The sequence below is a fragment of the Beta vulgaris genome, chromosome 4 (genome assembly GCF_026745355.1).
Source record: "Beta vulgaris subsp. vulgaris cultivar EL10 chromosome 4, EL10.2, whole genome shotgun sequence".
In the NCBI taxonomy this organism is placed as follows: Eukaryota; Viridiplantae; Streptophyta; class Magnoliopsida; order Caryophyllales; family Amaranthaceae; genus Beta; species Beta vulgaris.
In genome coordinates this window covers 45,253,924-45,326,012 of record NC_079205.1, presented here as the reverse complement: position 1 = coordinate 45,326,012, position 72,089 = coordinate 45,253,924, and the positions used below count along the sequence as shown (strand labels likewise).

Here is a 72,089-nt window from a genome sequence, read left to right as displayed (position 1 = left end):
TTCTTGGAGAAAGAATTCATTTCCAAAAAGGCGAGTGGGAGTAATGTATTTCTCGAAGAAGTTTGAGACGAGCAACAAATGGACATTGTTCATCCTATGTTACAGACAGCGACACAAGAGCCATATGTTGGGCTTGAAGTAGTTCCTCCTTTGAGGATCTTCTCCCATGTATCAAGTGTTGGAGGACTGGCATCCGTACACGAACCTCCTATTGTCCCACTCGAATCTAATTCGTGCAAAATTCTCAATTGTTAGAAGAAATTTCTCTGTTGCTGCCCCTCGTAAGTCTAGTAGACAAGAATACCAACAAGAGTTTGTTGATTTCTTGTTAACCGAAATTCTGAATATATGATTTAGAATTTGAGGACCTACTACTACAACAAGCTTTGATGAGTGAAGACTCCGAAAATGGCTTGAAGCCATGAAATCCGAAATGGCATCCATGTCTGGAAATTAAGTATGGGACTTGGTGAATTTGCCCGATGGGGTTACACCTATTAGTTGCAAATGGGTTTTCAAAATGAAAACGAACAAGGATTGTAATATTCAGGTTTACAAAGCAAGGTTGGTTGCAAAAGGGTTCAAGCAAGTTCATGGTGTAGACTATGACGAAACCTTTTCACCAGTAGCCATGCTTAAATCCATTCGGATACTCTTAGCGATCGCCCCCTTTTATGATTACGAGATTTGGTAAATGGATGTCAAAACCGCTTTCTTGAATGGGTTCTTGAAATAGGATGTGTATATGGCACAACCAGGAGGTTTTATGGATCCAGAATATCCTAGGAGGGTATGTAAGTTTCAAAAATATATTTATGGATTGAAGCAAGCATCCCGGAGTTGGAATCTTTGTTTTGATGAGACAATTAAACAGTTTGGTTTTCTCAAAAACGGAGAAGAGCCTTGTGTTTATAAGAAGGAAAGTGGGAGTAACATAGTCTTCTTGGTTTTATATGTATATGATATACTTCTCATAAGGAACGACATCCCCATGCTTGAGTCAGTCAAGGAATGGTTAAAAAGTTGTTTTTCTATGAAAGACCTTGGAAACGCTGAGTACATTTTGGGGATCAAGATCTATACGGATAGGTCTAAGAGGAACTTAGCCAGAGAACTTATAGATAAGATCGTCACTAAGTTCAACATGGAAAACTCTAAGAGAGGTTTTCTACTCTAAGAGAGGTTCTCTAAGAGAGGTTTTCTACCCATGCAACATGGCGTGTCGCTTAGCAAGACTCGATGTCCTTTTGGACCTGATGAGATTAAGCGAATGAGTAATGTTCCTTATGCGTCAGCTATAGGGTCCATTATGTACTCCATGATTTGTACTCGCCCAGATGTTTCATATTCCTCGAGCATGTGTAGCAGATTCAATCAAATCCAGGTCACGCACACTGGAGTGCAGCTAAGAATATCCTAAAGTACTTGAGAAGGACTAAGGATAATTTCATAGTGTATGGAGGTGAGAATAAATTAGTTGTTGAGGGTTACACAAATGCGAGCTTCCAAACTGACAAAGATGATTTTTGATCCCAATTTGGTTTCATCTTTTGTCTAAATGGAGGGGCTGTGAGCTGGAAAAATTCAGAGCAAAGCATGTTGCTGATTCTACAACAGAAGCTGATACATTGTGGACAGACGAGCAAAGGAAGCCTTTGGATGAAGAAGTTCATTCTGGAGGCTAGGAGTAGTGCCTAGTTTGGAGATGGTATTGTTTTACATTGTGAAACATGGTGCCATAGCTCAGTCTAAGGAACCAAGATCACATCAAAGGTGTAAACACGTTACTTAGAAAGTTTCATCTTATTCGAGAAATCGTTGAGAGAAAGATGTAATAGTTAGCAAAGTTCATACGGATAGCAATGTCGTTGATCGTTTAACTAAATCATTGCCTCAGCCTAAGCATGAGAGTCATACTAGGTCTAGAGGGCTTAAGAATATAGGAGAGTAGGTTTAATTGTGTACTATTTACTTTTAATTAGTCCACAGTTATAATTACTCGTTTTGATATGTTATGTTTATGTTTATCAATAAAAGTTTTGTTTTTATTTAATCTTGGTTTATTAGTATTAAATAAAACGTTCAAAGTATTTTTATAACGTTTGATAGGATTGTCAAATACGTGATTTGGTAAATGAAACTCTATCCAGTGAACAGGAGTTATAATATACATTAGTCCCTAATACGAATCATTAAGTTGAACGAAAATGATTGAGTTTCATGGACTAGATTACAAGTTGATTGATAGCGCAATTTCATGGGCTATAGGGACATGGAGATGTCTAGTCATTTGCATAGGCTTGTATAGTTGATAAACGCTGGGCAAACCTAGTGGGAGTTCTCTAAAAGGTTTATGAGACTCTTATTAATATGTTTAGTGGATTCCTTTGACATGAGTATGACACTGTTACTTATGGATTAGTATGTTTTTGACGCTGCAAAACGTCGTGCCGTAAAAGGAGGTTATAAAGGCAGCGATCGGAACTGCTATGAATTGAGTGGGAGCTTTGGTCATACAAGATTGGATAAGTCCTCCTAAGAGTTAGGATTGGTGTCTTGGCCTCTTTCAGAGCAAGAAGTGGAAAAATGCATGGCCGTGCTCAAATGGATTAAGGTGTTAATCATTTGTTTCGACAGTTCGAACTCAGATTTCAAGGAACGACTTGAATATTGGTATGATGAACATTGATGTTATCATATCATCAAGTTAGACATTAAGCAACTTAAGGAGTTTGAAGGTTACACACTTGTTCTTAGACAAGTGGGAGATTGAAGGATTTTGTCCTTGATCAAGTGTAATAAACTAAATAAAATTAGGACAAATTATGGATATAATATATTCAATGATATTAAGTGATCACAACGTTTTGCTAGAAGATAATTGTGATTTGTTGGACTAATATAATTGGGCCAACTACTAGTATTATTGAGTCCTATGAGGTTACACAAGTAATGACACTTGGATAATATCCAAACCCATTTGTGAAATGGGTTGGAAGGTTTTATGGTGGGTGGAAAGACATGTAACTTATGAGTTCATTAGGCTCATAATGTATGAAATTATGAGGCCAATAAAACCTCATGAAGTATTACTTGTAACCTCTCATATATACTAGTATTAGGGGTTACATAGTAGAGCATCTTTACATCATCTTCTTGAGAGAAAAATCTAATTTTTTTTCTCTTAGCTTTTCACACCCATTTTCGGCCCTCGCCTCAAAAAGTAAGAAAGTGTTTTCACTTTTCCGTACTAGCATACGTGGTGATCCAAGTGTTGTTTGTGGACCAATATTAGAGGAATGGTGCCTGACGTTCTAAAAGGATCTCCACTAGAAGGTTGTGGTGTGCAAAGGAATTCACGCATCCAGAGGTATATTTCTATACTATTATTTGATTCATACTAGTTTATGCAATGATCTTGGGATAGATGTTCAAGTATATGATACTTGGTTTTCCGCATTATGCATCTAAGTTCCTACAGCAGGCGCCTCACTCCAACTTTTTTTTTTGATTTTTTTTGTAAACTGAAATGGGGAAACAGAGGAGAGAAGAAGGGTGGTGGTGGTTTGCCCGCGGTTCTGGTGGTGGTGGTGTGCCATCGTCAGTGGAGATTTGCTGGAGGCAGTGGTGGTGTGGAAGATGATAGGAGGGGGAAGTGAAGAAGGAAGGGGAGGAATGAGAAAAGAGATAAATATACCAATATTGTATTTTTATATACACATATTTAGGGGGTAATTAGGAAATTTTATGGCGTGATTTCGCAAATGACTAAGAGTTTGGGAAATATCTTGTCATAACGTGCTATTAAGTCCTACAACTCAATATCTAACTTTAGTAATAGAAGTCACTTGATATCTATAGATTATTACATCTTAAACTAGTTATTTAAAATTACAAGCGGTTCCAAATAATACTTGCCAAATAATTTCGCTGAAACATAATTTTAGAAAAATTCAATCTTGGTATAAGAAATATATGAAAAGCTTGCTTTGTATTAACTTATGCATTAAATATATATACACACTATGAGAGAGTGAGAGAGTGAGAGAAGCTTATACAAGAATATTACATGTACTATAGTAGAAGATACCCGAGGTAATATCTACTCCTAATATGACAAGAGTATCTACATAAGAAGAATATAGAATAAGCATAGTGATTTTGTGATCATGATTGGTATCATGATTGTGATCCTTGATAATTCATAACATGCCCCGGCAAAACGGACAACTGGATGGAAAGACCGGTCTTGTATAGTAATAGATCGAAGTATCGCTGAGCTAGAGGCTTGGTTAATACATCCGCAAGTTGATCACCTGTTGAAACGTGAGTGACACGTATGTTTCTAGCTTGGACTTGTTCTCGGATAAAGTGATAAGCTAAGGCTAAGTGCTTCATACGAGAATGAAAAACAGTATTTGCACTTAAATGGGTGGCCCCAAGATTGTCACAATAAATGACTAGAGCATGTGGAACAATTACATCCATTTCTTGAAGCAGGTTTCTTAGCCATAACAATTCAGCCGTTGTTGAAGCAACATCTTTATATTCCTTCTCGGTGGAAGATTGAGACAAGAACCGTAGTTTCTTAGAACTCCAGGTTAATGGATTTCAACCGAGGAATACAACTTGTCCCATTGTTGAATTAAATTGATCCTTGTTCTCTTCCCAGTCAGATCCGAAAAAGCACGAAGGCTTAACAGGAAGTCACGATAGATGTTAATACCTTTGTGTGAAGTACCATCCAAGTACCAAAGTAGGCGTTTAAGAGCAAACCAATGAGCTGACCGAGGCATATGGATGAATTGAGATGATTTATTAACTACAAAAGCAACATCCAGCCGAGTAAGAGTTAAGTATTGCAAGCTTTCAAGTGTTCCTCGATACTCAGTCAGGTTATGTGCCAGAACGAAGAGTGAGCGTTGAGTCTGTAACCATGGGTGTTGGTGTTGATTTGGCATGAATCATGCTGGTTCTCGTAAGAAGGTCAACAATATACTTTTGTTGACTCAAAAATAAGCCTTGAACAGTAGGTATTACTTCCACGCCAAGAAAGTATGATAAGGAACCAAGGTCCTTGAGAGCAAACCTGGTAGCAAGTTGTTGTATGAACTTATTCATGGCATGAGTATGTGGCCTTGTGAGAATGATGTAATCCACATAAAGAATCATATACATGACAACTGAATTGTAATGATGAATGAACAAGGATGCATCCACAACCGATCGCTTGAAGCCGTAAATCAATAAAAAAAAATTAGCGAACTCAGTGTACCATGCACGTGGAGCTTGCTTGAGCCCATAAATAGTTTTGTTAAGCTTGCATACATAATGCGGAAAGGATGCATCAATAAAACCCGGAGGTTGTGCCATGAAAACCTGTTCATTAAGAGTACCATTCAAAAAGGCATTATTTATATCAAGTTGCCTAAGGTGCTAGTTATTTGTCACGGCTAGACTGAGGAGAGCTTGAATTGTGGAAGGTTTCACAACAAGACTGAAAATATCATTGTAATCGATGCCCGGTCATTGTTAGAAACCTTTAGCAAGTAGCCGAGCTCGATAACGGTCAATATGACCATCAAGGTGATATTTTACCCAAAAGACCCATTTACACTTCACAAGATTCGAACCTGTGTCGGGAGAAACTAACTCACAAACACCAAGTTTACAGAGGGCTCCAAGCTCGCCCTCCATTGCTTATCTCCATAATGGGTGTTTTAAGGCCTCTATAACAATGGATGTCTCAATAGATTTTGGTTAAGTAGTGTTGGGATTAGCATATTTCAGGTTGGGCTTATTTATGTTGTTGCTAGCACAGGTGATGATACGGTTAGGTGGGGGAGGTGGTGGTTCAGGTTGTGTCTCTTGTTCTGGTGACATGTGGAGGGATAATGGTGGTGTGGTAGAGGGGGTCGAGTTTTCAGTTAATATTGGTGAGGGAGTGGATAAAAGAGTGTTGTTAGGAGGGGATGAGAGAGATCGAGAAGGTAAAAAAGAATTTGAAGTTGTAGGAGAAGAGGGATTAGAGTGTATGGATGACTCAACAATGTTACTGGACATAGTGAGAGGTGAAGAATTATTAATAATGGGAAGAGTAAGTGGACACCATGAGTCTGCAATAAGATAAGATAAAGGAGTTCGATCGGTCGAGAGAGGTGTGTAAGGAAACTCATTCTCAACGAACGCGACATACCTAGATGTATAAATTTTATGAGTAGTAGGATCAAGACAATACTATGAACTTTGTGTAGTGGAATTCCCACAAAAATGCGGGGAATAGAATGAGAATCAAGTTTATATTTCTCATAAGGTCGAAGCCAAGTATAGAAAAGACAACCAAAACTTCTTAGTTTCAAGTAATTAGGAGGTTTATCAAATAAACATCGAAATGGAGATTTGTTTGATAAAGTTGGAGTAATAAGACGATAAAGTTGGAGTAATAAGACGGTTTATTAAATATGTGGCGGTTGTAAAAGCTAACGACCAAAACACAAGAGGTAGATGAGCATGGGAAAGTAAAGATAACCCAGTCTCAACAATGTGGCAATGTCGACGTTCGGCATAGCCGTTGTGTTCCGAAGTGTGAGGGGGAGTAGTAAGATGAAAAATGCCATCAATAGTGAGATAAGATGAAAGAGCCTCATATTCTCCCCCATTATCTGAATATAACATTTTGATGGGGTTTTTAGAGAATTTCTCAACTAAAGCTTTGCATCTAACAAACACATCTTTAGTATCCGACTTCTTTTTCATAGGATAGAACCAAATATACTTGGTGTAGTGATCACAAGGATTATGTAATATTTGAACCCATAAAAGGAATAAATTGGAGAAGTCCACAAATCTGTATAGAGTATTTCAAGGGGAGAATTTGAAACTAAAGAGTTTTGATTGAAGGGGAGCTTATGGCTCTTATTACATTTACAAGCATTGCAATTGAAAGAGAAATCACTTGAGATGTTTAGATTAAAAGTATAAACTAAAGACTTGAAGATGGATAGAGAAGGATGCCTAAGACGATGATGCCAATTAATGGCTGGACATTTGACGCTAGTGAAAGCAACAATGGAATCCCATGCTTAATTGGTCCCTTGAGGATAGGTGCCCCCGTAAGCTGATCCTTCATAAGAAAAGAGTTGGGTAAGAATTCTATGTAAAGATTGTTATCATTACAAAGCTGAGAAATGGAAATAATATTACGCTGTATTGTAGGCACAAGAAAGAGATGGCTCTAGACTTCCTATTACTCATACTAGTATGAGTAATAGGAAGTCTAGAGCCATCTCCAATTACGATCTCTCGGTACCATCATCAGGGGTGGAGCCAGGATTTTAGATGAGGGGTAGCATAATTTTGCCATTGTATCGGGTAACAAAAAAACACTAAGTTCTAAATTCAAAATATTACATAGTCCAAACACAACATCAATAACAAAGTACTTAAATAAAATAAAATTACACTTATGTATGACGAAGACTAAAATTCTAAAACTGATTTACAATTAAATGCATCAAGAATTACATTTATAAACAAATAGTTCTCAAATCTGTTGGTTTAGTTGAGTAGAAGACTTGGATTAGAATAAACTTGATTTTTATAATGTCCTTTATGAAATTGCTCTTTTGTTTTTCTTTTGAGTAAATACATTTATAGAATTAACACAAGATTTCACTTATCAACTCAACTAGTATGTTTCTAAATTAAAACACTACAAAACAATTAACCTCACAACTAACAACACAAAATCACAGGAAGACTTTTCAAACAGACAGACTACAGGAATCACAAATTACAACATCACAATTGTATATTATTACAAAACCACAACATCAAAATTGTACATTATTAAAAAAAATTCACAAATTGTGTATTATATACAATTCACCAGAAATTTAAACAAACTGGCATTTCAACCCGTAAATTAACAACTTCGAACCAATTTATAAAATTCATTCAACTCACAAATCCAAAAACTCACAATTCATGAATCACAAGTCTCAAAATCAACAAGTAAAATTAGATATAAACAAGCAAAGAATTGATAAAAAAACACTACCAACTACACAAAAAAGACACGAGAACATCAACCACCAACAATGGCAGTTCAAAGCACCAAGATAAGCTATCACAGGAAGATGCTCCAAACACATAGCTTGAGAGTAGCAGCGTTTGCGAAGAGGTGAAGAAAAACGCTGTCATGGTAGAACAACAGGCAGCAGCGAAGAGAGAGAGACCAAGAGAAGAGAGAGAGAGAGAGAGAGATAAAGCGGAAGAGTAAGAGACTGGAGAGATAGAGAGGCGCGGAAGAGAGAGAGAGTGGATAAAAGGAGGAAAATGGAGATAGAGAACGACGTGGTAGGGTTTCACTTCAGCATTTTTTTATATAAAAATTTTCAATTTTTTTAAAAAAACAGGGGTAGCACCTGCTACCCCTTGTTACAAAGTAGCTCCGCCCCTGACCATCATATGGTCGATGCAAGGAGATATAAGAAAGATCTTGAGTAATATGATGAGAAGCCTCGGAATCAAGTAACCAGGGAGAGTTTTGGGTTGCATGGTTAACAGTAGTAACATTGGCTTGGTGCATTTGGGTTATATGGTGGAGGTTGAATAACAAGGTGTTTATCCATAAAGATTGGACATTTTGTGAAGGGAATGTTTCTTGCATGGCACCATTGACAACGACCCAAAAAAGGTTTCCCACCACTAGAATTGGATGATAAATTTTGTTGGCCTTTGGCGTGCTTAGAATTGTAATGCTTGCGGTTTCGAGTGTTGAGACGAGGTTGATAATTGGAAGATTTCCTGATAAAAGTAGCATGAACAGATGCAGGAAGAGTGCCTACTATTGGTTGAGCCTTGATATTGACTTCTCGATTGAGCGATTTTCTCATAAAGTTCAGCTAAGGAGATTGTAGTTTCTCGAGCATTAATAGCATCAATCCCCCCTTGACAATTGGAGTTGTCTAGACCTTCAAGCACTCATTCAATAAGCTCATCAGCCTTGACGGGATTACCGAGAAGAGCAATATCATCATTAACCATTTTGATGGCATTTATGAAATCTAAGATGGACTGAGAGCCCTTTGAGATAGCACAGAACCGCGCTTTGAGTTTCCTGATATGACCAAGAGAGGCACTCGCATAAGTGTTTGCGAGAGTGTCCCACAGCTCCTGGGAGGTCTTGGCAAGAGAAACCAAAGGAGCAATGTTTTGTTCCAAGGTACCAATTAATGTACCAAAAAGAAGACGATCTTGACGGGTCCGTGTAATATGGACTGGACGTTGCTTCCGTAGTCACAGTGGAGGATGGTGGAGGGAAAGAACCATCCAAGTATCTGAAGAGATTATAACCAACTAACGTGGCTTCAATCTGCAATTTCTAAGACAAGTAATTTGTGGGATTAAGCTTCATAATGTTGGGAAGAGAAAGAATGACCAGGTCGGGTGACTTGGGATCAACAATATTAGGAATAGTATTGTTGGTCATGTTGGCCATTGTAGACAAGTAGAAGAAAGTGAGCGGAAGCGAGAAAAACAAATATTGGTCAGGTACCAATAACTCTTGATACGAGTCCGGATCCTCTAGAGTTTTCGTGAAACTCTATAAGGTAGAGTTATATCTGAGCCATACATTTTAAAATCAAGGGCTTATATTGGTGGAATGGAAAGATTTAGGGGTGGATTTTGATTAGATAAAATAGGGGGGATTTTGAAAAGAAAATATATGAGCCATTGATTTTTTATTCAATGGTTGATATTGCACAAACTCTACCTTGTAGAGTTATTTTACAACTCTAGAGGATCCAAACACCTCTTGATACCATATAAGAAATATATAAAAAGCTTGTTTTGTATTAACTTATGCAGGGAATATATATACACACTATGAGAGAGAGAAGCTTATATAAGAATATTACATTTACTACAATAGAAGATACTAGAGATAATATCTACGGACAATATGACAAGAGTATCTACATAAGAGGAAAATAGAATAAGTACAGTGATTGTGTGATCATGATTGGTATCATCATTGTGATCCTTGATTATTCTTAACATTGGATTCGTGTAATTTTATGTTAAAATTAAACCTCTTATTGTAATTTGTGAAGGAAAATAGGCTTGGAAAAGAAAAGGAATATAACTGTTCCTCTGACATCTAGAGATAAATTTAGGCTTGAGTTAGCTAACCTTTATGGGCTTGTGTCAGAGTTTTGAAGTGGGAGTGGGTTTAGAGTTGACAAGTGGTGTAGATATTGGAGAGTATAAATGGGTCATTCATGGGGTCGGGAAAGAAGGTAATTATGTCCAAGTCAAGGATAATAATCTACATGACTTCATTGCCGAAATCACACTTATCCACCTCATCAAAAGGTACATCCATTTTAATAAGGAATATTTTCTAAGTTTGAGGAGTGTTAGAAGGGGATGGAGAGTGATAGTTTAATTATATGTGGGTCAATGGGTTATAAGAATCCCCATAACAGGAAGGGGTGGAGTGCTGTGAATTACATAGCTTGGAGACCATTAATAGTAGAAGATAAGGAAGAAGATGAGTATTTGATTGACGAATTGAAAAATACAGCAATATAAAAGATAATTACGAGCTTTCGATAGGCTTGTTCTATCCTATTGAATTACTAAGAGCTCACCCTTTTTTTATAACAATTTTAACATCTCTTTCTCTCTCTAATTAACCCTATATATAAAGGAAATTCCTTAGCACAACTACCTATCTTATTCCTCAAGCTAACTACTCAAGATGATATCTAAATTACCGTCCCCTAAATTACTAGTTCATAGCATTACTCCCCCCCCCCCCCTCAAACTTCCACCTTATCCTCAAGGTGGATGTAGTCCCCACTAGAGGCTTTGTCTTGGCAAAGCTAGTGGTCAATGTCATCTTTCGCGCACTGTTGCCAAAGTTGTTCAAGCTTTTATTTGTTCAATGTTGCCGACAATTTGAGTTGGTTTCCATGGACGGGTGGAATTCTGACTTGGATTGGAATTAAGTGAGAGTGAAAATGATAGTGGTAGTGTGGTGAGATGATTCTGGTATCTTATGGTAAAAATTTGGGATGGGAAAATCAGAAAAAGAATTTGGTTTTAAAATAATGTTAGGTGGGTTTAATGAAAAATGGGTTGAGTGAGTATTTGAGTTGTTTGGTTGAAAATTTAAGGTTCAAAATCTGGGTCGGATTGATGTTGGGCGAGTTGGAACTGTAGTAGGGGTAAAGAAATATAAAAATGACTTTCAAGACTTGAAACCCATGTTGTCCATCTAGAGGTTTATCCACACTTGTAAATTGTAATATTGTGCTCTAAAAGAGCAAGCCCAAATTTTATGTTAGCCCGCTTCTCTTTCCTTTTAATTGTATTGACATGCAGACCAAAAAGTGTGTCCTTTTCATAATTTTCTGTAATAACCCTTGTAATTTCCCTCACTATTTCACCCTAGTCACATTTACCCACCTCAATTCCTTGCTTTTGTCACTTTTGTGTTAATTACCCTAACCCTTACTAAGATTTTTCATAATTGGCTTCCTTCCCAAGGAAACACCAAACTCAACCATTCTTCCCCCTGAAGAATTTTGCAGCAGGCTTCTCGATGATTCCCAACGCCGTTCACAACTTTCGATGGGACCACCCTAGCACTGTAACATTCACCAGGTTCACCATCTAGCTCACCGGTGAACTCACCTGTCGCCCTGCATCCTACCCAACCTGCACCATCAGCGACAAGCTCGAGACCACCGCCAGACCCACTACCTCCAGCAGCAACCCGTTCGAATATTTTTCGCATCAGAATTCTCATGAAATTATCACACTCACCTCGCATTCTACCATAGAAGAACCCATCTTGACCACCGCTGGTAAATCCATCACTAAAATCTCCCAGCCTTCCACCAAATTTATTGCCGACCAAGTCTGCTTGATCTCCTCGGTGTAATAAACTCCATGGCTAGTTGCGTACCACTCCTTTTGGTATTTGATTGTTCACCTTTAGCACACCCCGGGTTCTCTTCTTCTTGATACTCCCCCTGATCATAAGTTTGAAAGTCCACCATGATGGGTTGAATCTCATTGGTTTCTCCCCCCTTTTTTGCTTCCTTAAACTGGATCTTCATGGTTAATTGTTGCTGGACCCATCAGGCTTCCACAACCCTTGTCCTTGAACTTCGTCGGAGTTAGTCGGGATGGGTAGCAAAATCTGGTGACAAATTAGCTTGTTGCTAACCTAACCTTTTAGCTCTTGCCACTCATACAACAATAGTAGTTGATGTTCCAATTCGAATCACCGCCATGCCTCATCGTCAAGTCCTATGATGGCAATCTTCAACCTTTCTTCCTTGTTTAACTGAAAAAATTCAATGAAATCCTCCAATTGAAGATCTAATCTTCGAATTTCTCCCATTAAACTCATGAATTTGAATCTCTTGCCGGATTATCCTTTCTTCAAGATCTGAAATCCCCTATCTCTTTTGTGTGTGATGTAGGAGAACTCTTCTCGGATCCGTGTTTGCATTTGTTGTGCTGCGTTTCTGCTTGCAATTTCCATTGCAGTTTCTTCTCTCTATCTCTCTCTCTTATTAAAGAAATTGAAAACTGAAAAATCAGCAACTAATCTCCCTGAAACTTCTGCTCTGGTAGCATATGCTATGAATCAACATAGCTTGGACACCATTAATAGTAGAAGATAAGGAAGAAGATGAGTATTTGATTGACAAACTAAAAAATACAGCAATATAAAAGATAATTACAAGCTTTGGAGAGGCTTGTTCTCTCCGATTAACTACTACGAGCTCACCCAATTTTCTTAACAATTTTCAAAATCCTTATGTCTCTCTAATTAACCCTATATATAGAGTAAATTCGTTAGCACAACTACCTAGCTTATTCTCCAAGCTAACTACTCAAGATAATATATAAATTACCCTTCCGTTAAAATACCAGTTCATAGCATGGAGGTGTAGGATTCATTTATATTTGGTTGAAGAAGGTATTGAGGTACATTTGACTAAGAGTGAGAGAGAGAGAAATACGATTGTTTAGACTTAAAGCATAAAAGCCTTAAATGTCTACATTTTTAGATTTTTCCCAAACAGTTATAGAATGCAACTGAGAGTTTATCAAAATTTGTCTCCTTGAACAAGCACTTTAATTGAAACAATATAGTTTTGGGTATGGGGCCTCTCAGCTTAGAGGGGAGAGGAGCTTGTCTTGGCAACCAACCGTTTGAGTCTCTTAGGGGACTCAAACGGGGGTAATTTGGTCATTTTAAGCCTTGGAAATTTCACTCGCGTGTTGTTTGGTACCAATGCTAGGTTAGATTGGTACCATTGTCCGAAAATTTTGATACCAAAGTAAGGTTGTTTGGTACCAATCCTGATAATAATGTGATACCAATACCAGGTTATAATGGTACCATTGTGTAACTTTTTGAGTGTTTGAGTCTTTTTTGGACTCAAACAGTTGGTTACCAAGGCTTTCTCGAGGGGAGAGGTTCGAAGAGAAATAATTGCAGGGGGTTGAGTGTGCCTGGATCATTTAAGGAAGTGATTGATCGGCTTTATCTTGCGCACAAAAGATTACACCTTTGAATCTCACATTTATAGGATGAAGATAATAGGTAGGCTAGCTTTGAGTCCCAACTGTCCACCATTGTGTCAATTCTAGTTAGACCTAATTCCTGACTAATTACTTTCCGTCCCATTTTCCGGTAGAAGTTTCTATTTTCGTTTTCACTCCAGAAATAATCAACGCAGTGTATTTACCTTTTCATTCTTTAATCCCAAAAATAGGACACTGTCGATTTATTTCTTTTCCCAGGTTTAAATTTTGAAAGCGCTTTTGTTGCCATGATTCATACACTGTTTCCTTCTCAGCTAATGCTAAGAAGGATGATGTACATTTGTTTTTCGTTTTTGACCATTTTTCAACGTTCCTCTATTTCATTAGATCCATGGCTTTTCACTAGAGATTATATTAACAAACCACATGGCTTAGGAACACATCGCCTTACCCATAGAGGGATGTGATGATCAGAGGAATCTACTTCACTAGATGACTCCTACGAATTCCTACTCCTATTTTTTAGAACATGCCCCTGGAACTGGAGTTTATGAGACCTTGGTAATTTCAATTATGAAGATTGTGAATATAAATCTAAGAGATTTGATGAGAAAGGAATCTCATCAGAGGGGAACTCGGTACGACCAAATCTCGAAGTTCTAAGCACTTCTATTCTTCTTTATTATCTTGTTTGTGAAGCATGGTGTAGGAGAGTGTTGAATCATGAGATTTTTGTGCCTAATAAAAATTTCCCCTGTTAATTATTTTTCCAAATTGATGTTGCGCTTCATCCAAAGAAAAAATCTGCATTTGTTTGATTATGGCCTATATTACCATATTGTTTGCAGAAAAGATAAATTCCTTCATACCTGAAGTCTACCCGTTGGTAATGTCCTTGCTGATATTCATAGAAGTAACTAGAGATCAAAGGCTTATCAAGCTCAATGTACACTTTAGCTCGAAGAAATTATTTTTCATTAGGTTGGGCCCTCCAAGTAATAAGGAAGCACTATCAAAAGAGATAAGGAATTGGGGTTGGCTCAAGTGCTCAGCTTTTCCATCTACCGTAGAAAGGTCTAGGGTTTAATTCCTACCAGTGGCGGAGCCACTTGGTAACAAGGGGTAGCAAGTGCTACTCCTAAAAGATCTTGAAAAAAAATCAGTTTAGCTACCGCCAAAGTGGTCGCAAACAAATTAGCGACCGCTTTTGGTGGTCGCAAACGGTCTTAGCGGCCAATTTGTTGGTCGCAAACTGTTTTTTCAATCTTGGTAACAATCCTGTTGCAGAAAACTATAACTATGTCATTATGACAACTTAAATCTTGGGATGTTAAAGATGATCCATCATTATAATCCACCACCCAACAAAATAATTTCACGTCAACCACCCCAAAAACTCAACCAAGTTGAATTCTTTTTTTTTTATTGTTATTATCTTCATTTCTCTGGACCTCACTTCACAAGTAACTTCCCATAAGTATAGGCACATCAGTCTTCTTTTATTTATTTTTCTTCGGTTCAATCTTGGAATATGAATCCACTGCTTTTTTTTCTTCTAGTGTTTGTGTGCCACTCCCCGACCCCTTCTCTTTTATCGGCGGAATTCACAATACCTAACAAATATTTAAAGTTTTTTTTACACCAATACACCATTGTTTTATACCAAGGTTGCCTAGCAAAGCCCGACCCACCTCCACTGTCGTATAGTTCTTCAACCGGTCACAGTAGTTAGGGATATATAATTTCTTTTATGAATAAGGGATTGATAATTACAGATTTTTGACTTTATAGTGAATCTCTAATGTGAAGTGTGAACATTTGCATAATAATAGATAACTTGTGATGTTGTGAATTTGTGACTTGCTATTAGGTATGAAAATACTAAATGAGTTGATGATTTGTGAATTTTGTGTATTTTTGTTTTGTGTAAAGATATTTCAAAATTATGAAGAGGACACAAGATAGTAATATTTCACATTTTTTGTTCTAGAGGGGCAGCTAGTAAAAATGTGGATTTTTTTGGGTGTTAGATATAATCATGATACTACGTTACCCCTATCTCTAAATCCTGGATCCGCCACTGATTCCTACCCCAAGCATTTGCATGGGATTTAAGGGAGGAAGGGCTGTCTATCTTATAATGGGCCTCTGGATGGGGGAACTATGCGAGGACAGTCCGTAGAATTTCTTCTATTACCAATTTTTTTTAAAAAAAAACTGTCGAAAAAGATAACTCTTATTCCTATCTATCAGAGCCCTTCTTGCCACATGAGGGTAATTAGAGGTTAAGGGAATACCTTCAATTCTAATCCATATTGGGGTTATGGAGAAATCAAAACTTCTAATAGAAGCACTATGGAACCAAAACTGGAAAAGGAGAAGGGATCCTAAAAGCATGCACTAGGTTTGGCAAGAAGATTATATATCACGATCCTCCACGTGTGTGCAATAATAAAAGAAAGTTTTTCTAACTTTCTCCACTTAGATTTCCTCATGGGAAATCTAGCAAGAGGACACCCAATTTTGAATTTGATCAGTATAAAAGTTCCTAGCATCTTTAAATTGCCCAATCACCGTCGTGGAAACACTACCTCAAATGGCAACATGTCCCAAATTCTATTCTGATTTCGAGTCTCCTTTTCTTCAAGCCACCACTAAAAGTTTCATCATAGTCAGGTTAAGGATAGTTCATTTTTGTAATGAGAAAGCAGATTGATTAATGCCAAAGAAATAAACAAGAAGATTTTGATTCTTGGTGATTTTTATTTTTTAAAGTGGACGAAAGGAGGGGTTATAGAACAATTTTTGGAGGAAAACTCTTTAGCTTTTTAAGGAATGCTTTAATAATTTTAAGACGGAGAGGTTCTAGCTAGTTTTTTAGAGAGACGATTAACCTTGGTTATAATACCTCATGCATATTTGTGCATAAATACCAACTAGATGCCGCAACTTAAAATTGTTGACATGTTTACTTTAAGGGTTTTTTTCTAAAAGTTCAGTAATATGGTCATGATTCGAGGTTATGAAAGGAAAAATTAAAGGCTAAGTAACTATATATATTACCCCTAGTGAGCTAGGTTCTCTATTTGAATTTTGTGAGTAGTATTTAGAGAAAAGTTGTTAGCTTTGCTAGGTTTAGTAGCTATTTAGCTATTGTGCGCTTTTTTGGGTCTAGTATAGTTGTTAGCTAGTTATGATATTGGTTGTTAATTTTTAGATATTAGTTGTGTCGCTATAGATTAATTGTCAAGATAGATTTATAAGAAATAGTGTTGGTATAAACGGTTTCTGAATTAGTGAAAGAATAAAAAGAAAAACATAGCAAAAAATGTTCATTCTACGTTTGGGTACGTTAAAAGCATGGTACATGACACGTGCATATTTTAACATCATATATTTGCATATTAGGGTGCATTTTCATGTAGCATTAGAGAATTTACGTTGCATTTATGCATATTTAACTCCAATTTCATAAGCTACGATTCTTTCACGAGTTGTTTGGTCTTTAATGTAATCTCAGGCATTTTGAATTCGTATTTGAGGACATAATGATTCAGGCACTTGGATGACCTTCTATACGATATATCATGTGCCCAAAACGGATTGAAAGTGAAGAAGATACATACGACTGCGTACTTGTGTGAAATATGACACCACTGCACCATTTTAGTCATAACGTTTCACACAAGAAACATAATGAGGTAACCCCAACTGGACTAATTAGAATATATCCTTTAACATCTTTCCAACAATATATTACATGTGCAAAACAAAGCTCTGGATCAAAAGTTATAGTAGTTCAAAGTTGAGTTGAAGCCACTGCCTCACCAGCACGACCATCCGGATTTACACTCGATCATGCAACCTGCAATGAAAAGCCACGGAAGTTTCTGTGTTGCTTGCATGATCGAGCGAGATTTGCCTCCACCATGGACGACCCTGCACTGTGGTGCGAGAAGTCGCTTGCCTGTGCAACCTGTTGTAATGTCGTATCTTCCGCGTGACCTAACTTATGTCGGTACTAGCTTTTTATGCACGCGATGCGTGCGATGACATTTTTAGGCCTAATTAGTACTAAGTAGTAAACAAAAAGAAAATGGAAGTTAGTATTTTAAGTTCACCTCCATTTTGTGAATAAGATTCTTTGAAATACAATCAAATAGTACTCCTTCTACATTCTGTTCTTTCTTTTGCAGTCATTAACTCTTTGCATTTAAGTAGCATTACAATATTACTCCCTTAGTTAAACTTATCTCTATTGAACAAAAAAAAATTGAGTCCATATTATCTGTTACGTTGAATTTTCAATAGAACAATATTATAATTTGGCTAATTTATACTTTGATCTACACTTGTATTTGAAACCCATATTATAATTTGGCTAATTATACTTTGATCCACACTTGTATTTGAAACCCAAAATTTTGAGTGACGTGTTGTAGCCTGTAGGCACATCCTTTAGAATTTTAACAAAAAATATTTCACTACCTTTTCCACTACTTGGCAATCAGTATAATTCCACTACTTTTGCTATTCATTTTCTCTCTCCTCTCACTACAAATCTACAAACCATATTATCAAGGAACCTAGTTCATCAAACTATACACTATACAATAAGAAAATCAGTCTTTTCAAGTATTAAGCAAAGCAGTAGATCTAATTCATCAAAAATCCATCAGGCATATAAACCATTTTTTCTTGGAGTGATATTTTTCCCATTAAGCAAAGCAGTAGATCTGATTAATAAATGGACGGTATTTTAACATTTACCGTCTGATTTATATGACGGACGCTAAGCTCAGACGCTAGAAAGGCGGATTCTTGTTGTGGCACTTTTGAATGAAGCAAACCAACTTCAGTTTTTTCTTGGGTCGATTTTCTAACAAAGAAAGGTAATTTCTTAAATCAACTTCAGTTTTTTCTTGGGTCGATTTTCTATCATCCCAAAATTTAATCCGAAAAAAAGTATGAATCAATTTCAGTTTTTTTTTTTCCCTTGCCTTACATCTAAATTATGATTTCACAAACTTATATTTAAAATTTTCATCACTCTCATATTTAAAATTATATTTGAGATAAAATTGTAAATTTTCATTCACAATTTGATATTGGAATTTTTTTTAAAAAAACAAAAATCATTTCTTTTATCTTGTTTTCTGATTTAACATGAAAATGAATTAAATTTAAATTGTATAAAAGCCATTTTTTTCCATTTCAAAATTTTACAGTTGTCTTGGTGCTTAATTTCACTAATGTTTTTAGCAAATTAATTTAATTTTTTCTGAAAATTGATTTTTGCAAAAACCGTTCGCGAAAACTTTGATTTAGGTTTTTTTTTTTTCAAAATTTATTTGTGAAAATGGTTTTTTTGCAAAAGTTATGAGCAGAATTTAAAATATTGGAATAAAAAAAACAAAATTTGTTACTTTTATCTTGTTCTCTCATTTCATGTGAAAATAAAGGGTTAAATTTAAGTCTTTTTTAACTAATTGCTATCATATCCCTTTTTTCTGTTAGTCGCTACATAACAATTGATATTGTTATTTCAACTAATTTGAAATAACTTGGAAGATTAAAAGAATTATGTACCTTTTTGGAAGTTTGCAAATCGCCGATGGACAAATGTGTGATATCCCCATCGAAATTTTATGTTTTTTTTACAGATTTTAATGCATAGCGTGTATAGGTAAAGAATAATTTGTAAGTGAAATTTGTGAGTTCTTAAGAACAATGATTTGTAATGAATTTTGTGAATGTTTTTTTAATGTATTTACCCTTACTATATTAGTTTTGGTTTGTAAGTTAATTTTTATTTTTTGTAAAGTTAGTGATTTGCGGATTTCTTGAACGTGATTTAGAAAGGGATTTGTAAAGTTTCCTAACATAATTTATTTGGGAGTGAGTTGAAATTTAATTTCCGGTAGCTTTGTTTGAATCCCATTTTGGTATTGATATTATTTTTGTAATTTAGTAAGGGAAAGGGGGGCAAAATAGTCAGTTCAAAAGAGGACACCATAGGTCCCCCCTTCCCTTATATAATAGAGATATATTGATCTTAGCTTATAAATAGTACTTTAAAACTTGTTTTCAGTAGCTTATATATTATATCATCATTATTAGTTTATACTTAGGGTTTTTAGAGAGAGAAACTTGTAGATCCATTGTTCTTAAGACTCTACCTTTCTTCCATTAATTCAAGTATCTCTTTTCTTCTTCTCTTTTTCTTGTTTTATGTTATGATGTTTTATTGTTCTTTTCTATTTTTATTTATTTCAATTATGCTTTCATAGTTATATAATCTATGGTTAAGTTGAACCCCGGTGTGAATTTATTCGTGATTATACCTTAAAATTCCCAAATTAAGTAATTTCTTAGTTGTTCTTGCTTAATTGATTGTGCATATTCCAATATTAAATTAAGGCTAACTATTATTGTTATGATTCCATTTCTTGATCACAACGGGAATTGGGTTTTGACGGATTTGAATATTTCAATTAATGACATGAAGTTCTCCACGTGAGTAGGTAGAATGGATTGTTAGGAAGTTAGAGTGTTGCGTTTAATGTCTTTATTTTGCATGATTCCACGGGAGTAGGCTTAAATGCATATTAGGCAAGCCATAGATACTCAAAAGAGGTTTATGGTATCTTATATGGTGTACTTTTCCTTGTGAACATTGAATTAATTAGTTTGGGGTAGGAAGTATTATTGTATTAATTCATGCCAGTGGGGATACTTAACTCTAGAGTCTTTTATTTTGATATTGATTAGTATAGTTTATTCCACCATTATTCTTGATATTAATCTCCTCTAGTCTTACCATTATTTAAGGACTTATCATAGAATAACTTTCTCTTTGTGAGTTCGACCCTAACTTACCCTACTACATAGATAGGAGGTTAGTTAGGTCATTTATTTTTGTTGGGTGCGTGACATGCCTATAAAATTTGGCGTCGTTGTCAGGGATACAATATTGTTCTTTTTAGTTTTTATTGTTGGTGAGACTAAACTGTGTATATATTTTTTTTTCCTTTTATGAATTTTTTTTATTTTTTAAAATAAATTTGTTTGTATCATAGAGTCATGTTATTTTGATGATGGGGATAATTCTTTCGCTAGGCAATATAGTCATGATTCTTGGGATTCTCGTGTTTACAGTTTTGATGCATCATATCAAAATCCTCCCAATTTTTGCATGAGTTCTCCTGAATTACCTTATATATTATGTGAACCCTATGTATATGCTAGTAATTTTAGAGCAATTTTTTCTTTTGCTCAATATGAGAATGAAATATTTTGGAAATACTATCATAGACTTGGTGATTTTATTGGTTCTAATTATGGAACTAAATTATAGGATATGTGCCTAGTGATCTATGAGGGGTTAAATGAAGAAATTGGGATGGTGGTAGAATCTATATCTAATAGAGGATTTCTATTCCAATCTCCTGGTTACTGTTGGGATTTAATTGAGTGGTTTGCTAGGGATACTTATGAGTGGGAGATGTCTTTATCAGCTAGACTAATCCTTCACCCCCAAGTTGCATTAGACCACCTTCTTGTTGTTCTAATTGTCACTCTACTTCTCATGATATTTTGTCCTGTGAATGATTTCACCCCCTCACCCCAATATGAATTTGATTATTATACTCAAAATTCTCATCCTTAACTGTATATTTATGATGATGATAATGCATGTGGGTTGGATGGAAATGAGTGTTATGGGATTGATGTTCAAAGTATGGGAAAAATCATTTTGATGAATATTTTAAAGGATGAAGAACCCTTGGTTGAAAAACCTTTCTTGGAGAAGTCTATAGATGAGAGTGATGTGATTCATGAGTCTTTATCGGTTCCACCTACTGTTTTTGGGTCTCGTGTTCCTTCTCTCAAATACTTGACCTCATTCCTTCTTTCCCTATATTATATCCTCCATCATTCTTTATTTCTACCCCTTTGAATGACTTATGTGATCATGTAATTAATGTACATTCGATCTCTTCCCAACCTGTTACCTCATGTAAAAAGACTAATAATTTTTGTTTTTCTTCCTTCTCTTTTGGATATAAATTTATATCGGTTTTTCTTTTTGCAAGTCTTCTAGGGAATTAGAACAAATTTACTTTACATTTTCTTTTATATATTATTTGCTTTTTTTGTGTGATGCATACAGATGCATTTGAGAAACTACTAAGGGCTTTGATAAGCTATTCTTGGGACGCAACCCAAGTTTTCTAACCTTATTTTTTTTTTCTTTTTTTTACTTTTAGATTTAGAAATTTCTAGTTTTTTTAATTTAATTACTAACTTATAAAATTTGTACAAATTGTGATCCAGGGGTTGAGTTCCTATTTTTTATTGAGGTTAAATTCTGATCTCATGCTCTGTGAGGAGGTTCGATTAAGGGTTTTCATCCACAACACTCTTGGTATGCTCTTTTCTTTTCCCCTGTTTAAGTTTTGAGAGTCATATCTTTTTTTACCTTTTATTTTGGTTTAAGTAGAATAAATGCTTATTGTTGCGGTCAAAAAGTAGCCTATTGCAACGGTTTTGGGCGCACAGCAATTAAGGGGGCAGCAATAGGTAATAATTATATTGCTGCGGTTTTTGGGTAAAGCCGCAGCAATATATGTATTTTATATCAGAATAATAAAGGATATTGCTGCGGTTTTTAGTGAAAACCGCAGCAATATGATTTATTTAATAATGAAAAATTCGCATATTGCTGCGGTTATTGCTTCAAACCGCAGCTATATTAACTGGTACAGCAAAAAAAAAAAATTGTATTTTACAATCAAATTAAAAATATTAAAACCAGGCAATTAATATATCCACTATTGACATTTTATAATCAACAACAAAGTTGAAATTTCAGTTTCTAGAAAATATTATCAAAGAAGTAATAGAATTGATAACTTACCATCCAAAGAATAACTAAAAGACCAAAAAAAAGAATATGAAATTATAGGAAATACAAAAAAAATTCTAGATCTGGTGAAATTACAAAAAAATTAAACAAACAGAAATAAACAAATCTGGAAAAAATTATAATCAAAGGAACTCGTCGGAGAAGAAGGAAACTATAATTACAGAAATAAACAAAGGAACTATAAAAAAAATTACAAAAAAAAAACAAATCTGGAAAAAAAAAACTACACGAAAATATAATTACAGAAAAAAATCCGACCAGATCTAAAACACGAAAAGAAAAAAAATGTGAAGAAGGAAACTCATCGGAGGCGGCGACGATCACTAGAGAAGAACGAACACGCGTCGGAGGCGGCGAACTAGATCGAACGCCGGTGGCCTTGGCGGCTTTCGTCGCGTCGCTCCGTCCGCTTGACTTTGTTCGCCTCGCGTCGCCGGTGTTACTGTACAATTCGTTCCTTCGCGTCGCCGGTAAAGAACGATATTGAGGCTGCTGCTTTCACTCAGAAATCAGTGAACAAAAGAAATAGATCGGAAGCGGAAGATGAAGAACGGCCGCTGAAGACCGGCCGCTGAAGAGAGGATGAGAGAGAACTGCGTGCGTGAGAGGAGAAAGGAGAGAGGGAGGGGGGTGGGGGAAGAGAACAATGAAGAGGCGTGTGTGAGGTTGAGAGAAGGAAAGTGATGAAAAAACCCTAACTGATGGGTTTTATATTTTTTAAAATGATATTGCTGCAGTTTTTTAAAAGAACCGAAGCAATATATTAAAATATTATTTTTAATAATATTTTAATATATTGCTGCGGGTCTTATAAAAAACCGCAGCAATATATCTGGTCAAAAATTTAATTTCTTTCAAAAAAAATTTCTGTTGATACCATATTGCTGCGGTTTAGGCCAAAACCGCAGCAATATCTTTTTTTTTTACATGATATATTGCTGCATATGGGTAAAACCGCAGCAACATCACCGCAGCAATTAGCAATTATTCTACTAGTGGTAACTTGGTTATGTGATTGAGGAGGTTGATCTTGTTTGTGGTTATGGATGTTTTCCTTCCCCTCCCTATATTTATTTGTCACATTAAGGACAATGTGTTATATAGCTTGGGGAGGATTTACTTTTGGGTCATAACTTTACACATATTTTCGTTTAGGTTTATTATGTATTTTATATCTTCTACATATTTGCATATTTTGGTTTTGTGGGTATGCCTTGTGAAAACCTTCACGAGAACTTACTCGTCCACTAGGACAACCTATGGATTTGAAGGGCTTGTTGTACATGCTAAGTGCAATCGTGATTCCTACGAAAGTGAGTTATTATTTATTGCTTTCTTAGTATTGGGAGCATATTAGTTGCATTCAAGCATGGCATAAAATTTAGGAAATTCTTTGATGATTACAAAAAAATATATGTTTTATTTCATGAGATTGATAATTCATGAGATTTGGGCATATCTTGGATATTGAAATTAAATTTTACAAGATTGAGTTAACTTCATTGACCGCTTCATGGTACGATTGTTTTGCAACTTGAATGGTTTGTGGTAAGATTGATTGACATTCTCCAAGAAAGATTTGATTTTACTTGTGAGCCTAGTGAGGGTTCTTTCAAGCCTTATAAATTTACACATCTACATCAGTCTTCTATTTTTGTTGTGTGATAGTTCCTCATAAAGTATGACTCTTTAACTTGCCTTAGCACTCTTTGAGACTTATGTGGCATATACATGTGTTGATATTATTGAGGTGTTATTTGGTTGTTTTGAGCCTTCAGACATTTTTCTTTTCATATATATTAGGAAAAATTAACGATAGAGGTCTCAACTTTGGGTGATAATTTTTAAAAGGTCTGAACTATTGATTAACCTGTGTAGGTCCCAACTTTAGGGGGTATTAACTTTTGGCGGGCTTTTGTGACTTGAAATTGGCTTAATAGGTCATAACTTGTAACACTTGGGTCACACCAGAAGGGTTAATTGAGGGAGGGAAGTAGGAACAGGGTGAGATTTAAAAAAAAAATGTCAGTTTTAAGTCACCGAGGCTCGCCAAAAGTTAAGACCCCCTAAAGTTGGGACCTACACAGATTAATCAATAGTTCAAACCTTTTAAAAATTATCGCCCAAAGTTCATACCTCTATTGTCAATTTTTCATTATTCCCTTTAATTAGCCCATGTTGAGCTTTTGATTTTCCATTTTCTTAATCAACCTACATTACAAACCTCTAGTCTTTTATGATCTCTCTACCCAAGCCTTGCTTTGTGGAGTAGCATTAATGTTCGTGTTTGGAGGTTGTGTTTGTGGTTATGCAATAATTATTGGAAGAAAATATGTTGAAAGAAAAATGCTTAAAATAATAGTATGAGAATAATTCTAAAAGAAGTGAAAGAAAGATTGAATAAAGGTGAAACAATGTTTGTTGGAGTTGATAAGGATGAGTATCATCTTGATCTATTGGCAATGTGTTGTTAAACTTCTAGTAGAAATTTTTGTGGTGTTTTCATCTACTGGCCATAGATGTGAAAGTATTATTTCCTCCACTAGTTGGCTTTTGACGCGCATCACATTCCCATAATATTTTCCTACCCTTACCTTAGCCACATTACAACCTTTGGTAGGTACTCATGATCTATATGCATGTTTTTGCCATTTTTAAGTGGAGAATGAGACGATAGTCAAGTTTAAAGAGAAATACATCATTCTAGTCGACTTGGTATATGTTTGAGTGAAAATTTCATAACCTATAAACACATGAAAGAAAGTGTGCTCGACTAAAGTGAGGCTTATCGAGTTTAATAGAGTCTCGCTTAGGGGAAGGTTTGTGGTTTCCCATGTTGAGACAAGTTGTGATTACATGAATTTATAGAGTTGTGATTTATGGTTTATATTAGTCTAATCTTATATTTATAATATCTTTCATATATATACTCGAAATTCATGTCTTGAAAACTGAATAGTTGAACGTATAAGTACTGTACAAAAGTTTATTTTACTATTCCCTTGTGAAATGGTTTAGTTTGCTTGAGGATAAGTAAATGTTTAGTTTGGGGGAGTTTGGTAAGTTCATATTCTAACATCATTTAGTTGTATATTAGGGTGCATTTTCATGTAGCATTAGAGCATTTATATTGCAATCATGCATATTTAGGTCCCTTTTCATAAGCTACGATGCTTTCACGGATTGTTTGGTCGTTAATAGAAACTCGGGTACTTTGGATTCCTATTTGAGAACATGATGATTAAGGCACTTGAATTACCGTTGAAATGATATATCATGTGCCCAAAACGGAGTGGAAGTGAATAAGATACACACGACTTTTGTGTACTTGTGCGAAATATGACACCACTGCACCATTTTACTCATAACTTTTGACACGAGAATGATAATGAGGTAATTCTAACTAGGTTGGAATTAATATTTTAAGAGCTTTCCAACGATATATTACATGTGCAAAACAAAACTCTGAATCAAAAGTTATAGTTGTTCAAAGTTGAGTTGAAGCCACTGCAACACCTGCACGGCCGTGCGAATTTATGCTCGATCGTGCAACCTGCAATAAAAAGCCACGAAAGTTTTTGCCTTAGTCGCAAGACCGAGCGAGATTTCACTCGATCGTGCACGACCGTGCACAGCCGTGCGAAAAGTCGCTTGCCCGTGCAACCTGATGTAATCTCATATCTTCCGCGTGACCTAACTTATGTCAGTTTATATTAATCTTAACTTATAAATAGTACTTTAAACCTTATTTTCAGTAGTTTAGATTTTATATCATTATTAGTTTATAATTTGGGTTTTTGGAGAGAGAAATAGATCCATTGTTCTTTAAAACTCTACCTTTCTTTCATTAATACAAGTATCTCTTTTCTTCTTCTCTTCTCCTTGTTTTTTATTATGATGTTTTATTATTTTTCTCTATTTTTATTTATTTCAATTATGCTTTCATATTTTATAATCTATGGTTAAGTTGAACCCTAGTGTGAAATAATTCATGATTATACCTTTAATATCCAAATTAATTAATTACTTAATTGATTGTGCATATTCCAATACTAGATTAGGGATGACTAGTATTGTTAAATTCCATTTCTTGATGACAACGGAAGTTGGATTTTGACATATTTAAGTTAGACTGTCGCATTTAATGTATTTAATTTGCATGATTCCACGGGAATAGGCTTGAATGCATATTAGGAAAGTCATATATATTCGTGAGAGGTTTATGATATTTTATATGGTGTACTTTTCTTTGTGAATATTTAATTGATTAGTTTGGGGTAGAAATATTATTGTGTTAATTCATGTCAGTGGGGATACTTAACTCTAAAGTCTTTTATTTTGATATTGATTTGTATAGTTTATTACACCATTATTATTGATATTAATCTCCTTTAGTCTTAGCATTATATAGTGGCTAATTATAGAATAACTTTCTTTCTGTGAGATTGACTATGACTTACCCTACTACATAATTAGGAGGTTAGTTAGGTTATTTATTTTTGTTACGTGTAGGGCACGCGTATTAGTACACTAAACACTCAATACTATGTTTGTGCTCAAATTTTTATCTAGAGTGCTATTATACTCATTTTGAGCCATATAAAATCAACAAAAATTATAGTCTTCAGTATACCCTCGTGTGTATAATTGAAATTGCTATAAAAACTATTAATTTGTCTTTTCCAAAAGATTACCTCAACCAGTAAAAGTTACATGAAAACTCTAATTCACCGAAGTTCGTTTTTTCACCTTTAGCAATATTATAGCTTGATCAACTTTCTAGATTTAATTAATCCCGAACACGTGTTAATAGTGTGTTTGACAACAATTTTGAATAACTTTTAGAATTTGGACTAAGGGCCAAAACTCTTCCGCATAAAACAGCTGAACTGAACTGAACTGAATTGAACTGAACTGAATTGAACTGAACTGAACTGAATTGAACTGAACTGAACTGATCTGAACTGAACTGATCTGAACTGAACTGAACTGAAGTGAACTGAACTGAAATGAATAGTGATATGTGAGAGTAAAAGTATTGTCAAGAGCTGAACTGAACTGAACTGGTCTGAACTGAACTGAACTGAACTGATCTGAACTGAACTGAATTGAACTGAACTGAACTGAATTGAACTGAACTGAAAATAAGCTGGGAAGAACAGGCCTAAAGGGTCTGTTCTCCCCAGCTTATTTTCAGTTCAGTTCAGTTCTATTCAGTTCAGTTCAGTTCAGATCAATTCAGTTCAGACCAGTTCAGTTTAGTTCAGTTCAGCTCTTGACAATACTTTTACTCTCACATCACTATTCATTTCAGTTTAGTTCAATTCAGTTCAGTTTAGTTCAGATCAGTTCAGTTCAGTTCAATTCAGTTCAGTTCAGTTGTTTTATGCCGAAGAGAGCAGGCCCTAAGTCAAAGTTATAATAATACTTCCTCCATTTCAATTTAGTTGTGACACTTTCTATTTTAGGAAGTTTCAATTTAGTTAGGAAAATTTGTCACAAACCATCTTTTATAATCACTTTTTTGTGAGAAACCACCTTTTAGAAAAATTTGGTTAACTAGCCACCTTTTTGGGTCTTTTTTTTGTTGGAAGCCACCACTTGCCGAAATCCGGCATTGACCTTGATTTTCCGGCGTTGACCATCAGATTTTCGCCATTTTTTTCCAGATTTTCGCCATAAATTCCACCTGAGATGTCGAGGGATGCAAGGGAGGAGATGGGCTTAGGGCTGGGAGGGTGGGGATGGTCGTGGGGGGTGTTTGTTGGCGGGTTGCGAGGGAGGAGGGGGGTTGCCGGGGGATGCGAGAGGGAAGGGGGGTTGTCGGGTATGCGAGGGTGGGTTGCCGGGGATGCGAGGGGGGAGAAAGATAAAGGGGGAAGAATGGCGAAAATTTGATGGTCAACGCCGGAAAATCGAGGTCAATGCCGAATTCCGGCAAGTGGTGGCTTCCAACAAAAAAAAGAACCAAAAAGGTGGTTAATTAACCAATTTTTTTTTAAAAGGTGGTTTCTCACAAAAAAGTGATTATAAAAGGTGGTTTCTGACAAATTTTCCATTTAGTTATGACACTTTTATTTTGGGTAATAAATTCTCTCTATCTCTCTCCTAACACATGGGATCCTTTTATTTTCTTTCTCTATCTCTCTCCACTCTAAAAATCATCTAGGAATTCAAGACTTTAAAAGTGTCACAACTAAATTGAAATGGAGGAAGTAGTAAAAAGTAGTATGTTATGAAGAAACTCTCAATAACTTTTAATTTTTGAAATAGTGTTTTGTAGCTAGAATATGTTATGTTCATAGTATAAATTTAATCAGTTAAATGAATCACTGATTATTTTTCGAATAATTTTGACAGTTAACTCATTACCTCTAACCACTGACACCTGACAACTTATAGCCTCACCAATTCACTTTTAATCAAAAGGGATCACTTTTAGTCAAAAGGGGTCGCTTTTATGTATATTTCAGTTCAGACAATTTAAGTTTAGTTAGTTCAGTTCAGACAATTTAAGTTTAGTTCAATTTAGTTCGGACAAATTCAGTTCATTTTAATAAAAAAACATAGCCTAAGTAACATACATAGTTACTTGGAGCAATGGATAAAAATGACTAACATGTAACCAATTTACAGTTAATGTATAAATAATAATGATTTTGTGTGATAATAAATCAAACAAAAGGATTCTGTTTTATGATAATGGAAAAGGATATGCTTACAATCTTACTAGCCCGTCAAATAATTAAATATCTTTGTGCTATAATAACATCAAGTGTCGCAGTAGAACTAGCACATTGGTTAAATCTTCTACGAATTGAGATTCCAGGTTCAACTCCTGGCTGCAGCAAGTTTTTCCTTTTTTTTTTTATAAAACATTAGGAGGATTATGTTTAATATTATCTTTATGTTATGATAACATCAGATGCCGCAGGAGCACATTGGTTAAATCTTCTATGACTTGAGATTCCAGGTTCAACTCTTGGCTGTGGCAATATTTTTTCATCCTTCGCCTGACAATAATATGTTGAACTTTTATTGTTTGCAATTTAATTAAAAAGAATTAACCAAATTTGTTCCTATGAAACTTCTTTATCAACCACTCCCTTCGTCTTTTTTTGAAAAAAAAAATATTGCACTTTAAAATTTTATATTATTCATAAATTTTACTTTGATTATTATTTATGTGAATAAGAACATAGTTATATAGGATCTTGCTAGATTCGTTTAATACGTATTTTATTAATATGTACCTTTTATATTATTTACAAAGTAATACAAAACTAGAGATACTATTCATTTAAGTTTTGCATTCTTTTAAATAATTTTAGCGCATGGTTTATTATGAAAATTGGAGGGTAAACCTCAAGTACATCAAAGTTTGATAACATCAACTATATAAAAGTTTAGATATTAAACTTGAGATTTTTTTTATTCAGTAATTTAATGGCCCAAGCAGGCTCCGCCCTCATGAGTTAGGGGGTAAGAAGGGGATCCCAACACATAAGGAAACTTCCAGAGACTGAAAACCTGGGGATTTATACCCAGAAGCATAAATCCACACACACCCCAAATATGGAGTTGATGCATGAGAGTCAAACTCCCGACCGTGAGGTTGGGAGGTGGGAGCTCCAACCATTGGGTTCCCACATGATTCTCATATTAAACTTGAGAATGATAACATTAAGTATCACTTGGTTTTGTGGTTAAAACTTTAATATACTTCCTCCGTTTCTAAATAAGTGCAACATTGAGAAGTGGCACACGGACCAAGGCATCTAGAGAGAAAGTTGGGACCATACTTAAAAGAGAAATTAGGCAACTTAATAAAACACTTAACTAATTACCCAACAACTTTCTGCTCCACTACCTTCCACCTGCCACCTGTCACCCACCACTACGCCACCACTGGAAAACCTCTCCCCCAAACCTGCCCACCGGAAACCACCCTCCCTACCTGCCTACCAGAAAACCACCCTCCCCCAAACCCGCCCACCGAAAACCCCATTTCCCCTCCCTAATACCGAAACCAAACACCCTCCCTTGGAAACCACCCCTAAACCAACCCTCATCCCCTTGTAAACCACCCCGAAATCACATTTTCAACCGAACGCATCAACCACCACCACCACCAGCATCTTATGTCTGTCCCCATCACCACCATTGCAGCAACACACCGACCACCATCAATTACCCAGAAAACAGAATTCTTCTTAGATCTCGAACCCAGAAAAACCAAATAATTTTCCTCCAATTTCACACACGAATCAGTCAATAAACCCTTAAAATCCCCCTAACCCAAATGCCAATTCAAACCCCAAGAACCCATCAAATGAGCGGCCCTTGGTGGCGTCAGGTTGGTGGTGTCGGGTTCGAATTGGCACGAAGAACCCAGATGCCAATTTCACACACGAAGAACCTGTGGTATTGAGGATGGTGGTGGTGACAGTTGGTGGCGTCGGGTTGGTGGTGTTTGGTGGTGGCATCGGGTTGGTGGTGTTTTGGTGGTGGCACCGGGTTGGTGATGTTTTGGTGGTGGCGTCGGGTTGGTGGCGTTATGGTGGTGGCATCGGGTTGGTGGTGGTGTGGGGTTGGTTGGTTGAGTTGAGGAGATGGAGAGGGTGGGTTGAGTTTCGGAGAGAGAGAGATTGATGGGTGGCTGAGATGAGGGTGGGTAGGTTGATTAATTAATGGTTTTTAGGTTGGTAGATGATAGATTAATTAAGTGGTTGAGGGAATTAAGTAATGGCATTTCTGTAAATAAAAGGAAAAAACTTTTCATTTTGAGCTATGTTGCACTTGTTATGACATTTCTTAAAATGGAAAATGTTGCACTTATTTAGAAACGGAAGAAGTATATGTTTGTGATCACGGGGTCGAATCTTATAAATTATATTTTTTATTTTTTTTTTATTGTACATGAATTACATAGAGTTAAACACTCAAAGGGAAGCGTCGTCACATGGCACCGCGCGCTCCTTATTTAGGAACGCCTTTTAATATATTAGTAAAGATAGATAAGTAACTTCTCGGTTCAAAATGTGTCACTTTTAAGTAAAAGTGATTCATTTATAACAAAAAGTTACCTCGTCTGACAGATAACTTTTAGCCTTAAAAGGGTCAAGTGACTCATTTGAGGCAAAATTTTATTCTCCTATGTACAGAGAAATGGTAACACGTGGCACTGTTCTCAAACTTCTAATACACATATTTATAATCTCATTTAAAAATATTAACAATGTGTAGTTATTAGAATTCAAACATATGACCTTTGAAGTGAAATGTGAGAGTTTAAGACTTGTTCAATGGGTCGGGTCTCCAAAAAAGCACATGACCCGACCCTATATTATAGGGTCATGACCCGACTCAATTAAAATAGGGTCGGTCGTATACTGTCTGATCCTAATAATGTATTATCGGATCGGGTCTGGTTGGGTCAAAAAAGTTTAAAAATTCAAGATGTGTATGATTATTTATGAAAGGTCCGTGAATTAAGGATTAAAAATTACTTCTACTACCATGTTTGTGTTTTAGGCTCAACTTTTATGTCTCTCCTGTGCAAATATTAAACTACTAAAAAATCGAGAAACCGTACAAGAGTCAAAGATGAAGTAGAAGAAAGCAATCAAATGATGCATATACTAAACAATCATCCTCAATTTGACATTGTCATCTCCTTGATCTTCAAGTTCCGCGAAGATTAAGATAAGTCCAATCAACGATCCTCACTCCACCGTTAAAATAAGTTTCAGAATTTTATGCCAAGAACTACTATGAGGGCAGCCTAGTTCATACTAATATCGTAATACGACACCTTTGTTTTTTTTTTGATTCAAATGAGGCCATGCCAAAGATAAACAAACAGAACAACATAAAAACAAAGAAAAAACACCAACAAAACTACACCTAGGGAGGAACAAGACGTGGGGTGGTAACACCACGAGCATCCTCCATTAAAATCCTATGAAGGTCTAAAGGGGGAGACTCCAAAACAGAAGAGCCATGAGGTTGATCCACACCTCGATTAGCCAACCAATCCGCAGCTCGATTACCTTCTCGAAAAACATGGACCACCTTAACCACCCAACCCTCCCTACGCAAAAGATTTAAACAATGACGAATGAGATGGGAACACCCACCACAACTACTATTTCCCGAATTTAAAGCATGCACACACGATAGATTATTGAGTTGGATTTGGAGATGAGTTATTTGCAGATTGATGGCTAGTTCCAGGCCTCGCAGCAACGCTAGCACCTCCGCGCGAAAAGCACAACACCTCCCAAAATTCAGTGAAAGGGCCGAAATAAACATGCCGCTGTGGTTACGAATAATTACTCCTCCACCCGCATCTCCAGGAGTTCCACGCGCAGCCCCATCTGTGTTCAGAACGTACCAGCCCATAGGAGGTGGAGACCAAGAAAAATACTTCTCCACCCTATGACCGATAGACCCACTGAGATCCATATCGCCATGAAGACTCCGCCAAGTCTCATCAAACCGAATTTTCAGAAAAGCCCCCACATCTATCGGAACCTCATTGCCTCGTCCAAAGACAAACATATTTCTCCATCTCCAAAGCCACCATATGATAATGGCAAAAACGGTAGGCCATGTCTCCTGATCATTATATTCCCGATTGGAAGAAATCCAATTTTTTTAAGTCAAGCCGAAAAAAATTTGGGTCCAAAGCAAAACCTTCCACCTTGCGCCATACACTCCTTGCTGCTGGGCAATCACGCAAGATATGTAGCGTCGATTCCACTGAGTCCCCACACACAAAACATTTGGGATCGTCTGTTAGTTTACGCTTAAAACGATTAGCATTACCCAATAAACGATCGTGGCACACCAGCCACATAAACGCACGAACTCGCTGCTGCACCGGCGCCTTCCATACGAGATTCCATAACTGATCCTGGAATTTCGTCGACTCTTTTCGTATGATCCTAATGGCAGATTTAATGGAAAACTTACCTTTAGGATCTCCATCCCAATATAACAAGTCTTCAACCTCCGGGTCATCCATAACCACATGAGCTTGAATAAGTTTAAGCGAATCTTCAGAGAGGTATGAGCTGAACACCTCCCACTTCCATCCCTCTCCAGATTCCCACATCTCACTTACGGTAGCTCCAGCTATTTCGGTGGGAGGGGTTTGAGTAACACAATCAATTAATGGGGTATTACTCATCCATTTGTGGTCCCAGAATAGAGTTTTGATACCATTACCAATCGCACTCCGTATACCTTCGCAAAGGATGTTGGAATTTTCAGCAATCCCATTCCAAACATTTGATGCACCGGTTTTTGGTTGGAACATATCGGAATCGCACCGGCCTTTACAATATTTGGTGCGCAACACACGAGACCAAAGTGCATTAGGCTCCGTTAGTAAACGCCACCCCAATTTAGCCATGAAAGCCTTATTAGCATGGCTGGCTGAATGGAGGCCCAACCCCCCTTGATCTTTAGGCCTTTGAAGCGCATCCCACGCAATTAAATGGACTTTCTTTGTATCTTCATTACCGCCCCAAACAAATCTCCGAGTCTTCCTATCAATATCATCACATACAATTTTAGGAATCTTCGCTGTTTGCATTGAGTAGTAAGCCAAAGAGGAGACAATTGATTTAGCCAATGTGATTCGTCCCGCTAATGACAAATACTTGGTTTTCCATCCTGCTAGCCGACGGTCTATTTTCTCACACAAGAAATTGAAAGTTTCACGAGAGACCCTGCTGGTGAAAGTAGGCATACCTAAGTATTTGCCCAAGTCCGTAGTGCCTCCAATACCAATCGCAGCACAGATTTGATCTTGCACTTCAGGTAGGACATTTTGCGAAAAGTAAATACGAGACTTAGGTAGACTTAGCTTCTGACCAGAGGCTTTACAAAACCTACGAAGCACATCTTGAATGACTTGGGCTTGATCAATAGAGGCCTCGGCAAACAACACTATATCGTCGGCAAAAAATAAGTTTTACAACGAAGGACCATTCCTACTTGCATGGATAGGTTTCCACTTTTTCGCAATAATGACCTCTTCTATTGTTTGATAGAGCCTTTCCATGCACATAACAAATAGATAGGGAGAGAGTGGGTCCCCCTGGCGAATCCCGCGACTTGGTGAGAAGCTATCAGTGGGTTCACCATTCCATAACACCCTCATTGAGGCTGAACAAACACATTCCATAATTGTATCCACTAGAAGAATAGGAAGATTCATTTGAAGTAACGTATCCCGAATAAACTTCCACCTAAGAGGATCATATGCTTTCTCGAAGTCGATCTTAATAGCCATGAAACCTTTCATCCCTTGTTTTCTTTTCATTGTGTGAATAACCTCTTGCATAATGATGATATTATCAGTGATTTGGCGCCCTGGAACAAAACTGCCCTGCGTGTTTGAAATAAGCCGAGGTAACACCGGTTTAATGCGATTCACTAGAACCTTAGTTACAACCTTATAAATGACGTTGCAGAGCCCAATAGGCCGGAATTGAGCAGCTGTTTCGGGATTGTCAACTTTCGGCAGCAAAGCAATGAAGGTCTCATTCATTTTTTTCGGGTAGGCCTTTGCCTTCAAGGGCTTGGGTAACAGCTTTAGTGACATCATCCTTAACTAAATCCCAATTCTTTTGAAAAAATAGGGCCTGCAAACCATCAGGGCCGGGCGCTTTGAGAGCCCCCAACGAATGAACCACCTCCTCAATTTCCAGTTTATTGTAGGGTTTTGTTAGACGACTCCAATCATCCGGCAATAAATCTGGAAAAAATATCGCATGGTAGATCATAAATACCATCATCAGGTTCTTCCGTGAACAGAGTAGAGAAGTAGGTAACAATTTGGGTTTTCACAAGGTCCTTATCGTGAAGCCAAATTCCATCGTCATCTTTTATAGCAGAAATTTTGTTGCGCCAATTTCTCACAATGGTGCTTAAATGAAAGAAACGAGTGTTACGATCCCCATCTTTTAACCAAGTAATTCTAGATTTCTGAAACCAGTAAGTCTCTTCCTCCTGGAGCACGTCTTCTAACTCTCGTCGCAGTTTAGACTCCAACTTAATAAGACCTCGATGAGTAGAAAACCCTATATTTTTTTGCACTCCCTCAATGCGAGCTAATAAGAGACGTTTTCTTTGGAAAATATTTTTGAAAACGTCTCGATTCCAGTCCTGCAAAGCTTCGGATAAAGAAAGCAGGGAAGACATAATAGGCACAGAGTGCTTCCATTTACTTTGCACAAACTCTTGAAACTTCTCATGATGAAGCCACATGGCTTGGAACCTAAAAGGTTTATTCAAAGAAGGGAGAGGAACAAACCCATTGGGAGAGATGAGGAGAGGACAATGATCGGATGCAATAGCAGGGAGGTGTTTTACTCTAGCTTGGGAGAATTGAAGACCCCAATCTGGGTTACAAAAAGCGCGATCAAGACGAGCACATTGACGGGTTTCAAGGGATAACCCACGCGACCAAGTATAACTTGCTCCAACAAATTCAATTTCGAGCAAATCCATTTCATCAACCCAATCATTAAAACGAGCAGATCTTCTCGTAGTTTCAGAACAAGAGGTGTTTCTCTCACTAGGGAACCGAGTTTCATTAAAGTCCCCCGCAATCAACCATGGTTTATTGTTCTGTGCAGCAAAGTCCTTTAACTCGCGCCATAAATCATGCCTTCGAGTTGGGTCTGGACTTGCATATACTGCAGTAAAATACCAAGGTTGTTCATCACATTTCTTAATGTCCATCGTAATGTATTGATCATGTTGACGGATAGGGTCAATAGTAACATTCTCCGTGTGCCAGTAAATCCATATGCCTCCACTAAAGCCACGGGCATCAACTCTTGTATGACCCGAATACTTAAGAATAGAGGCAATTTGTTGGGCTCTATCCCCTCCCATGTGAGTTTCTACTAATGCCAGAACCTCCGGTCTATGCAAACGAACAAGCTCTTTTAAAGAAGCAGCAAAAGAGTTACTGCCCGCTCCTTGAACATTCCAAATCATGATGGAAATTGGAGAAGAAGGAACATAAAAATTCGGTAGACGTTCTTCCATTAAAACTGGTATTGAAGGAAGGGTAGTCAAAAAGGCTTGACTCACTAATCTCAACAAGCGTGAGATTTCATTGGGTAGCATCAGGTTCACAACCAACTCTGGGGGTTCCGGATTCGGGTCGAACCATGTTTCCATCCGGACTTCTAAGACAGGGGTCAGGTGGGTCGCCACAATGAAGTAGGGATTCTCCATGAGACTCCCCACAAACAGCGTTTTCTCGGCCGGAACTTTCAATTTTACCACATGGGGTGGTTGAAGAAGAATTGGGAATGGCATCTTGTTTACTCGACTCTAATGGAGTCTCCGGAACTAAGGTGGAAACAGAAGGATTGGGATGAGAGATGTTAGTGGTGGCTTGTTTTGGGCATGATGAGGCGGTGGCAAGAATAACAATATTTTCTTTTCCTTGATGAGTGTTCTTTTTTGTTCCATAATCTTTCCTAAAACCCAAGGTAGGGTTTACTTCCTGTAACACTAGGTTATGTTTGGCTACCTTTTTCTTTTTTAGGATAGTTTTACTAAGGGAGGAATTAGGTCTAAGATTATGGGATTGCTTTCCTAAATTGAAGGATTCCAATTGAGTCACGGGAGAGGTAATTGGTTGCGAGATATCTCCAAGATTCACAGTGGTGATAGGGGCAGTCTCGCGCAAAGGAATTTCGGGTATATTTTCCTTTGAAACTCCTACATTCTCGGCATCTCTAATGGCCTCATTAACTTGATTCAAAAGTTCGAATCTTGAACCTTCTCCAAGATTAGTGCCCTTATTTTGCGCAACTGGTAACGGTCCACTGCTAGGCACCGGAATTTTTCGTGGCCCACCAACAGCCGGATTGCCGCCACCGGAGAAACCTACCGGACCAATACTTTTCTCTGCCCTAGGAAGTCTCTTTCGAACTGGTTTTTTCACTAACATCCAAGAACCAAAGTCTTCTTTTTCCTCTGGATGAGAATTCTTGGCAGCCATGTTTTCCTCATGAAAGGACAAATGCGCTTGAACCAAATTTCAGCTTCGTTTACATGATGATGTTGAGGACAATCCGGATCTTGATGCCCTATTTTACCACAATGATAACAAATTAAACGAATGCCTTCATACTGGATTCGCCAAATGCGTCCTCGCAACCAAAATTTGGAGAGAAGAGGTTTAGATAGATCAATTTCCACAATGAGACGAGTAAATTGACCACGTTCAGCTTGAGTAGTAGTTTTATCAATGCGAATAACTCGTCCTATTTTAGCGCCAATTTTGTTTAAGAAATTGACATCAAAATATTCTACTGCAAGATTAGGAATTCTGATCCAAGTAGTAAGAAATCTCATGGGACTATCATCCGGGATAAAGTTGGGCACCCATTTCCTAATGGTAAGATAATTATCATCTATCATCCACGGTCCCTGAGTAAGCACATGGTTGTAGTCATCTGGATTTGTAAAACGAGCAATGAAATATCTGTGACCTATATCAGTGAGAGATAAATCACCTTTCAAACTCCATTTCCTTTTCAATTTACGCATTAGACCCATGTAGCCAACATTACCACTAAACATCTTAATGATCAAAGCTTGTTTCCAAGGTTGGCGCATGCGTCTCTTCTCAGCTTTGGTGAGCAAAATGCAAGGGCACCGCACATCATTTTCTAGTTCTTGGGGAACTTCATCATCATCATAAATTTCATCATCGTCATCAATGAGATCAACCTCAGTAAGGATCCCATTCTGCAAACTAGAATGGTTTTTAACTAGATCACTGAAGAGACGGGAACCTGGAGCACCTGGAGGTACTTTGCGACCTTCCTGGTGAGAATTCTTGGCTTGGTTCTGAGGAAGAACATCTCCCATCATTACATCTTGGGAATTATCTTGGGAATTGGGATCAAAAATCCAGTTCGTGATTTTTCGTTTTGTTTTCTTGTTAGAACGAATTAATTGATCTTTTTCTTCAAGAGATTGGGAGTTGTCACTCAGATTGACAGTAGGGGGTTCTTGGGAGATTGGCGAAAACGAGAGCATATTTTTCAACTTTTTTTTAAACTCGAGACTTTAATAGTTACTATGAATATAATACGACACCTTTGTTCATAACAATTATTAAATTAGTACCATATTCAATCACAAATGTCATATATCGAATCACAAATTCACAAGTGTTTTCTATTAATTTTACTCTAAAAGCTGGAGTTAGGGCCGGGCAGGCTCAGTCTAGCCCTTGACCCAACCCGTTAACAACGACTTTAAACCCGACTTGTATACCACATGACCCGGCCCGACCCGACCTGACTCGGCCCGTTGCACATGTTTAGAGTTTAACCACTAATCCACTACAATTTCAATGCTTAACGTTTCAAAGTAAAACATTATAAAATCTTATAATTATATGTAATTATAAAGTCATACAGACTTTTTGAACCTTAACACTTTTATTAAGTAATTCCATTGAGATTGCTATTTTTATCCCAAATTCCTTACAAGTTTTTTTTAAAAAAACAACTTATCATGCAATAACGTCTAATTTTCAATTTTGCACTAGACATAATATTACGAAAAGCTAATAAAATCAATTATGAGATTTATGAATAATAATATATTTGATAATTGTAACTGACTAGGGGCATCGCTCGAGCCAAAATACTAGTTATTATATACCATCCCGCTTAAATATATTGTGTTGCTATATCACAATTAAAAGTTACTTACTCCTTTTCTTTTTAGATGCTATACTTTTGAAATTGTAGACTCATAGACAATTTTTGGATAGAAGAAAGATAGAGGGAAAGAAAAATGGGGACCCATATAATAGACGAGAGACATAGAGAATTTATTTCCCAAAAAGAAAGTGATGTATCTAATTTGAAAGGCCTCTTTTTAAAAAGTGTAGCATATAAAGGGTGTTTGGTTGGGTGTCGTCAAAATAGGGTAAGGGAAATAACATTAGTGATTCTCTTTTATGTTGTTTGTTTGTTTGATCACTCTAATTAAACCCTTTACCTTTTTTTCTAAATTCTTTTTTTTGATGATAGAAAGTCACTAGAATGGGTGATAAAAATGAATCTTAGGGGTCGTTTGGTTCAAAGTAAGGAATGGAAAGGGAATGGAATGGAAAGAAAGGATGGAATGGAAATGGAATGTGTTATCTTGGACACTTGTTTGTTTTGGTGTAGGAATGGAATCATTATCCTAATGACTCCCTTACTTTTTGTTTGGTTCAACTTATTAGTAGAATCAGTTTTTGATAATTTTACTCTTATTTGTATGATCCACATGAAAAAAAAATTTACACATAAATTGTTAAAAAATACATTAAAATTTTGAAATTTTCTAAAAAATTCAAAAAAATTACACTAATTTTGTTATAAATATGAAAACAATGTAGCGACATAGGTATTAACTTCCAAACAAATAAGATAACTTCAATTATACTTCTTACATAATAAAAACCAAGTTCTATTTCATCAACTAGCAACTTCTTCCGATAATCTATACAAATATATTAAAAGGCGTGCGAAAACAACAAACTGTGCCACGTGACGCTCTCCCTAGGGAGTTTTAGTTCATGTAATCCATGTACAATAAAAAAATTAAGAAATTGCATAGTATAGGGTTTGATCCCGAGACCTCAAGTACATATACTAAAGTTTTAACCACTAGGCTAAGTTGTATTTAGTGTTACTATAATAAAGTATTATATTAATAAATGAAATTTTCTCTTACCCGGGGCATAGCCCGGGCCTAATAACTAGTTATATCCAAAAAGTGTGCATCTATTTATAAGATAGACATGACAAAGTTTGAAAACTAGACGGTAACAACCAAATTGATCAAAAGTATACTAGGGAGACTACTTTTTAAGAAGATCCAACACATGTTGCTTCTTCATACTAGGAGGAGCTTGAAGGAAGATCCAAAGCTTTGGTTCTTCTCTAATCAGAATGGTAGCAGCTTCAAGAGTCTCGGAAGGACATAAACCTTTTTAACTTCATCACCTCCTCTAAGACATTGTTGCTCCCTTTCTTCGGCTTTTAACCAAGCATACGCCATTGTAACTAGATTTGAGCTCATATCACCAAATATTTTTCCAAAATTGCTTGAAACATTAAGAAGAGCAACATACAAGTTCTTTGTTTTAGTGACAACCATTGGTGCGGGCTGGGCGGGCAAGGCCATGGGACGTAGCGGGCTGGGCTGAGATTAGGACCGGACCGTGAAATTCATGAGTTGTGAGGGATGGTCCGCGGGCTGAAAAATCTTGGCACACACCGATCTGTTATCGGTTTTCACGGTTCGAAAAGCGGTTCGTGGGTCTAGTGGGCTGGACCGGGCAGGCGGGTCGGTATGAAATTATTTTTTTCAAAATTATTTAATCATTGAAATTATTCATTATTGTTACATAAAATCTTTAAAGTAAATTAAAATATATACAATTATTAATAATAATGAATAATTTCATTACTTTAAAATTTGATTGAATTATAACATATGTAATTTGATTAAAATATATACAATTTGATTAAAATATACACAATTTGGTTCAATATATTTACTTGGACTAGGCTGGTCCGGTGCATGGGCTGAGCGGTTTTCGTAGCGGGCATTAGTTGGTTGGGCTCAAGAAATATGGCCCACGACCCACCCACCAATTTTACGGTTCGAGCTGGGCTGGACAGTGCTTTTCGAGGGCCCGGCCCCATGGCCCACGAGGTGGGCTGGCCTAGATTGGCCCGCATTGTTGGCCATCTCTATAGTCTGTTTCATCCTTTTTTTTCTCTCCTTTGGTATCTTCTCCTTTCCCTTGGGATTCTTCAGCACCTTTGCTTTCTTCAAGGGAGGTTCAAGACCCTCACTAGTTGTCTCAATAGCTGGTTTCTTCCCCTTTAGTATGGTGGAATCAGATCATCGTCATCGTCATCATCACTATCTACTGTCACTCTCTTACTAGTTGTCTCTACTTCCATTTTTTGATTGCTCCAACATATAACTCCACCACATCTCCAGTAGCTCGATCTCTCCCATAAATTTCAGCAGGTGTCTCGAAGTGTGGAAATGGCACCCTATAAAGCCCTTTGGCTTTCTTGTGAGTCTACAGCATGGAAAGTAATGTTTAGTCCTTTTCATGACGAGGTAGATTCACTGGGAAAAAATGTATTCTACACATGGATTATTTACAGTAGATATGTATGCAAGAATAAAGATGTGGTAGAGTAGATGAACCCAGATTAATATCACAAGTGCTAGATTAGGAAGCCCTCTAAATTATTCATTTTTCACATGCGCCACTATACATTCTAAAACACCGAAACAAAGGGTGTTGAACTGGAAAAATAATGACAACGGAGAAAGGCCATAGGAAGTTGAAACATACATCCATGCTGCCATGCACTGAACACTATCACCAGAACCAGGTATAAAGTATAAGCTACATTACTTGGTTTTGAATAGTGATGATATTTACCATTGAACGTAAACAAAGTATAAACCACGACTGTTAAAAGACAATAGTCATCAAGAAAGAAATTCAACAAAAAGTTGCTTTACTAGAAGCATGAGCTAAAAAAAATAATTGAAAAAATATATATACGATCCCAAATATTGTTCATGATGTTAATTCATCTTCTTCTCAACAGAATCTTTAGAATGACACCATCATTGCCTAACAGCGAGATAACTAAAAAGGATCTTCAAGTAAAATCCTACTGACTTAAAGGGTATGTTTAGTTCTGGATTGAACCAATTTTAGACATAAAAATCAGGGACTGGATTTGGAGACTGACACTTCTACATTCAGAAAACAATCGTCTTTTAGGATTCAGATTGATAGCTCTCGTGTACTACATCTGGACATAATTGAAGTCCAGATAGTTGTAGGTGTCCACTTGCAGTACAAATGATGGGACAATTTGCATAAGAACCAGGTCTTAAGAAACACAAAATTACAGAAGAGACAACAATGTAACAAGGAATTCACATTCCAAAATTCAGCATCAATACATGTTCACTCCAACAGGTGCTCCCTTAAGGATGACAGTGACGAAGAAGGAACATCAGTTTTTTTTTGTTGATAAGTCTGCTTAAATTATTATAAAGTACCACCCTCCTTCAGGAAATGATAGTTACATAAACTGGTAACTTTTCCTAAAATAATAGTGTTTTCGAGTGTCTTTTCATTGATAGCCTTACTAACACAGAGTAATGGATAGTGTGTGTGGGGATTCAACCATTGCAAAGGGTTTTCTAGTAAAATTGTGATATATCCTTAATTATGGATGGTTGAGATAATGCGACAAATATGTCTGCATGGAGTGTGTATATGCATATTCTTCTTTTTAATCTTTGATCAGATTTAATTACTTGACTTGTTGCATCCCCCTCCATCCTATGAAGTATTATATATTATTTCAATTGGTTAGATTCTAGTACACTTTCTACGATCTGTTTGAGCTGTCTCTGGATTCAGATCTGGTAGCTGAATTTAAAACCATGCATTGCTTATTATTGTGTTCATGATTTTAAATCTTTGATACGATCAAAATGAGGGTCATGAAAGTATTTGACAGGCTGTGAGGATGGTTTGTGGCTGTCTCAGCCTAATATCCCAGTTGCGGTAAGCTTGAGATGATGTACTACATTCGGACATAATCGAAGTCCAGATAGTTGTAGGTGTCCAGTTGCGGCGGTACAAATGATGGGACAATTTGCATAAGAAGGAGGTGTTAAGAAACAAAAAATAGAAGAGACATCAATGTAACAAGGAATTCACAATTCTAAAATATTAGTTATATAGCTGAAAAGATTCCATATATTGGTTCAGAGTGCCACAGGCCAGCCTCAGGTCCCAACATGTAATGACATACTAACAGACTATGATCGAGAAGAACAATACATTAGCAAATATCAGGAAGTGAGAGAGTGATATTTACTTAATTAGTCCAAATATCAAAAACATTTTTATCGGTTTGGAGCATCTTTCTTTCATCATTTCATGCAAATCCACTAATGGTTAACATCTCAGCCAAAGCACCGTATTTTTCTAACCAACGTGTTAGCCTTGACTCAATATGAGGTTCTGCTCTCAAACCACAAGAAGAAATCTTAGAATGAAGCATTTCCTCCAACTTGTTCATGTAACCGCTTTCAAACGCATTTTCGCTCTTCCATTTGGGGTCGGTAGCCAACTCGTCCAAGGCCTTTATCAGCACCTCATCCTCTTTTGGAGTCCAATAACACTTGTTTTTCCCCTTTCCCGGCTACCTCCCTCTTGGCTTACTTGACTTGTTGCATCCCCTTCCATCCTATGAAGTATTATATCTCATAGCTATGCAAATTAGCAGAACTAGCAGGACAACAATTTTAATAAAAGCAGCAGAATAATGTTGTTAAAAAGGAGAATTCTAAATTAGATACAATACAACACCAACTAGTAAAAAATAGTAAGAATGCATCCTATGATCTGGCAAGGTGTAGCTAGTAAAAATAGTCAAACATAGCTAGTAAAAAATAGATAAAGGGCACTATGTCAAAAGCATCAGATAGAATACAACACCTACTAGTAAAAAATAGTAAAAATAGCATAACAATAAGCATTGAGATGATATTTGTCAAAAGTTATCAATAACTTAATTTATTTCTAATAGTTGCTACAACTTAAATATCATAAGTACCTAGAACACTAAAAAAGATCAGAGACATTCAACAACACAACTGAAAAATAAAAATATGAACATGTCCAAAGTTCATTGTCGAATTCTAGCTCTCCAACTATTAATATCTTGAGCGAGAGTATTTCTAAAGTTAGTCCAGCCATCCGAGGTTTCAAGAGTTGAAATGAAATCCATTTCGTCATCGGAATCATCGTCTTTAGGTTTATCATCAAAATCATAAGCTATGTCATATGTAGGCATAATTCTCCTAATAAGATTGTGGAGTAAACAACATGCCATGACAATGCGGTCTTGAGTCCGGATAGGAAAGAATGATGGACTTCTCAATATAGACCACCTCCCTTTTAGCAAACCAAAGCACCTCTCAATCACGTTTCTAGCCCTAGCGTGTTTCATGTTGAAATACTCTTCGGCACTTCGTGGTGGGTTATCGGTCCATTCTTTGAAATGATATCTTTATCCCCTAAAAAGAGATAAAAACCCATCGCAGTTAGTGTATCCAACATCAATCAAGTAATATTTACCTATATTTTAAAAAATTTACTACATGTTTCCTATATTTAGAAACTTTTTAGATATAGAATAATATGTTAAGTTACCTCGAGGAACCCTTAACCCATTTGGCGTCGAAATAGCATTCTGTAGCATACGACAATTATGTGCAGAACCTTCCCACCCATGTAGCACGTAGACAAACTCCTGATTAGGCATGCAAACCCCTAATACGTTCATGGTTATGGTGCCTTTTCTTGTTCGATACCTTGCTCTATCTTTTGTTGACACCCTCATGTTAATATAGGTGCCATCTAATGCACCTAAACAATTCTACAAAACGAGTAATAATTTTTGAATAATTTTAACTCAAGACAATTTGACTACTAATACTATTCAATGGGCACAAATGATTTAGGTGAAATACCTTGAAAGGTTTCCATCTATCATCTTCACAATCTTCGCCCATTAGTGTAGGCTTGGTAAGTAAGTGCTCATGTAACTTTAGGACAACCGTTAGACAAAGGTGAAACTTTCTACTCACCGTTTCTCCACTTCTAATGAAAAAGTGTCCAATAGACCTATTTTTCTTATGGTGAGCCAATATATACATAAACATAGCTACTATCTCCTCAAGTGACATGTTTCGAGTCCCACTAAATCCTCCTATATCTCTAAGCATTTCATAAAGCACATTAAAAGTATGTCTAGTCACTCAAAGTTCATTTTACAAGATACATCACTCTCTCGAATTAGCCTTCTTAAAGTCTCCATACACATTTTTTTTTTCAGGACTTTTTCCTCCCCGTCAAATCAAGACTCCTAACAACAATTATGCTCATCATGTACTGATGTACCACAAAAGATACATCATATATGCAACACAAATTAGTGAATCTACCAACTAAATTTGTTGACATTTCTTCTTCCTCCTTGATATTTGGTTATAACGTTCCATTTCTGAAACAAAACAAACCTCCTAGAATTATCATTACAACCCACTAACAACAACACATAAGTAACATCCATAAATTATATATCACATAACAAACTAAATCAAGTATGTTCACTAACTAATGCTTCAACCCAATTTCTAGTAGGACTGGAGTAGAATGATTATAGCAACAACAATTAAAACATAGAAAGAATACCAACAAAACATAAACATCATCAATTTTAAGACCTAAACATCCATAAACATAAACATAAATCAAACATAAACATAAATTAAATATAAACATCCGTAAATAATTGTAACAGCAGCTGAACAATTATAACAACAACAACAAAAAACTGTAGCAGAACGACAATTGTAATACATTGGCAAAGTTGGAAAAAAAAACTATAATACAAAGTTGAAATCATCAATTGAAACATAAATAGAAGAATACCAACAAATCTAGAGCAGAACGACAAAAATCAACAATAACAACATCAGGACAAGTATAGGCAAAAAACACCCTAGTTTTAAGAAGAACTAGTATTTAGGCCCGGGCGATGCCCCAAATTTTCTCTTTGCTACAATTTATTAGTAGTTAAATAAGTATTCTCATACTCATTTAAAAAAGTCATCTTATTCATTATATGTATTTCAAACGTTTTCCATTCATATGTCATCATTAATTTTGATTACAAAATCAATAATGTTATGGTGGAGTAATGGTTGGATTTCTTACTTTCATACTTTTATGGGTTCGAATCTTTACGTAAACAATTCTTCTTCTTTTTTTTTTACTATATGAGAAAGACGTGGATATAATGTTATTGGATGAGGGAGGGTGACACGTGGCACATATACCCTAGTTTTAACAAGAATGTAGAGATGGATACCTAAGTTTAATTTTGTCGAAATAACAAGGTAAATATTCGCAATCCCTTTGATATGAGGAGAATTCGACAAAAAAAAAAAGAATAAAAGCATTAATATAGTGAAAATCGCACAAAAATATACTGTAAAATCACTCGAAAATTACCTGTGGAAAAAAGATCATTGGTTGTTCTTGCGTAAACATTATCTTCGCAACATATTTGAAGAACTTCGTAGTACATTTAAAGATTTTCCAGATTTTGAACAGATTTCGAAGATGAATAGAGGAGAGAGAAAAGGAGTGAAGGGTTTGAAGATGAGGGAATCAAGGTAACGTGATTTGTTTCCTCTGGTGCGAGGAGTGTTTCAAGATGGAAGAATCAAAACCGAGCCAATAAAGGAGTGAAAAAAATAAATAATCCAACCAAACATAAAATAAGAAAGTGTGTTACCTCACTCCGTCTCCAAACTCAAAATATTTCCAACCAAACAGACCCTTAAAATCTCTTAAAATTAAGAGAAATTCTAACAAAGTGAGTTATCCCACAGTCTCGAATCTCATTTTTCTTATTAGCTTCCCCCTACACTCGGTTTTTCAACTTATCACCTCTTCTGTGACGATGCCGATCTACTGTAATTTGTATTTTTTATTTGGGTTATTTTAATTTCATTTCTTTTTTGTGTAACTGCTGCACTTCGACCTACTCTTCTATCCATTTCTTCATCACTTTCGTTCTATGTAAGTGGAATTCCAGTTTTACCTTTTTTTTAAATAGAAAATATTTGCAATGAATCTTCATGTGGATCATTTGTATAAAACTTCACATGTCTGCTAGTTATTAGATTTGCGTACAACTCCATTTGCAGTGAATTTCATTAGTAGATATACATATACACTTTATTTTATATTTTATGAATTAGACAAATGATAAGGTGCTGTTTTCTGTTCTTTTCTACAGAATTGGCTCGTTTTGATCTTTCTTTGAGAAGGAGAAGAGATTTATAAGCTGAGAAGAGTATTTTGTGGTGCTTGTTGGTATTAGTATTGCCAGCAAATGGTACTTCAAACTTTTGATGATATAAAATGACATTGGAAATAAGTTATTTGATTAGTAGATCCATGAATTACTAATCTTTAAATATCTCAGCAGTCAACCAAATCCTTAAACTACCCATCTTTGAATATTCAACTCCTTGCTCTTGATCTTTGTTCATTAATCAAACCCAGAAAAAACTGCACAAAAATAACACTTTTACTCGCTATTTTTCTCTCCTCATAACACACAAAAACAGGAAAAACCCACCTGAGTTCACCCAAATTGCTCGACAATTATGGTGAAATTCAGGATTTTGAATCATGGGTTTACTTTAATCTTGTGTTTTTTACTGTTGCAATCTTCTATTCTGCGTATAGATGCAAAAAGGTCCCAATCTACCAAGGAAGCTTATGTGACATTATTGTATGGTGATGAGTTCGTTTTGGGTGTTAGAGTTTTAGGGAAGTCAATTCGTGACACAGGTTCCAAGAAAGATATGGTGGTTTTGGTTTCTGATGGTGTTTCTGATTATGCCAAAACCCTTCTCGAGGTATCTTCTATATTTGCTCTCTATTTTCCCTTACGTTTATTGTTTCATATATCATGAAAACGATTTCTTATGATGATTCATGTTAGCACTTAGACCAACCAAAATCATTTTGGAACTAAGGCTTTGTTGTTGTTGTTGGATTTAACATTTTTGCTTACTTTATAGTAGTACACTTTGGGTTGCTTAGGTTTTTGTTTTGGCTTGTAAAATTCTGGGGAGATGAGAATATAGGGAGAACAACAGTGGTAAGTGAGGAACTTTGTGATTAGTGGATAGAAATTGTTACATCATAGGATTATTGATGGTGCTGGAGCTGATTAGTAACGTTTGGACTATGTTAATGGTAGATTTTGTTGATTCTCTACTTCTTTTGTCATATATATGTTCTGATGTAATCTGCAGTTTGTGGTGTTGGAATAATGGGCTTAATGGAAACTACTGGTCTGTGCTCTTGTGAGTAGGGCTTCTTTTATATATATATATGGGAGCGCCTCATAAGGGTCATTAAATGATGTGGTGCTCTAATTTCAGGCTAAAGTTTATATGTGACTTTTCTTGTGTAGAAGCTAATATTATGGTCAGGGATACTCTCTTGAAGCTTAACTCTATATACTGGGGCAGTACCTTGTTTGGTTTAAAAATAGGCCCTGTTTAATTTTCTATTGTGCAAAATAATTTATCATCATTATGTGGCTGTTCTTGTTTTGGTGAATTATTGTCTGAGCGACTTTCTTTAGTTTGTATTGTGGTGCTGTTGTTTTGCATTGTACACGAGCATCTTTTGATGGTGATGCAGTTAAGAAGGTTATAAATAAATGAGAGTTTTTTTTTTTAACAGGCTGATGGCTGGATAGTGGAGATGATCTCTCTACTGCAGAATCCCAACCGTGTTCGTCCGACAAGGTTTTGGGGTGTTTATACAAAGCTCAAGATATTCAACATGACCAATTATGAAAAGGGTAATTGGTTTTCTGATATGTGATACTTTGCTTTTTGCTTTCTGCCTATAATAATTCATTTTACATTTGAATTACTCAATGTTAAGTTAACTGCATGTTGTACAGTTGTATATCTTGATGCGGATACGATTGTGATCAAGAACATTGAGGATCTCTTTAAATGCGGGAAGTTCTGTGCTAACCTGAAGCATTCTGAAAGACTTAATTCTGGAGTGTTGGTTGTTGAACCATCTAAAATGCTTTTTAATGACATGCTGAAGAAAGTTGGTACTTTGCCTTCTTATACTGGAGGTAATATCTTAACCTATTAGTTCCTTCTTGGGCTACAAGAGACTTGTAGTGATAACAATCTAAATGTTTGCATGTTTTAGTCTTAAATAGTGAGGGTATTCTTTTTGAAAGAAGATATGAAACTGCTAGTGTTGATGTTTGAGGTTTCTTTATCAATTGAAACATCACAATTTGGCTGCAAGCAGAGACTTAAGAAGAGGGAATTCTGTTGGCAAGAGGGACATAGGACTATAGGAGGGGCACTTTTCTCCTGCTTTTTGGGAATAAGGGGTGGTTAGTGTTGGTTAGTGGGGAATTGTGTGTGTCATCAACTACAAATCCACTAACAAAAAGCATTTGAAAATTAATTGTGTTGACTATCTGCTCCAAAGAGTAACCTCTATTCAAATTTCTAGGGAGAATTGGACCTGGTTTATTGTTATTTGAATCTGTTGGATTGATCCATACAATGGCATGGCTTTTTAGGTGTATAAGATAGGTTTAAGATTGAGCTATAAGTAACATATGGATATTGTTGGTTGCTGCGGTGCTAACAGATAAGTTTATGAGCTAGAATTTAGCGTGGTGCAGCTAATACAAAAAGAATTACATGCTTAAATTGTGGCGATACAGTCTTCTGACTTTGGCCTCTCTTTTCGGGTGAGCCATGAGCCTCTTATTTCACCAGGATTGCAATTTGCAGCATTGCCATTTTTTTATCTTTTTAGATTTACCAATAACTCCAATTTCAGGATGAGTACTATGAGAGAGCCACCCATCTCTTTTTGTCTTATTCTCGACTGCATATTGTTGGCATTTTAAAAAATGGGGATTTTGTACATACAAATTGGTTTAGGATATGTAACTGATGCTTTTACATGTCAAGCTACTCTTTTGTCTTCCATGGTTCACTACCACTAATCTGATTGGGGGGGGGGGGGGACAAGGAAAGTGTTTTTTTAATGTCGAAGAAGTAACTTATGAGGTAACTGGCTGTCTTGCGTTGGTTCTTCATAGAAGCAGACAATGATTGCTATTTGATCATAGTAGATAGTGAGCTCTTTCTTCTCCCCCCCCCCCCCCCCACCATCCCAACCCAAACAAACAAAAAGAAAAACCTTTTATGATAAATAAAAAGAACATTTTTATCCTATTCTGTGACTGTCTACAGCCATTGGATATTTCCCTCCTTCAAAAGTTCTCCCTGCATTACGGTGCCTTGTATTAAATAAGAGTTTAAACCTTCTCAATCTACTCAAAGGCCTTCTCTGGTTCAACTAGTCCAAGCTCACCGAATTAATCCATGGAAGTCGAACTTAGATGACAGTCATGGAAATGTTTCAACAGGTAGCCTTAATTGCCTTATAAAACAACTTTTATGCAAGTATGCGTAAATAAAACATCATCATCAGATGGCAAAAACTAAAAAGGTATTTATGTAAGACATGAATATGAAAATTTCTCTTACCTTCTTCTGGATAAAGCTTCCTATTTTTCATAGTATGCTTGCAATTTCTTAGGGACTGAAGTTTTATGAATGTGGGTAATTAAATGATGTGTCCCTCTGAATGAATGGGAAGATCTATGGCCAACTTACATCTAATCATACCAGGACTAAATGTGCTGCCGTCTTCTATTTTTAACGCCCCCACTTCAAAAATTATGGTTGTCCTTTGCTATCTGAGATCAAAGTTTTTTTATTTTATTTTACCCACTACTTTAATAGCACTAAAGTTGGCTTCTTGGAGTAAATGGAATATAATAGATGCCTCTCCTTTATAATCTGAGAATAGTGAGAGATTTCACTCTCGTCTATTTGTTATGTTGCTGTAACGATTGTGCGCTTTGAGTTGTTTTGGGAATATGATGTTCCCTTTTTATGAAGACAAGACCTTTCTCTATTATAAAGCACAGAATACTTGGTCATATGATGTTATTTACTGTTTGTAGTTTGACTTATCTTAGAGGTTTTGTGCTGTTTATTACTCTCACTTACATGGATATCTTTCATGTCACGAGATTGATGCTGAATTCTTTTCCCTTTCACTGATATGTATCAGTTCATTCGTCACCTTAATTTTACACTTGTTTAATGTTTTCACTTCCACTGTATTGGTTTTCTCAGGAGATCAAGGGTTTTTGAATTCCTATTATGCTGGATTTGCCGATGCGCGTTTATTTGATCCTAATATGTCACCTGAAGAGTTGAAATCTAGACCAGTTCCAGAGATGGAGCGCCTCTCTACTCTCTATAATGCTGATGTTGGTCTGTACATGCTTGCTAACAAGGTATTTAGTTCTTTGAAAAGACATCCAATACCTCTTGATGCTTGAATTGTTTTCATCTATTATTTCTGAATGATGTTTCAATCTCCCCCTTCTGGGGACTGGGGCTATCATGAATATTAAGATCTTGGCTTATCTTGGACAACAGTATGCAAATCGATTCACATTATATCAGTGATTAGGGAATTCTATTTTTTTTTGCTTTGAGATGCAGTGGATGGTAGATGAGAATGAACTTCGTGTTATTCATTATACTCTTGGTCCCCTGAAACCATGGGATTGGTGGACAGCCTGGCTGGTGAAACCTGTTGATCTCTGGCAGGTATTTGCATCTGTTCCTTACTTTACTATAGTTACTTTCTCTATGTAGTCAGTACACAATCATGCAGTATCATCTACATCTTTGTATATTAATGTGTATGAGCTTGTCTCTGCTCTCCATGTCTATTGTTATCGTTGTTTATCTGTCCGACATTCTTGGATCTTGGCCACTTTCTTGTTTATCGTCACTGTTTACCCTTTAAACCTAGTACTGGAGGGTCTAGTAAGGCAATCAACAACCAGTATATATTTGATTGGAATTTCTTATATATATCAGTAATAGTTTATGTAGCCAATTTCACCTTGTGGGTTAAAGCTTGATTGGTTTGTGTTTTGTTGAGAAGCTCGCCTGTTATAGTGTGTGCAGTTTGTTTTTTTATCAAACCTGTTGTAGTATCGGAGCTGTAATTGTTTGCAACAGTGAAGGAATCTGTTAAGCAAGTTAAACTTAATGCATGGATTTACAATTCTCCTGATACTGCAGGACATTAGGCAGAGGGTTGAGGAATCTCTACCTGGAACTGCGGGAGGAAGAAATTCTCAAGATGAACTCTTGGTCAAAGTTCTATTTCTGCTCCCTTTCCTTGGTCTGATCTTCCTTTACCACCATTCTTTTCTTCTGGTAGGACTGTTGATTTGTGTTTTCTTAGATCATAAGTTGAAAATGTTGTTGGATCTGAGAACGACGAAATTGGTTTGTAGGCCTTCGAATTTTTTGGGTCGCTTTGTAGACCTTCATTGTGTGACCGTATGAGACACCTTGCTCTCAGATTAAGAACTGGTATTATGATTCCATTTGCTGCAGTGTCCTCATCAGCCACAAACTCCAGTCAACAGGTCTGTTTCTCCTTAAGGTTCATATTTTAGGGCTGTTAAGCTGTTATTAGAGAAAACATCGCTGAAGATATGAGCTATATGCTGTTACATTGATGCTAAGCTACTCACTTCTCTCATTCATAGGAGCTCCATGTATGTCTTACATTCTTTCTTTGATGTTTGAACAGCTTTACAGTGGTTTTCTATCCAAGGTTCCTTGGTTTCTTGGAGGAATGTCAATCTCTGTGTGCCTTCTAGCTTTTGTTATATCTCTTGGACTGGCTCTTCTGATTGTTCCACGACAAGTGCTGCCCTGGATCGGGTTACTACTTATGTACGAGTGGACTTTTACTATCTTCTTCCTACTATTTGGAGGCTATCTACGGCTGCTTCAGCAGTGGGGAAAAGTAAAAGCCATCCAAGCCAGATCTTATTCGTCTGATCCTGAATCTTTAGATTATGATTCTGGGAAAGGTCTGTAATATCTGATGTATTTCTCCTGTTTATGTAACCCAAGCGTTACCTGCTCCTTATGTTTTTTCTGGTTCTTGCTTGTCTTAGGTCATCAGCGGCAGGTGTCCTCTTTTGATGCTGCAGTACTATATTATGGATTGGGAATGGTTCTTCTAGCAATTGCAGCACCATCATTGCCTTTCCTTCTTGGAATTACTGCTTTGTTTGTGAGGTATGTGGCACATTTGCAGTTATTTTGAGAGGTTAATCTTGAATAATTTAAATAGGTTTTTGGTTCTATCATCTACGTCTATTTTGAGTCATGCACTTCATTTAACTTACGGATTAGGGTTGTACAAGCTAAACAACAAGAGGCCTATTGTTGTTGAGTAATCTCATCATTACCAATATTGGCAAATCTGCACACCCTCCCTTCTCTTTGCCTTAAAATTGGTACTTGAACTTTTGCTTTTGGTAGAGATGCTCTACATTATAGGAATAAGTCCTGACTTCAAGGTGCAAAATCGTGTCCAAGTGAGGCCTTGGTTATTAGAAATCCTTAGCACTCAAGTGGCATGTACTATGAAGCGCTTGAGTTGTAAAATCATAAGCGCCTCTTTCAAATTCTGCGTGTCATCTTTAGATATTCATTTAGCATGCTTATTAGGCATTGGGCAATATATGAAGTTTGTCTTAAAGAGTGTTTGGTTGGCAGAAAGATTATATGTTGGAAAAGTTGTTTCCCGCTTTTCTTTGGTTTGTCAATGGTGGGAAACTGTTTCCTTGAAGAGTTGAAGGAGGACAATAAAGCTCCCAAAGATGAATAATATTTTCCTTTTAAAGGAGGAAATGCCTGTATTTCTTTCCTAACTCAGCTTCCTCTTTCTTTTCTCCTTTCCATCCTCTCCCCTTCTGTTTTCTTCTTTTTTCTAAAAGAAATTCTTTTTACCTTCTCTTTTCCTGTGAAGAACCAAACTGGGGAAAAATAATTTACAATTGCGTATTCCTTTCGGTTCGTGGAAATTCATTGTCCATTGTATATTGCAAGTCTTCATAATTATTAATCTTAGTTCGAACAACTTTTATGGACTAAGGACAATTTTGAGATGCCTATGCTATAGCATTTACTTACCCTATGGGTGTCACCTTATACACAACTTCAAAACTCATACTCGTAGCCAACAGAATTGTGATGTTCAATATCCATTCCCTCTAGACAGTAATTCTCTTCACATGTCTCCCTCCTGGTTCATAATATATGCAATGAATTAAGAATTTATACATATCCATTGAACCCAAATTTGGTTCGTGAATATGCAACTATCTTCTTATACTACAAGAACTATCTCATATATTTTTACATATCCATAATGTAGATTTTATATAAAGTATGAAATAAATTAGAGGGGAAGGCGCTTAGCATATTGACCTTCTCATACCCCTACCTCTAGTCGGTCCAGTTAGATCCCACATGGTTCAGTTCCTGTAGAAAATTCATACTTTCTGAACTGTGAAGTTATAAATCAGTCCTTGAAATTTCACAGCTCACCATATTTGTTGCTTGTATGAAGAGTTTTTTATGAACACGCAAATTTCTAACCCTGCTGATGATTTCGTAAATTAGGCATGCTTTTTTCTTGGCAGATTTGAGACTCAGATGTAAATTTCTGCATGTCTAACAGATGCTATCCCCTTTTGCAGACTAGGTTTGATGGTTGTGGGCGGCATAGTTTTGGCTGCTTTTATGACTTATGCATCAGAACACCTTGCTATTCAGTCCTTCTTGAAAGGGCTTGATGACCGAGATGTGCCGTGGACAAGGTAGACATGTTGGTAAATGTATGTAAGTTTTAATTTCTCTTCTTTGTGACCTGTCAATTTAGATGGTTTCCCCACTCCATTATATCAAGGGGAAGTTTTGTTAATTCTGTTTGGGCCTGGATTATTTCGTGTGTTGTAATGTTGTAGGATCTCAGGCAACTTGTTTACAAAATGTAGATATTTGCTAACTTTTTAGTTGTCGAATGTAAATGATTTAGATGTTGTAGTTCATGAGCTATTCGCAGCGATATCTGTAGTATTTTCTTCGCATTTCTGAAATTTCATAATGGAGATTTTGGCGTTCTAGGTTAAGTTGCATGACTTGAAGATTAAGGTGTCATCTGTGCAATAATTCTTTGAGATTGGCTATTGATGATAATAAGAGAGATTTTCTAGCTGTGAGATCCTGCTTCTTATCTATTTCCTTTTGCGTTCTTACTCCCTTAAAATTTTCTAATATGAATGTTATTCAGACCCTAGAATGTCGAGGTTCTAGATGACCAAGCAGGTATAGATAGATTAATACTACCTATCTATTTTCATTTTAAGTGCAATCTATACAAACTTGTACGAACAAGCTCTCCAGGCGCATGATAAGGTGAAAGTGTTATTGTGCACCTGGTGGTCAAATGCGCCGGAAAAAGAACTCTGGTGCTAGTGAGTTGGCGACAAGAACAGGAAGTAATGGGAAAGCTTCTTCGAGCTCTCAAAAGCAAGTTGTTGGTGCAGATTATACAAATGGCAATGGAACAGTAACTCGAAGTGTCAAAGTGGAGATTCTGGTGTCTGAGATCACGAATCCAGTTACTGTAGTAATGGAGAAAGATGTATCATTGGTGGAGGAAGCTCGCAATAACTGGAAGAGTTTACCCAGAGTAGACTTTTAAATAAAGGTATGAATCTTAGTTTTGTTGCTCTGACAGTTAATGGTGAATTAGTTGCTCCGATAGTGAATGGTGAATTAGTTGCTCGAGTTGTTAAGAGTGATGTTGATCGCATGACTAGAAACTGGGAAAATACTTATTGTATATGTAATAGGGCAAAAACCCTAGTATGGTGGCCATAACTAATTACTGTAAAGCTCAATGGGCTCCTAAAAGTAATTTTAAAGTTTTTAAACATGATGAGGGTTATTATGTGGTTAAGTTGGAATCTTCAATTCCTGTACTCAGGTCGTCATTTGTTTTTTTGGGAAAGCCATGATAGTGAAGCAATGGACTTCAAACTTTAATTTCCAAAAAGAAGTGTTGAGGGTAATTCCTATTTGGATTAAGTTGCCTAACCTACCACTTAATGCTGGAGTCTGAGCCATTGAGTAGAATTGGTAGTGATGTAACCAAGTAATTGGGAATTTCTTTTGCTAGAATTATGGTGGAAATGGATGTTACTGTTGTCATACATACTGAAATTAGTATTGCTGATTCTAATGGGGTAGTCTTTAAACAATGACTTGTGTATGACTGGTTTCCCCCCTTCTGTCAACAAGTGGGATATTCTTGTGAGAGGAACTAATAACCCAAAAAAGGTTACTCAAAGGTGGGTTGCAAAAGGGGCAAATGACTTACAAAAGGAGCCTATTCTTCCTGCAAACGATATTTCTCCCTCCACTAGTGAAGTCTTAGAGGGTGCTATTGGGGAGGGTATGGGTGCTGGACCTTCTCATGAGGGACTAACCCCCCCCCCCCCCCCGATAATGTGACTCTAGTAGTCACGCCAATAGTTCCTACTCAAAGGCAGAACTCAGAACTCACTGGAAGGAGTGTGGAAGATAGTAACAAAGAAATCTAAATATATGTCTTTTCAATCTGCCAGGATTATTGAGCAGCTGGAGTTGGGGGTGCCAAGGGACCTAACCCTTATTTATCATAATGTTCTGTACATCTTGGAATGTTAGAGGGATGAATGATCACTTTGAGATAAAAGAGGTCAAATATTTTTTATCTTCTCATAAGGTGGAACTGTGTTTTGTTAGAAACAAGAGTTAGGTGTCATAATGTTGGGAAGGTGCAGAATTTTTTTGGCAAAGGCTGGTCATGGTTCTGTAATTATAGTCACCCTCCTAGGGGGAGGATTTGGATTGGCTGGTAGCATACTAATGAGACTATGCAACTCATTGATGTGCAAGAGCAATTCATGGTCTGTAGTCTGCAAAGTGGGAGGCACTGTTTCAAGCTTGTGGCTGTTTATGGGTTACATTCTGTAATTGACAGGAGGGAATTGTGGAGTACTCCGCAAGCTCATGTATATGGGCAGATGCCTATAATTGTGATAGGTGACTTTAATATGGAACCACTCTGATGAGGGGACGAATGGTGCATTGGTTACAAAAGCTGAACTATTGACTTTGAAGAGTTCTTGTTGACTACAAGCCTATTAGAAGTAAAGAGTACTGGTTTGTATTACTCTTGGTCAAATAGTAGCATAGGGGAGTATAGAATTTTGAGCATAATTGACAAGGCTTTTGTCAACCAAGCACGGTTGGGGATGTATGAAGATGTGTTTGTTAATTACTTAGCACCTGAGTGCGAGGTCACTCTCCATTGATTTCTGATATGAACATGGATCATAGAGGAGGGGGGAGACCTTTCAGGTTCCTTAATGTTATGGTTGACCATTAAACTTCAGAATGTGTGGGTAAAAATGCAAGCTGTTAAAAGGGAGTTGAAAAGAATGCATAAGCAGCAGTTTGGAAAAGCTCATGATAAAGTGACCCTTTTGAGGAAGCAACTTGATGATGTTCATTGTCAATATGATTTTGACTTGGCTGAAGTAGCTCAGATGAGAGGAGTATTTAGAAGAATTGAGGCATTGTTCTAAGGTAGAAGATAAAACATTGAGGCAGAAATCTCGTATCAACTGGCTGAAGCTAGGGGTTGCAAATACTAAGTTTTTCTTCACTGCTACCAAAGCTAGATATTCTAAAAATAGAATTCCGCTTCTCATCTATTTCTAAGCTTAGGGGATTAGAGATGAAATTCTGAATTTTACAAGACGCTCTTGGGCACTAATGCTTGTGTTGTACCTAGCATAGACTTAACTATTGTTAGAGATGGGAAGAGGTTGTCTGCTCAGGCTCGTGCTTCTTTGATCAGGGAAATACTACCACCGATGAAATTGATTATGCCTTGCAAGGTATTGGAGATGATAAAGATCTTGGTTTAGATGGCATAATGCAATGTTCTTTAAAAAAAGATGGAACATTATTAAATACGACATTTATGTTGCAATTCAGGCTTTTTTTGTTAAGTCATATATGCATAAACCTACGAATTGTACAGCAGTTACCTTAGTCCCTAAGGTGGTCAATGCTTGTAAGGTGAAGGATTTCAGGCCCATAGTCTGTTGCTCAGTCATGTACAATATTATCTCTAAAATCTTGACAAACAGACTTCAGGATGTGATTGGTGAAGTGGTATGTGATGCTCAGTCAGGGTTTTATTCCTGACAGGCATATTACAAATAATATTTTTATTAGCTATTGAGCTAATTAGGGGGGTACTTTAGGGCTCACATGTCTCTTAGATGTCCAATGAAAGTTGATATTAGGAAAGCTTATGACTTGGTAGAGTGGGGCTACTTAGAAAAGCTGCTCCATGAGCTGGGGTTTCTGGGCAGTTTATTGGGTGGATAATGGAGTGTGTAAGATCTGTTTCATATTCTATTCTTATAAATGGGGTCCTTTCTAAACCATCTAATGTTAAGAAGGGGTTAAGGCTAGGGATGGCAATCAGGTCGGGTTGGGTCAGTTTCAAGTTGACCTGATTAATATTTCAGGTCACTTATCCTTGACCCAAACCCGACCTGATTTATATTTCAGGTCGAAAACCTCAACCCAAACCTGACCTTATATTTTTCGGGTTGACCCGAAACCAACCCAAAATGACCTGAAATAAAAATCTAAATATCCAATGGTAAAAAAAACTGCCAACTTAATTCAGAAAGGTTTTGTACATGTAACATGTTTAAGTTTCAACATTTAAAGTCGGAATTTTCAGGTTGAAGTGAGTTGAGCTTGGCCCAATATTATAACATAACCGGCTAAGGGCTAACCTTACACAATATAAGTTACTTTTAAATCAGGTCATCTCGGGTTATTTTCAGGTTCAAAAGGTCAACCTGAACCTAACCCATTATATTTTCAGGTCGGGTTGGGTCGACCCATTTTTTTTTTTTCAGGTCGAAAATCTCAACCCAAACCCAAAATTTTCAGGTCGGGTTATCAGGTTGGGTCAGTTTTTGCCAGCCCTAGTTAAGGCAGGGGGATCTTGTCTCCCCTTTCCTTTTTGCTTTGAGTATGGAGTATCTAAGTAGATGCGTGAATAATTTGCAAAAGGACCCAAACTTTAAGTCTTTAACTATCATCCTAATTGTGAAAAGCTTAAGATTACCCATCTTATGTTTGTATATCATTTGTTAATGTTTTGTAGAGTTGATATAGCTCAATTGATGTGATGGTCAAGGCCTTTTCATAGTTTTCTAAAGCTTTGGGTTTAGCTGTAAGTGTTGAGAAGAGTAACCTCTATGAGAGTGGGGTGTATGCAGATGCCGCTAGAGATCTTGCTGCAATAGTAGATGCCAGTTGGTGAGTTGCCTTTTAAATATCTAGGGGTGCCATTAAGCTCTAAGAAGCTGACATATGCTCAAAGTAAGCCAGTGATTGAGAAGATCACACAAAGAGCTCAGACTTGGATGGCCCAATTACTTTCTTATGCAGGGAGGTTGCAATTAGTGAAGAGTTTGCTTAGTAGCATGCAAGACTACTGGACCACATTTTCCCCCTTTTTAAGAAAATTATTTAAGTTGTTGAGAGTGTGTGCAGAAGGTTCTTGTGGACAATGAAAACAGATGAATCCAAGAAAGTTGCTGTTGCTTGGAGCACTTAGCAAATGCCTAAAAGTGCAGAGGGTGGAATATTGTTAATATGGAAATCTGGAACAAAGCAGTTATGCTAAAGTTGTTGTGGGCAATTGAGTTTAGAAGAGATAAGCTTTGGGTAAAGTGGGTTCATGCCTACTATATCAAGAGATATACTTATGCCACGGTGAGAATTAGTACCCAATGTTCCTGGCTACTAAGGAAAATTACAAGTACAAGGGATTGGTTGAATGAAATAGGTGATTGGCAAACTCTCTATTGGACCCAAGTTCTCATTAAGGAAAACTTATAGGCTTCTGTCACGGGAGTTTGATAGGGTGCACTGGAGGAAAGTCATTTGTAATAATGTTGCTGCTCCAAAGAGTAACTTTATTCTTTGGCTTGGGCTGCATAACAAGTTGGCTACTACTGATAGGTTGAGTAAGTGGGGTATATAGGTGTGGCAGGGTGTGTGTAGCAAGCTGAACTTTACTAGCATCAGTAGCAACCTCACAACATCTTGGAAGTTGCTAAGAGAAAAGCAAGGGAATTGTTTGTTATAGTAGGGTGTGCATTGGTCCAGGATCGGATCAAAATCGATTAGATCGGTGGATCAGAATCTAATTTTGTTTTAGGATCGGGACTGAAATTTGTATTTTTTTCAAAAATAAAATTATTTAGATTTATACATATTTATAAATTAGATACATTAAAATTTAATAATTCTAACGATAATATTAAGTTTTTTTTTATTGGACGATAATATTAAGGTTCATAAAGAGTAGATATTTAGCTTTCTAATTTCATAACTTTGAAATTATTTTTAACCTTTAAACTATTTTTTTTTTTAACTAAAAATTGCAGAATTTACTGTCAGTCCGTCCGGGCATAAATTTTTCGCATTTGGACCGGACCAGACCGCAAACCCAGAATCTTGATTTTCGGTGGACCAGATCGGATTCGGTCTGGTTGAAATTCCGGTCCGACCTTACACTTTGCACACCCCTAATAGTCATTGAATGTTTTTATGCAATTTTTTTTTGGTAAACATGACATTTTATTCATTACATACTAATGTTAAACATATTACAATTCGAGATTAGAAGTTCCAAACAATAACTAGGGGGGAGGGGAAGATCCTAGTTACAACACAATCATCATTCATGGTTCTACACGCCTTGGCCATGTTAGCTACTTGGTTATATTGCTTGCTACAATGGTTAATTAGAAGATCCCGCCTCTTGTTTATCCATAACCTGTTTTTATGCAATTTGGAGGCAACACAACAATCAAATCTTCTCTAATGTTCTTCAGCCAGTGGATGATGTAATTAGAGAAATATTGTTTAGGGTGACTCAGATGTTTTGATGAGGATAGATAGAAAATGATTGTGTAAGCTTTATCTGGTCTTATGGTGTTGTATATGTAGCTATGCTAGCTTGTGTGATTAGCGTTCTTTTCCTTTTGCTAATATAAATCTTCATTTGCCAAAAAAAATCACAAAATATACGTACTAAATAGCTAATTATAGTAACATAGTTATTCATAGTCAAATTGAATTGTACAATAGATGTTCAAGTCCAACATAGACCATATAAGTCAACTAGCTAATAGCTGGAAGCATTTATATATTATTAGTAGACAACGAGACTACTAATTGCATCTACTTATAGGTACAAATCAAATTGGTATGAAAAGTTGTTTCCAGCTTTTGCTTTTGGAACTCTTAGGAGATTGATTGGAATCTGAAATAATGTGGAAAAGTCTTAGGGTAGTGATTGGTGAAGTATCTTGGAATGGGTTAAGGGGGTGATTTGATGATAATTCTGATACTTCCAATCATCTGTCACTAGAAAAACAGTATAGGTATTGAAAACCTTAGACATACTAATAACGCTTTTGATCAGCTTTGATTTCCAGTTTGATGTATTTGCATCTTTCTCATTGGAGCTCCATTGTGAAATGTCTTTAGAATTGATAATACATAATTGGTTATCGAGATCGACATCCTTAGACCAACACTCCACTAGTTCCACAAATTTGCTAGAGTTAAAGAAGAGCTTTTGAATTCCTATCCCTAAAACCACTAAACAAACAAACCCACCATAATAAATATGAGAGAGCAAGATCCGATAACTCGATAAGGGGAAGTAAACGAATCGTGAAAGGGAAGAAAAGTCATCATAAAGGACGGCAAACTATTGAAAACAGGGGATAAAAAAGAGAAACAAAGCGGAAAACAAGAAACAATATTCAATACTAAAAAAAAATTAAAGACTAAAGAAAAGGTAAGAAATTGAGGTTTATTATCAATTTTAAATGAGTCGCAAAGTCTACATAGGAGGATTATATATTAAAGAACGTTCTCCCTTTTAAAATAAGATTGTTAGATCTTGCAATGAAAAATGAACTTATCATACATTAGTTAGAAGGACACATGAACTCTTTTGCCATTGAGGTTGTTAAATCTTGTTGTGTCATCTTTATCTACTAAAAATTAAATATCAAAAATTTTAATCATTATTGGTCACTAACTACCTATCATATTTGCAATAACGGCAAGCATTTATTATATATACCTGTTCCGTTCTGAATTAATTGCAAAAAATACACTTTCTCGCATCTTCTGGTTTTATTTTGACTACAAATATCTATAATTATACATAAGTAGACATTATAAAAATTACATTTTATGAATGTAAATCACGAGACGAATCTACCAAGATCCCACAATTAACTATGTTGTTCATTATGTATAAACCACAAATCTTAGTCAAAGTGAAAAGTGTGAATAGTGAAAAAGTGGCATTTGTTACATTTAATTCGAAACGGATGAAGTACTATAATTTGGCCCACGTAATAGTGGAGAGTAAGCGCACAGATTTGCCACATATTTTACCAATTTAATGCTCAAACATTAATGTGTCTCTAGTAGGGGTGTTGATTTCAAATAATCTGATCCGATCCGAGATTTAGGATATCCAAAAATTTCAGATAAGGAAAACTGCGATCTAGATCCGATCCAAAAATGTTGAATTGACGGACAAACATTATTTTTGTATACAAATGTAGGAATAAAGATTGGTAAGAACTAATAAACTTATCCGAAACAAGTCGTGGCATGAGAATCATTGCCCTAGAGTTGAATTTGTCTCGTTGCGTACATACGACCTATTGGCAACCAACCTACAGAGATATATGACTACTATTTCTCTGATGGAGTGCATAGAAACATTTTGAGCAGAGCATCAGAAAATAACATGAATATTATCAGTGTTTAGGAGGCGTTTGGTTAGGCGGTTACAAAAAGAAAGGGAATTAGTTGATTCCATTCTCTTAAAACTTGTTTGGATTGGGGGTTTTGTTCCCGGCCCCTCTTTTCCTTTTCATTACCCCAAATCCCTCTATTTTGATTCCCCACTACCCTCTCCACTTAGAAATAGGGGAATGGAAAACCCTTGACCATCACCTTTGACCACAAGTCCACAACCACTTTGCCACCGGAACCACCATGCTAGAACCCCTCCACCTGAAACCACCACTCCGCCACCTAAAATCACCACCATCAACCCGAAACCACCACCCCACCACCGCTCCACACCTGAAACCACCACCTAAAACCACCACCATCAACCCGAAACCACCACCCACCACCGATCCACACCCAAAATCAACTACACCTCTACCTGAAAACCACCACATCCACACGAAAACCACCACTATCCACACGAAAACCACCACCATTCATGGAAAACCCTAGTACTTTAACTATATGTATATGATAATAAGTTGAAACATTTATAGTTAAATCATGTATTCGTTAGTTATATGTGACGATATTACATCAGGGAGTTGAGTTTAGTGTAGCATGATGAATAGTAGAAAAGAAAGAACTTCGAAGCAGAGCATATGGTGCGCCCGCACCAAAACACTATGGAACAAAATGGGACAGAGAGAGAAAAGTGCGCTCGTGCTTTTGGACTTGGTGCGCTCGCACGTTTATATTTGTGACTTTATTTTGGTGTGAAGTGACACCTTGTTTCAACCATTTCTTCTGTATTTTACCTATGTTATATACAGTAGAATATCACATGTAGAGATAGAAATTACATCAACCTCATACTTGCATTTGAAGAAGCTGCTCCAGATTTTTTTTTCGTTCTTCAATAAACACAACCTTCAAACACTTGTAGTGTATAGAGTTTATTTATCAACCAATCTGTGTAGGTTTCTTCCTTGTAGCCCATAGGTGGTTCCCATAAACTCGTAAATCGTAGTGGATCATTCAAAATACTTATAGGAAAGTGTATTTTATGCTTGGAAGAACCATCCGATTACCCACAAATTTGATACACATTTGATACACTTCTAACATGATACCTAAGTATAATTTTAGGGGGTTATTTCATTTTGTGTGTGTATCGTGAGCTGGCTCTGGGTATAAAAATAGGACTTACATATTGTTTGATTTTTACATCAATAGGCTATTGGTTGTCAACTTGTCATTGACAAAATAAATATCAATATTACAAAAGTATATTATGTTAAATACTTATCTTGCTAAAAAAAATTAAGGTAAGTAAGATGAAAGGGCCCTATCGGGATCGAAACCTGTCACAGGTCAACCTGGTCTGATTAGCAGGCTAGACACTTTAAGAGTGAGGGAAAAGGTAAGGAGAGTCCCTCCCCCAATGTGTTCCATGGTGGAGACAAACCCAACCTTAAAGTTGTAAGGTATAATTCTTAAGACTAGGTCAAGCTTAGTTTGATATAAATTTGTGTAAGAGGTCTAAAACCTATAATCTCTTATTTTATAATATCATAATCTTATCATTAATGACTATTCAACGGTTTGTGTGTAACCTATGCTTATTGGCCATAAAGATTTTTTTTTGCCGTATCAAGCAGTAGTTTCTTTTTTTCTTTTTTTGACATCGAAGAAATTTGCATTAATGAAAAACGAAATTACAACCTAATGCTAAAAACAACCAAATAAACACAAAACCTAAATTGAGCTAAACTCGCCCTTACACAACAACCGCCAATACATAAATAACATAAACTAAAACAAAGCGGCTCGATCTGGTGGATGACGTTGCCTCTGCTGGATGAACGTAGTAGGAGAAGAGAGCTGATTTCACGAGCGGGGGAACTAAGTACCAGCGAGAGTATGAACTCGCGACTAGACCAATACCAGGGACCTGCTGTCACCTGGAATCCGATGGTCGAGTTGTTGAGAAAGTCACATTCTTGTGTGACTTAATACCCTTTTGGAAGGGTATTACAGGCTTCTCTTGTGAGGAGAAGCGCAAATAAGTGGACGCGTTGTAACCCCAATTGATAAATTGGGGGGCCGCATTCAGATTTCGTTATGTCAAGGCAATGATAAATGAAATCATTACCGAGCGAAAATGAAATCTAACCAAGGTTAGATTTCGAAGAACCATCCGATTATTAAAATCGGGGAAACCAAACTCCAAATATGAAATCGATTGCCACTCAAACCCTAACCAACAACATAGACAGATTGAAATAACCATTACCACCACCATAATAAACAACAACACCATAATCAGCCAACCAAAAAACCTCGACAACAAAAGCAGTAAAATAGACTTAACGTGGGTAAGGGGACGCGCTACTAAGAGCCAGAGAAACTCCAGGGGAAGGGGGATAACGACACCACCACCGTGAGAAACTTCGACCATAACACTAAGGGGGAAGGGGAAGCCAACCACCGACAGCGACACTAAGGGGGGAAAAGGGAGGGGAATTCCTATAAATTTGTTTTTCCGTGCGATAACACTAAGGGGGAAAGGGGGAGGGAAACCCTGTAACTATACGTTGTCTTTGAAACAACACTAAGGGGGAAAGGGGAGGGGGAGGCCCAAAAAAACAGGACAAAGGGGAGGGGAGGCCCAAAACTGGTAACTAAGGGGAGGGGGGATGACCTAACCACGAAAAACCAGGGGAAGGGGGAAGGGGAACCAAACCTAAATGAAGTCACGATGGTCGTGGATACGGCGGAGACGGCGGAAACGGCGTGAGTGAGAAGAAGCGACCGTAAAGCTGGCGACGAGCGACGGAAAACACCCGAAAACTACCCGACTAGACGAAGGAAAAACTAGGCGACGAGGCGGAAGTGTGAATGCTATGAAACTCGATGAAGAACCGACAGAAAAGGCAAAGAAAAAACAGTGGAACTCGCCGGAGATCTGCCGGAAACCTACGCGGCGCCGGATCTCTGGCGAGTTTTAGGGTTAGGTGGTTTGTGTTTTTGGTTGTAGAGAGAAGGCAGAGGAAAAAAAATTTAGAGAGAGAGAGTGTTGTTTTTTTTCTCTTATCAAGCAGTAGTTACTTTGGTGCAAATATCACATGATTATTTAGTCCACTTATTAACCATTCCCCTGAAAAAATTTACCAGTTACTTGGGTAGGTCACTTTTGGGCCTTTTTGGCAATTTGCATGCTATAGCTGTATCGAGTCTTCAACCTTTGGTAGGTTATGGATTATGATTCGGCCAGACCTTTAATTTATGTTTTAGGACACATCGTCTATTGACTTACCAAAGCAAGAACACAGTAGTACATTATAGGCTTATAGCATTAAATATTGAAGAAACAATTCCATTCCAAAAATACTATAATTTCCTAATTCTGCCAGCCATGAGCCACCTGATGATATTTGAAATTCAAAGAATATACTACAAAAATCTAAACATGCATTGGACGTCAGCAATGCAATTATGGAATATACAATTGAAGTAGAAGTTGGAATCTTGGATCAGCAATGCATTATTGAAGAGTAATGAAAACTCTTATTGGCAGAGGTGATAGGTCATAATTAAGCGTCAACACGCACTATTGCTGTGGCAATAATGCTTTATATTCCTTTATAGTTTGTGAAAGACGGCTTGGGGATGAAGTGTATATGTGATCCTCCCCCTCAAAGAAAAAGTGTATATGTGATGTGATCTTATGTGATATGTAGTTCTGTTTATTAGTTTTCACATCTATTCATGTGTCGTATGACTTTAAAGTTAATGAATTAGTTTTTTTTTTCAAAATAAAATATAAAGTAATAAGTTTATAATTAGCTTTTAATCTCGTGTTATGTTTCGGATACCTATATTTTTCATTTATTAATATTTTACTTTAGAATAGTTATACTAAATATTCCTTGATTTAATGTTTAAGACTAGTTATTAGGCCCGGGCGATGCATCGGGTAAGAAAATTTTTATTTATTAATATTGTACTTTGATATAATAGCACTAAATACTACTTGGTCTAGTGGTTAAAACTTTAGTGCATGAACTTGAGGTCACGGGATTAAAATTTATACTATGCAATTTCTAATTTTTTTTATTGTACATGGATTACATGATCTAAAACTCTCTAGGGAGAGCGCCACGTGGCACCGTTCCTGATTTACGCACGTCTTTTAATATATTAGTATAGATTAGTATATAAGTTTGAATCATGGGATTAGATCTTATACAATGCATCTATTAATTTTTTTATAGTAATGTGAATTACATGGAGTAAAACATTTTAAGGTAATACTCAAACTTCATGCCTGGAGGAAGGGGATGACTGTCGCTTTACAAAATGCTTTATAGGATATATAAGGAATTTTGTGGACATAAGAATCAATAAAAAAAAAAAATAAGTTTAAATGTTAGATGTATAGTAATTCTTACTGATCATAGATTAGAATAAGTATTTGCATATATACTAAAATTAGTTTAGTATGGAAATTTTTTAATTAGTTTCTAAAAATGTAGATTGGATGTCAATTTTTGATATTGTGTGCCTATGAACACATCAGACAATCATTTTTGTTTTGGCTTAGAATTTCATTAGGATCCTAATCCCCCATTTCTTCTTGTTGGTTTAGAGTATTTTCCGTAAGTTTTTTTCAGGAAAATTATATTTGAGATACGTATATTGTAATTAAAAAAAATCCTTAACTATATATGTATACATACACTAGAAAATCAGTAAGAGACCATATTTACTATTAAAATTCAGTTAGATCAATAATCAAATTAAACAATAAAATGTTAAGTATTTTCAATACGCTGACAGCTTGTCTGGTAACCAAGGATGTCTTGGCCTAGTGTTTAAGATTGAGGTGATGTGAACAATAGGTCACAGATTTGGATCTCCCCTCCTCTTCTTTGTACTGCCTTTGGCTCATATGGATGAAAAAACAACTTGATTGGTAAGTAGTCATAAATGGTGGCAATGTTAATGCATTGTATTATAAATTTGTAAATAAAACTAAAATTCATGTCATTATCCATGGTAATTGTTTGGGCCCAATCTTGCCACTTTAGGCAGTTGCATGGTCCAAGACCCAAAGACTTCCAGCCAGCGTGGAAGTCCACCAGTGGGGCCCACTTACTCTAAATTTCGTGCCAACATGGCAGGGAAAGTTTTCACACATTTCAATGCCTATAAATAGCAGGCAGGTCCTCATTTATTGAGGTAAGAGATTCTAGACAATCCACTTCACAGATCCCAATTAATCCACTTCAACTAACTTGATCGTCGGAGGGGCGATCCCGGATTCACCCCCGGGATAGTCTAACTCTCGTTTTGTGCAGGTCTCCTAGCCGTCTCCGAGTATCCGGCCATCTACAAACCTGGTCTCGATCCATCCCACCTAATATAAGTTTTTACCCGAAACAGTAATCATATCTCATCCCCAAAAATTCATTTTCTTTCTAAAATTTTTGTTATCATCCATTATCACTTGGAAATGTGGTATTAGGTGGTGATAAAAATTTATAAAGAAAAAACTCATGGTTTATCATAGATCACGGTTGGTCACACTTTGACCACAAACTTCATCAAAGAGAGACAGTTGAATCACCTATAATAACCTTCAAATTTATATCCTCCCACTTCTCCACGAAAATATATGTGGGCTTTTTAGACACATTGTCAAGAGCCTTGTGACAACCACCTTGAACTAAGATGGCTTTCATACTCACTTGCCATAATAGGCCAAAATTCAGATGCCTATCAAACTTCTCAATATCGAATTTCATTGTTACATGAAAAAATAAACCTTCTATGAACAACCTAAAACCTAGCTCTTGATACCAATTGATAAGTATTAGGACGATGTTGCATTTGATTTGATGTTGAACAATAGTCAACAATAAAATTTAAGGGAGACAACAATAAAGAAGATGAACAAAAGCCACAATGATTTACGTGGTTCGGTCACTTTGTGCTAGTCCACATGTAGGGGATTCGGGAGTTCTTCTAAAATCTTCAATGGAGAAACTTAGAGGATTACAAGGAGTCTTACAAAAGGCATAGAGGTTTTAATTACCCAATAGAGTCCTTCATAGGACATATAGAACCCTAATAATCTAAAAAAAAACCTTAAATTAATATGAGAAATAACCTTCAATTAATTTATGAAATATCTCAAAAAAATTACCAAAAATCATGAAAACTTCAATCACTAATCATGCTCAGGGCAAAACACCAAAATGAGGCAGTGAACGTGAAAGATAAGTCGCCATGATTCCAAATCTTATTCTTCGTTGATTTCAAAGGCGACACTTACATAAAAGCTCTGGAGTATTATTCACTAGTAACAAGTTTTGGGCAGCTTCTCTTTATATTAGATTGAGAAAGTAGCTTACTGTAAATAAAGTGCAGAATTTGGAAGAAGGTTGATGATCTTTGAAAGAAGAACCTAGAGCAAGAGTATAACATCGATTTAGATTTGGTGCAGTGCTTGGCTCTTCCTTCTTGTTCACTGACAATATTATTTTTTAAAAAGTTTATCGACATTTTTATCCAATCATACCCCTGTCTAGTTTGACCTTGGAGCATTAGATTTTATCCAAGTTGAACGCGAAGAGTTTTGGCGAGGGCTTGCCGCGACTCGCGGTGGGTCCGTGTGTTGCGGTGGATTGCGAGGCATACCACGGTTACGCCTATTTTCATGACTCACGGTTTTCGAGATTTTCGAAAGCTTTATTTTGTTATTTCCGGATTTATTTCGGGCTTATTTTTCTTAACCCTTATATAAATACCTTCTTGGTCGTTTTTCTCTTTGAGATGATTATTCTTTAACCTAAAATACAAGGCCAACCTTCCTTCTAAGTTTTGAGCAGTTCTTGAGAAACATCAATTCTCGATCCAGGTGCACGTAGTCGGGAATCATTGTGTGAACCTTGGCGGACGAACGTCATCCGGAATCCGCATAGAAAATGGAAAAATTCGTTTCTAAGGTAGTGGCCTCTCTAAACCATGGCGCAACGTTGTTCTTGTGGAATTCAATCAACTTCAGTTGATTGTTATTTGTAGATAAGTTTCTTCTCTATATTATGTATCAATATAGTTTATGTGTTTGTTCTTCACGAATACATTAATCTAACTTATATTTCCAACAATTCAGAAACGCATTCATTCATATTGTTGTATTCATCTTGATGAACAATTTATTCTAACCTAATTTCAATTATCTACCTTGGAGATGATTCCTTGAGTATTGATTATTTGTTTAGGTATGGTTAGACAAAATTAAGTCTTGTGAATAGACTTACAGTGAAAATTTTGAAACGATGTTCACCCTGTTGATTTATGAATTGTGCGGATCTTTTAGCGCTAAAGTTGCGTTTAAATATTTGGATTCGGTGATGATCAATTCACAATGGGATTTTATGACTTCTAATTGGGACTAATGCTTAGAGAAAACCAAGCTTGAACATGACTCATTAGTGACATGTCATACTCGTAGTGTATGTCTTTGCCGGACCATAGTGGATACTATTGTTGTGTGTTGACCTTCAATATACTTTGAAGTTGTAAGCTTGAAAAGCTATGGGCAAGGGACATGGTTCTGAGGTTCACTAATGTTTTGATATTGACCTATGCAGTTACCTCTCCTGTTACTAAGTTTGCCTAGGCCAATGGCTATTTTTGCATTGGGATCGTGTTATCTTATTGTGTATCAAGTTGATACGTAAAGTGCATACTTGAATGGCATCTTAGAGAAGGAAGAGTAATTAGATCTTCCGGGAATTTGGAGTTGACCTGTGAGGGTACCTTGGTGAGAAGACTTGAATGGTAAATAGGTGGTTTATGGTTTATACCACTTGATTAGTTCTGTGTGATGAACTAAGTTTGTATCTTGACTTATCTTGATGGTATATGTTTGAGTTGTATTGATGAACTTGACATTGTTTGGTGTGATCATGTGTCCATGATTAATGTTATGTCTCTGTTGTCTCCACTTGATATCATTATGAAATTGAAGGTTTCGACTCTTAAGTTAAGATGAAAGTTGGAGATGAGGTAATTTATGTGGTCCATGGATGAAAAGCCAAAGATTGGTAAAGGTACCTCTCATCTTAATCTTGTTCAGACATCATGGTTTGAAACAGGTTCAACTAGAAAGTTGGAAAGTTAGCATGAATTGTTGTGTTTCACATACGTGTTTATGAACTGGTTTTAAAAAGTGATCTTTTAAATGATTATGCTTTATATGTTTATAACTGGATATGTTGGCATATTGTTCTTGAATGGTTGCATTGTTGAGGAGATGCAAAGTAAGATGTGTTGTAGAGCCAACCATAAGGGTAGGTTCATTGAGTTGAACTGGTTCAGTCAAGAAGTTCATTGATGAGGAAATCCTTGGAAAGTTACTCGTTGTGGGGTAATGAAATACTCATTTACATTGTGATGTTTCAGGTGCTTACATGCGTTGTCATGTGAAGGCAATGGAGGCACATATGGACAGGAGCATGCACGGGTTTGTGTTGTATTCACTCAGAGGACCTGATGGATGCTTTTGAGGTCCCGTGTTGGGAATTGCCATGCTCACGTGGGGTCACATAACCATAGCTAGTTTGGTAGCTCACCTAGTTCAAACTTAATGGATGTGTGAGGATCCATTACCGGACTTGGTGGTTTAAACAGTGAGCTTGATGGTATAGTGACAGGACAATCGATTACCTTTGTGGTGGCGTAATTTGTTTGGGCTTGATGGATAGATGAATCAGTTACCTTTGGGTGGTTCAACTGGCAATTGAACTTGGTAGATTCATATAGATCAGGTGGACAATGATTGCCGTTAATGTGTCTATAGTTCTAAGACGGGGCTTATAGACACACTGTGGCATATAATATGATGTTGTATGCGGCATACAATGAGATATTG

At 36.6% G+C, this 72,089-nt stretch overlaps 2 protein-coding genes across 2 annotated transcripts; one reads left to right on the top strand and one right to left on the bottom strand.

The window, feature by feature from the left end:
* Nucleotides 1-35,260: 35,260 nt before the first annotated feature.
* LOC104891112 (uncharacterized) lies at nt 35,261-36,577 on the bottom strand. The gene has a single exon (XM_010676761.1). The coding sequence runs from the start codon at nt 36,575-36,577 to the stop codon at nt 35,261-35,263; it is 1,317 nt and encodes a 438-aa protein (XP_010675063.1).
* A 10,498-nt stretch (nt 36,578-47,075) lies between these two features.
* Nucleotides 47,076-55,314, top strand: LOC104891104 (inositol phosphorylceramide glucuronosyltransferase 1). The gene is made up of 11 exons (XM_010676754.3): nt 47,076-47,270; nt 47,491-48,118; nt 48,957-49,077; nt 49,183-49,368; nt 51,473-51,636; nt 51,848-51,955; nt 52,439-52,576; nt 52,657-52,791; nt 52,959-53,244; nt 53,332-53,455; nt 54,925-55,314. Exons 2-11 carry the CDS (start codon nt 47,864-47,866, stop codon nt 55,046-55,048), a joined length of 1,641 nt encoding a protein of 546 aa, XP_010675056.1. The 5' UTR covers nt 47,076-47,270; nt 47,491-47,863; the 3' UTR covers nt 55,049-55,314.
* Nucleotides 55,315-72,089: the final 16,775 nt, after the last annotated feature.

What these genes read in the sequence shown, in the direction of transcription:
- LOC104891112 (XM_010676761.1), bottom strand. Translation starts at nt 36,577, where the DNA reads ATGGAAGAACGTCTACCGAATTTTTATGTTCCTTCTTCTCCAATTTCC.
- LOC104891104 (XM_010676754.3), top strand. Translation starts at nt 47,864, where the DNA reads ATGGTGAAATTCAGGATTTTGAATCATGGGTTTACTTTAATCTTGTGT. An exon ending in TGTACATGCTTGCTAACAAG is followed by an intron (nt 51,637 to 51,847) that starts GTATTTAGTTCT and finishes TTTGAGATGCAG; the next exon opens with TGGATGGTAGATGAGAATGA. An exon ending in AACCTGTTGATCTCTGGCAG is followed by an intron (nt 51,956 to 52,438) that starts GTATTTGCATCT and finishes CTGATACTGCAG; the next exon opens with GACATTAGGCAGAGGGTTGA.